General features: G+C 44.3%; 2 protein-coding genes across 2 annotated transcripts in view; both read right to left on the bottom strand.

Annotated features, from left to right (window-relative positions):
- The window catches only part of LOC116913934 (L-threonine 3-dehydrogenase, mitochondrial), an 8,076-nt gene extending 3,880 nt beyond the window's left edge, over positions 1–4,196 (bottom strand). The window contains exons 1-3 of the mRNA XM_032918197.1: positions 3,305–4,196; positions 1,270–1,312; positions 646–716 (exon numbers count right to left, since the gene is read on the bottom strand). Coding sequence (XP_032774088.1) covers positions 646–716; positions 1,270–1,312; positions 3,305–3,488 — 298 coding nt within the window. The 5' untranslated portion in view covers positions 3,489–4,196. The remainder of the gene's footprint in view (positions 1–645; positions 717–1,269; positions 1,313–3,304) is intronic.
- An 18,096-nt stretch (positions 4,197–22,292) lies between these two features.
- Mtmr9 (myotubularin related protein 9) lies at positions 22,293–47,722 on the bottom strand. Its single transcript, XM_032917481.1, has 10 exons — positions 47,161–47,722; positions 46,034–46,142; positions 43,515–43,640; positions 40,350–40,523; positions 37,724–37,941; positions 33,772–33,933; positions 30,921–31,062; positions 29,508–29,728; positions 28,353–28,504; positions 22,293–25,647 (listed from the first exon to the last, which is right to left on the bottom strand). Exons 1-10 carry the CDS (start codon positions 47,340–47,342, stop codon positions 25,484–25,486), a joined length of 1,650 nt encoding a protein of 549 aa, XP_032773372.1. The 5' UTR covers positions 47,343–47,722; the 3' UTR covers positions 22,293–25,483.
- Positions 47,723–72,089: the final 24,367 nt, after the last annotated feature.

The following is a 72,089-nucleotide window of genomic DNA, read 5'->3' as shown; positions in this document are numbered from 1 at the left end:
TGTTGTTGTTGTTGTTGTGGTGGTGGTGGTGGTGGTGGTGGTGGTGGTGGTGGTGGTGGTGGTGGTGGTGGTGGTGGTGGTGGTGGTGATGGTGATGGTGGTGGTGGTGTGTGAATCCAGGTGCCCTCAGGGGCCAGAAAAAGGTGCTGAAGCTATCGGTGGTGAGTGCTTGTAAGTGCCTGTGCCCATGGAGCCTTAGAGAGTCTTGAATCCTCTAGAGCTGGAGTTACAGGGGGTTTGGGGCCCATCTGATGTGGGTGCTGGGAACCCAACTTGAGTCCTCTGAAAGAACTCTTAACCACTGAGTCATCTCCCCTCTCCATATTCTTCAACCTCTTTTCCTCATCAAATAACATAATTTTTGTCTGTAGGCTCTTTAAGTCAGTCAGTCAAAAACTCAGGAGATAGGAATCCAAAGTTTTAGTTCAAAGACATTATTTTAAGTAATATTAAAATATATTACTCCAAACTTCCGGTTCCACAGAACACTTCTACTCTTTGACATTTGAACAGAGCAGCATTGGAAATACACTTTTAAGCCAGGACCATGCTGCAGTCCCTCCTTGAGTTGCATGTGGACTCCGTGAGCTTCCCCTCTGACTGTATTTTTGAATAGTAAAACATCAAGGACCATCTATATCTTACCACTGTGGAAGACATGAGCAGGGGGCTTCCTTATGTCTGATAGGATCACATTGTCCTTCCCAAATCGTTTCCTGTAGGGAAAGAAAGCCCGCCACCCCCAACATGTCAGCAATGTCAAGGATACAAGTCTAAAGGGAACTCATTGTTTCGAATAGACACTGCAACTTCTGGGCCTTCCTCAGTACCACTGTCACATGTCCCTCAGCCTCACCTCCCCGGGTTCACACCTTTTCTTCTCATATCCTGTTCTCTGCTTCTGTCCCCTCCCCTACTGTACTGTCACCAATGCTATCTCCATATCTTTGGCACCTCCTCTTCTGCTTTATTCTCTCACCCTGCTGTCTTCTGTCCCAGAGTCCCTTTCAGTTACTATAAGCCCCCTGCCCTCTGTTCCCAAACAACTAAAGGGTAAGTGATTCACTTAGGGTGGTGATTCTCCATGTACCCAAGTCAGAACCAAGGCAAATAGCTGGTATTGTGCCAAGGAGGTAAAATAAAATGTTTTACAAAGCTAGTTAGGTGTGATGTCTTAGAAGCAGAAAGAGGCCAGAAGCAAAAGAAAAAATAGCCAATGTTTACAGAGACAACTGTACACCCTTAAGAACTTGATTTTGAAACTCTTACCTCAAGAGGTTAGCAAGTCCTACTCCCAGCTGGCCAAGACCCCCTAGGTGAAAAAGAAAACAGGGTGAGACCAAACTGCAAATCTATCCTGAACATAACAGTGGAAAAGGTTCCTCCTGTTTAAGTGAGTTGAAGAGAGGGGGGAGGGTTGGTGATCTGATTGAGTTGCTGCAGACGACTCTTAGCAGCACTGCAGTACACTCAGAACACAGGATAGCCACTGCCCATCGTGGACTGGTATCAGCGAAGGTGAGAGCTTTGGAGGAAGAGGGAAGCAAGGGCACAAGAAAGTAACATTGATGCTGGGCACAGCTCCAAAGAGGACAGTTCAAGAAATCATTTGACAAAGGGACAAGGGACAAGCTGGTGTAGTAGTACACACCTTTTAGTCCCAGCACTTGGGAGGCAGAGGAAGGTGGATCTCTTGAGATCAAGGCTAGCCTGAAGCAGCCAGAACTACATACTAGACAGATCCTGCCTCAAAAATAAAATAAAATCAGTGAGGAGCCACCAAAATAAGAAAGGATACTAGCTTCCTAATTTGGAGGCTGAAGCCAGGGACTAGGAACACGGTTGGAGTAGAACAACTGTAAAATTCAGGCAAGACAGGTACATGGCAGGAATGTAGCACACTGAGACTCCCTACCCGTTAACACAGGACTGGAACCCAGAGGCCCTAGAGATGCCTCCCCAGTGGAGACAGAGAATGAAAAAAACTGACAAAGAGCAAGTTATGTCAGGAGAGGGAGAAATAGAATGTGTCAATCAAATGAGAGGTTGTCTTGGGCTGCTTGGAAGCACCCCGTTAGTGACAACATGGAGCTTATAGTGAAGAGGTGGGGTGGGCCAGGCATTTAAGGCAACCAGAAGCCCGGGCAGTATTTATATCCCATTTTATTTCCAGCACACAAGAAAGTGCAGTAACAGTATGTGATCGTTGTGATGGGTGGTTCTGAGCTTAGGCTGGGGACTCTGGCCAAGGAAAGATGTGCCTACGAGAAAGATGTGTTCTAAACTGGTACCCTTGATGTCCTTTCAGCGTTGCTGCCCTGACCATTACCTATAATACAGAAGGAAACCAGGTTCCAAGGCAGCTATCTGGCCCCTAGGTCCACTCAGAAAACACATTTTTTTTAGGGAAAGCAAACATAGGCAACAGTTATGAGTAAGGGGAGCTAAAGAGGGAAGATCCACACCGTCTTGTTTGCACCTCCACTTTAGTTGAACTGTTAATTCCCAAAGCTGGGAGACTAGGTGTTAGACAGGCTCCCTGGTATGCAGACAGATAGGGAGAGAGGCTATGACTAGGTAACAAAGTTGGTGAATTTTCAAGATGGCTGGCTTCTTCCTCACCTTCCTGAACCCAGACAAAAGTCAAGCAGCTTAAAATAAAGCCTTATGGGCTTTTCTTCCACCAGTAGGGCCCTTGAAGATGGACTGACTCAACAAGTTCAAGGCCAGATCAGGACATGGTTACACAACAATTGTGGGACAGTCTGTCTCTCTTTAAACTGGCCAACCCCAAATTAAGGAAGAAAACTCTTCAGAGCCTTTAGAATCCCCAGCCCTTGGGCTAAGAGACTAGATTTTTGGCTTCAAGTCCCCCTCCTGTTCTCTGCCTACTTTGCAGGGAGTCCTTTCTCTGAGTGCCCAACCTATATGCATCTATCTCCTCACCCCTTAACTTTCCTCAGAGCCCCTGCTATACTACTGTCTCCCTGTCTACAGTGTTAATAATCCTTCTGATAAATCTCTTACCCCCAAATAACAATCCCTTCTAATCTAAACCCAGGACTTTTCAAAACAGGGCTGTGTCTGATAGAAAAAAGGGTTGCCACCCCAACAAAAAGTACTTTATGATGACATGCCTCACTCAGAGACCCTTTCTGCAGTGCAACCATTAAATCCATTAAACACCACTAAATCTGGTGTTTATCATAGCCTGCTCTGATATAGCATAGCACACTCCCTGTCACCAAGAAACAGCTCAGAGAAAGCAAGGCTCATCCCACAAATGAGGAGGAGAGAAACCAACCTGTGATCAAAACCCTAGGAGGCTCTGCTTCCGAGAATGAGGTGGAGTGGAAGTTGACATTTGCTGGGACTCGATGCTGGGAGCTGCCTAGAAACTGCCAGGGCAAGACAAGCTTCCGGCAGCTAGAGGCTTTGCTCTGTGCTGTCCTGCTGACCACCTGTTTTAGCATCCCAAGGAACAGCATCTGATCCTCTGATACCCTGGGAGCAAGGAAGGATGGAGTTCATTACTAACTTTACATCCATTTGGCCCCTAGAAACAAGCTGCCTAGGCTGAAATCACACTTACCACCAGCTCAAGATTAACACCTTCTTTTCTGATTCAGGAATGCATCAGCCTTAACTGCTGACTTTCCTATAGGAAGCCAGTCATGTGCCTGCTTTGGGTCACGCTTAGTGACAAAAGAAAAGGATAAATGTTCCCACAAAGCCTAACCAGGGAGTATTACTGAAACCAAGTCAGATGCAAATCCACGGTGGGGGTCAATAATGCACAAACAACTTCAAAACCCAAGAACAAAAGAAACCAGTCACCAGCTCTGTGGAGGACTTGCAATCTTGACTACAGTTGCTAACAACCTGTGCACAACATAAGCCATCTGGAGGGGACAAGCGGGTCCCAGACTAAGTAGCCAAGCATTGACGATCTGTGCTAACTCTTCAGATGTTACATTTGGAATGAAGCAGACTAGGAAAGCAGATGGCTAAGAGAAAAAGGCCTGGCAATATTTAGTAAGCTGTGAACAGCCTTTGTTTGACTCCTACTTCCTTCGAAGCTCATTTTGAAAAGCCATTTTCCAAGTGCTTCCAAGACCACAAATGTGCAAATACTTCCCTCCTCCTCTTCCTCCTCCCTTCACTACCAGCTGACAGTGGAACCATTTCTTGTCTCAGGAAGTTAGGTTCATATGTGCAGGACTTGTGTCCACACTGTGAACAGAAAGTTTCCAGGAGAAAAAAGGAGGAGGTGGGGGCAGGACAGGCACACACTTATGTACTGACTACAAAGATGGATGACCACTTAGGACAGGTAATTGTGGAGAATTGAAAAGCTTATATTCACCTTGGGTTATCATTGGTCTCTGAAACTGCCACCTGTTGCCCACCACTGTGTTTAGCCTATTGTGACGTATCAGGTAAATCCTTTCAGAGTGTATTAACGTAGCAGGCTCCCATCAATCCTAAAGTTAACACTGTCATCGGGTCATATCCAAAACATAGCAAAGATGTTTCTCTGCTTTGCTCTAACCCACTTACCTGATGTTCCCATCAATGGGTTTAAAAAGTTCCTTGATTAAAGATATTTTGTTCCATAATGATGAAACCGTTTCCCTCCAAACAAGAGTGTCTTTGACCCAAGAACACAGGTTGAGGTACTCCTAAATAATATTTCATGGCTGTGGGCAATAAACAGTTACCATTTTGAGGAAATGTTTTAAAACCTTATGAGTCATGGGAGGGGCAAATTTTTTTTTAAGTATGAAAAGTTCAGGTGGCTAAAACTCCAGTAGCCCCTGTTGGGGCACGGGGATGCCAGTCATGGGCACATCACTGGCTTTCCGGCTCCAGGTTAGCATCAGATAAGAAGCAACCAGTGTTGGCCCCAATACACGGAATACAGGGGACATCCGAGACTCTCCTTAACCACTCTCAGAGGGATGCTGTTGGGAAACTCCTCCCCTCAGCCAAGACCAGGTGAGAACTCAGATCTTTTCAGTCACTTATCAGCAAGTTCAAAAGGAGGCAGAGGAAGCCTTTGAACCACAGGATTCCCCAGGACATTGAAAGTCAAGGACAAATTCCAATTCCAAAAAGCACAAGAATGACAACCCCCACCTCCCCCACACTGCTGACCTACCTCATTATCCCCTCTTCAAGGAAGACACAAGGAGGTGCCTGATGGCTTCTTAGCCAATGGCCAAATGCTTTACTCTGGCAACATGGACAACAGATACCTGTGCTGGCAATCCACTAACAGCCGTTATTGGTCCTTCCTGCTTGCCACAGGCTAGCAGAACTACCCTGATCTGCTGTTTTAAGCCTGCTGCCCTGATCTCCAGCTGGAGGATCCATTATGGGATAGCTTTAACGTGGAGACACAGAGTCAGAGCAACAGAAACTTCTACCCACAGTGCAGTTTTCCCAAGTAAAGACAATTGTCTTTCTACTGCCCAGCTCATCTCAACACAGCCACATGCTGCATAAAGCCATCTTGCTCCGTAGGAGGCCATGCAGTAATAATTCCATAATACGGCGAAGGGATGTAATAATCAACTAGGTGAGTGTTGGAATTTCCTACCGATGTGCTTCTAGTGTCTCCCCTGTTGTGTGAGCATGACCAGACTCACAGCAGCAGCCCTCAAACTTTCCAATTTCAAGATTCATTTGCACTTTTTTTTTGAAGACAGGACTCACTGTATAGCCTCAGCTGTCTTGGAACTCACAGAGATCTGCCAGCTTCCCAAGTGTGTACTCCGCACTCAGCCTCCTCTGTGCTCTGAATAGCTGTGGACTGAAAGCCCGGTGTGCGGCACACGAGCCTTTAATCCCAGCACTGCAGAGGTAGAAGCAAGCAGATCTCTCTGTCAGGGACAGCCTGGTCTACAAGTTTCAGGACAGCCATGGTTACACAGAGAAATCCTCCTTTCCCAGTCCGTGAGGCTGGGATGAGCATGTTGATTCAGGGGAATCGGGGCCCACTGGCGCTTTCATATCAGTCAAGTCCATGCAGCACACTGCCAGGGGTCATTGTATTCCTGGTGGCCGTGGGCTGCCAACTGAGGTTTGGAGAGATGACTCAGCATTTAAGACCATTCAGAGTGGAAGCTCTGTGATTCTGTCTGGTATCCTTTCCCCTCAGCAAGACATTACTCTGCTGCTTCTGGACAGTACGATTTGATAATCTGTCCTGTCTGATGCTTAGCCTGGGGACCGACCCATCCAGCTTGATGCTTCAACAGCAGTTTATTCTAGTTTCTAGTCTGAAAATCTAATCATTTGGGACTTTTAATGAGTTTGCACTATCTAGTTAAGACATTCAAGTCACACTTGTCAGAGGACTCACAGTGGCTTGTCTTGACGTTGCGACCCTGATACCACTGCATTATTTAGAATGGTGAGCTGACAGGAGAGCCTCAGGGCAGCAGGAAGCTAAGGGGCACTTTCCGTTATGCCCTTGTCTCTGGATAAACTCCCCTTCATGAGCCAGGAACTGGTTCAGAGTTGATGTTCACGGCAGCCTTCCTTACATTCATGGGCATGGAATCATTCATTCCTTTAGCATGTATGAACGGGGGCTGGAGAGATGGCTCAGCGGTCAAGGGCACTGACTGCTCTTCTGTTGGTTCTGAGTTCAATTCCTAGAAACCACATGGTGGCTCACAACCATCTGTAATGGGATCTGACGCCCTCTTCTGGTCTGCAGGTTGCGTGTAGATAGAGCACTCATATCCATAAAATAAATACATCTTAAAAATATATGAATGGATATTGTTATATTGCAGTATTAGATTTCCAGTCACAAATAAATGCATTTGCCTTTTGATGCCTTTCCATGTGGATGCAGGAAGACTCGAATCCAAAGCCACAGACATAAAAATAGGCTTGAAAATGTACAGCAGTCAAAGCACATTCATCTCTAGAAACACGAGATACTCAATCACACCGCTCATCATAGATCTTCTGAGAAGCCCTTAGTGCTCTGGGGGAGAAAAGGCAAATAGCAGCATTCTTCCTCCAGTGGTCTGACCTTGTGGACTCTTCAAAAGGTCTCTGGGATCTCCAAGGCTCCCCAGATCACACTCTGAGAACAGCTTTTGCAGGGCCAGAAGGTAAATTTGCAAAGAGCAAACATGAGTCCTTGGTCCCTCTTTGTTAAAGTCAAACAGTAAGTAGTCAGTGGACTCTCTCCCAAGCATCTTGCAGACTTTAACTACAAAGAATGAAACTGAGAGGACAATGCACTCTTCCCCTCAAGTAACAGGATGATTTCTTTTTTCCCATCCAGAACATGCAGGACCCTCAGGAACACCGAGAGGAGACCCACACTAGTGACTTGGGTAATGGAGATGGGCTCGGTGCTCAGCTAGATTTGCGTGTACTTGCACCTGGGTGCAAAGGTCTCTCATAAGCTGCTGTGAGCCCAGGCTTCCTTGAGAAATGCTCAGGTGAGAGTTCAGTCAGGGTTAGTTACACTAGCTTCAGGTGTCGCTGGCAGCGTATATGTCCCCGGAGGGCAGTTCCAGCCGCCCCGGCCAGCTCCAGAAGCACAGAGAGCAGAAGCCACCAGGACTTCATGTGTACTCTGACGATGTTCTCAGACTAAAACGACTCAGCTTTACCTCTGGGAAGTGGGATTTCATCACAACTGTCCTGGAATACACAGTTGTGCTTCAGTAGTGTTCCTTAGAAACAGCCTTTTCCACCAGGAGGAAAGGCTTCAGGGCTCCAACCACCATAAAACCACCCTAAACTTCTAACCCCAATCAGTCTTAGTCACAGAGACTAAATGGAGACCTTTGAAGCCTCAAGCACATCACAGTAAGTATAAAATAAAAAAGTATCCACCCTGCATGACTGGAGAAAGAAGGTGTGGTCTACACACACAGCAGAATTTCAGCCTTTAAAACAAAGAAAACAAAACCAACAAAAGTAAGAAATACTGTCACATGCTATATAGTATGGATAGGACTGGATGACATGGGGCTAAATGAAATAAGGGCACACACACACTTGCTTCCACCCCTGTAAACTGTAGTCAACATCCCCAGAAGCAAAGTAGGACACTGCCTTTGGGAGAGAGGAGCATCCCAGAGACCTACTGCACATAGGTCACACTACCGACTTTTAAATATTTATTTGTGTATTTTATGAATATGGGTGTTTTGTCTGCATGCACACCCCACACTACTGACCTTTTTTTAAAAAAGTGCTCAGTATGATAATTCTGTTGTTAGCTGTTCATAGCTATGGTCAAACAGAAAAGAGTTTAACTAGCTCCTAGACTCAGAGTAAGGTTTGCATAAATGTGTGCGTATGCTCTCTCTCTCTCTCTCTTTCCCTCTCTCTCTCTCTCTCTCTCTCTCTCTCTCTCTCTCTCTCTCTCTCTCTCACACTCACACACACACACACACACTATGGAGGAACCAGGACACCAGGCAAACCCCAATCCCCTCTGTACCTCTTCCCCAAGGGCACAGACTTGTGCTTCTCAAACCTGCCCTACGACCTTATCTTTCTTTGCTGTCTCTACAGAAAATTTTCTGCTGTGTTTAATCCCATTCTGCTCTGTGCCCAGAAACCTGTCTAGGAAAAGCCAGCACTGCCTGAGTGCAGCATCCTAATGCCAATGTCTTTTCATGTACTGCCAGCCACACCCACCTTCATTTGGACTGGGTTTACACACCTCAATCGTAGGCTTTCCGCAACAGTCAAGGCAGCCACCAACCACCACCACTCCCTCCCCCGCCCCCCAAATCGGGGATTAACAAAGTTCCGGGTGGGATTAATAAAGTTCCGGGTTCAAAGACACCACTTAGCTCCAGAGTTCTGAGCAGCAATTCCTTCACCCTCCACGGAGTCCTCCTGGGGACACCAGAGCCAGGTGGCACACCACCATGCTCTCACTGAGCCTGGGTAGTCTCTTGTCTCCTTATTCTCAGAAATCAAACAAAAGTTTCACCATATTGAGATACTTTAATATAAGCAGACAACCTAAAAAGGCATCTGGCAAAGGTCGCTGTCCATGTTAACGTCATTCCCGTCACTCAAAAAATTATATAGGGAAAGCCTGGAATTTACACACTGGTCACTGAAAGGAAGAAAACTGCAGGAGGGAGCTACATAGTGTCGGAAGGAAATTCTACCCCCGTGTTCGGCTTTCACCTGCTGAGGTTGGGAAAGAACGGGAGGAACCCAGGACAGCCAGCCTCAGCTTGCTCCCTGATGAAAGGGTGTTGGGGCCCTCCCAAGCCATCCTTCGGGAAGATCGCATCCCAGATTACTAGACAAACCAGTTTTCTGGGAGCCGTGTGCCCACTTCTATTCCTGAAATATAGAGCACTGCTAAGAGCAGGAGGGTGCGGACGGCGTCTCGCCACCCCCACCCCGGGCTACGTAGAAGCCCATTTCTCCCCTGGCGGCCCAAAAAGCAGTGGCGCCCTGAAGTCTCTCCGGACCCCAATCCAAACAACAAACTTCGCTGGTCGTCCCGCGCGCCCTGAAAGAGGTCCAATTCCCGGGCACAGGCGCGGCAGGAGACACGGACCATCTCCTACACTGACCTGTAGACGCGGAAGACTGGATGCTGAGAATGCCACAGCCGGAGCCGGAGGAGTAGCACGTGCAGAGTCTAGAGTTTGATTCTGCCTTTTATTCTTTCTCCGCTCCGGACCCGCCTCGCCTCGGGAGCCGCCCCAACCCCCATCCCCCACCTTCCCCATCCCCCACCCCACCTCACCTCCGCCCCAGGACGCTAGTGGTAAGCCCACACCTACATCTGGGACAAAGCTGACCTTGTAGCTGCACCAGGACGCGGCCACTCCCCTTTCATAATTGACAGGGGTTAGATTTGGGACTTGCATGCCACAGCTGGAAAGATCTGCTGCGGACCTGTGTCTGGTGAGAGTCTAGCACTTAGTCCTTTCTGGTTTCTGGGAACACTGATGTTAAATTAAGTGGCTTTCAAGGCAAGGACTAAGCAGGATAGGTCAGCATCTCAGAAGGGAGGGCTTAGAAATTCTGAGTGGCAGCCTCAAGCCAGACCCCAGCGTGCCCACCCGACCCAAAGGCTCCCATCTGGAGCTGAAAGAGGCCTGAGTTTATCTCCTTGTCAGTCCAATGTTGTAGCTGCCCTGCTCGAGCAAATATATTTTAAATTTAATTACAGAAGGTGGGGTAGGTGAGAGCCACAGCGTGCCTGTGGAGGTTGGTAGACAATTTGCCAGGGTCTCAGAGATTGAACCCAGATTGTCAAACATTTTATCCATCGAACTATCTCTCAAGCCTCTACCTGGAAGTTGGACTTGGGGGCATGAAGTGAGTTTCCCCAGGAAGCAGTGGAGGGAGACAGAGGCAGCAGCACCAATGTTAACATTTCCCAAGGCCCGCTGACTTATTAACCGAGAGTGGAAAGCCAGACTACTACAGCTTGGGAGCCACACTTATCTCGGGCTATCTTAGTCTCTGGATAGCCATTTATTGCCCATCCCCTCTGTGTGACCTAACGTCCTTGTGACTGTTAGGTAAATCCTTTGGGAATGTACAAACAAGACCCCTGGCTTCCAACAGCCCTGTGCTGGTTAATTTTTTGTCAACAAGACACAGCTAGACTTACCGGGGAAGAAGGAACCTCAACTGAGAAATTGCCTCCATCAGATTGGCCTGTAGGTAAGGCCGTGGGGCATTCGCTTTGACTAAGGACTGATGTGGCAGGGCCCAGCCCACTGTGCACATGCCACCCAGAGGCAGGTAGGCCTGAGTTGTGTGAGAAAGAAGGCCAAGAGAGCTAAGGGGAGCAAGCCAATAAGCAGCACATTCTACCACGGTCTCTGCCTCAGTTCCTCTCCTGGCTTCCCTCCATGATAGACTATAACAGAGATTCTCAACCTATAGACTCTTTTTTTTTAATTTATTTATTTTATGTATATGAGTACACTGTAGCTGTCTTCAGACACACCAGAAGAGGGCATCAGATCTCATTACAGATGGTTGTAAGCCACCATGTGGTTGCTGGGATTTGAACTCAGGACCTCTGGAAGAGCAGTCAGTGCTCTTAACCACTGAGCCATCTCTCCAGCCCCCCTATAGACTCTTTTTTGGGGGTCGCATATCAGATATCCTAGATATCAGATATTTACATTACAATTCATAACAGTAGCAAATTACAGTTATGGAATAGTAACAAAATAATTTTATGGTTGGGGTCATCATAGCAAGAGGAACTGTATTAAGGGAATGTAGCATTAGGAAGGTTGAGAACTACTGAACTATGAGCCGTAAAATGTACTAATCCTTCCCCCATCCCCAAGTTGCTTTTGGTCATGGAGTTCATCACAGCAATAGAGGCAACAAGAACAAATCCAAATAAGAGTGCTCAAGACAATGTCCAAGGGCTATAGCAGGTACTTCCTGTGTTGGCTGCTATGGCCGATCTCATGCTTCCATCCATGTATTATAAAATGTCTTGGGCTGGAGAGATGACTCAGTAGTTAAGAGCACTGACTGCTCTTCCACGGGATCTGTATTGATTCCCAGCACTGACATAGTAGCCAGCAGGAGGCAAAGACAAGCAGATCTCTGAGTACAAGGCCAGCCGAGAACACAGCAAGTTCTAGGTGAAGAAAAGCTTAAGTCCAGGCTTGGTGGACCACACCTTTAATCCCAGTGCTTAGGAGACAGCCTTGCAGATCTCAGAGCTCAAAGTCATTTCCTGTGGAGCGACTTCCAGGACAGCCAAGCTTATGCAGTGAAGGAATTGAAAGACAGAAAGCTGGTGATAATGTAATAGAACAAGGGGGTCATGTTCCACTCCAGCAAGCAGCAGAACTCAGCAGCTTTGGCCATGTGTCTCTGGCTTTAGAGTCCAGAATAGAAGGGACAAATGATGCTGGTCAGCTGGAGATAGGAAATTAGTGGTGATTAAGAAGAGACCAGCATCACTGAGGTGAAATCTTCTGGGAAGTGTTTTCTGAGAGCACAAAGAAGCTACGTTCCAGAGATAACCAGCATATTGGAGAGGCCAGTACCATGGAATGATCACCAAGAACAGCAGCAGCAGTGGAGTGGATCGACCTGAGCGTAGAGTGCTACAGAGGGCAGAGCTGGAGAAGTGACACCAGCCCTTTGGAGGAGCCCAGAAGATCATGTGAGGATCCCAGACATTGAAACACGAAGCTGTAATATTGAAGTTGCCTTGGAGACCCAAGATGTTTGAGATGCCAGAGCTGTGGGCTACCTGCTGAGGAAAGCTGCTAACAAGGAGTGGAACCAGCCCAGGAGAAAGACGTTTGTTGCAGTCAACAAAGATGAAAAAGGAGTGGAGATCTGAAGACCGCTTTGAATCCAGACATGGAGATGTTTGGAGTTTGCCCAGCTGGTTTCCTGTCTTGCCTTGGAGATTACAATTAAGTAATTGGATGAATCTCAGAAGAGACTTTAAACTTTGGAATTTTAACATTGTTGAGACTGCTATAGACTGGGGACTTTGGAAGTTGGACTAAATGTAATTCTTATGTCATGGCTAGGTAGGCCCCCATCGATTCATATGTTTGAACAAGCTTATGGGTGTCAAGGAATGTGATGGTTTGTATATGCTTAGCCCAGGAAGTGGCACTGTTAGGTAGTGTAGCCTTGTCAGAGTAGGTGTGTCACTGTGGGTGTGGGTTTTAAAACCCTCATCTTAGCTGCCTGGAAGCCACTATTCTGCTAGCAGCCTTCAGATGAAGATGTAGAACTCGCAGCTCCTCCTGTACCGTGCCTGCCTGGGTGCTACCATGCTCCCACCTTGATGATACTGGACTGAACCTCTGGACCTGTAAGCCAGCCCAAGACTTGCCTTGGTCATAGTGTCTATTCTTAGCAGTAAAACCATAAGGTAGTGGAGGTAGGATCTGTCTCACTTTCAGTGTCAGCACAAACCCAAACAATTAAAATGTGGATAAGCAGCATCCTCTAGTCCATACTGATCCAAGGAAGTATGGACTGGGGGTGTGGCTCAGCCCGCACAGTGCTTACCTGGCATGCACAAAACTCTGTGAGTGCCCTTAATTCCAGCACTAGGGAGGTGGAGAGAGGAGGATCAGGAGTTTAAGGTCATTTCAAGTTACATTGTAAGTTCACAGTCACCCTAAGCTGAGACTCTGTCTAGGTCACTGTGTTATTGTTGTGAATAGACTCCGTGACTGAGGCAACACTTATGAAATAATTGAACTGGGGACTTGCTTAACGCTACAGAGTTAGTCCATTTTCATCATGGTGGGGAGCATGGCAGCACACAGGCAGGCCTGGTGCTGGAAAAGTTTAAGAGGTTTATATCCTGTTCCACAAACAAACAGAGTGGTGGTGGGGGAGAGGCATGGCCTCTTAAAAACCTCAAAGCCCACCCCAGAGTCACACCTTCTAATATTTCCGATCCCTTCAAATAGTGTCACACCCTGATGTCTACAAATTAAAGTATGTAAGCCTATAGGGCCTTTCTTTTCTTTTCCTTTCTCTCTCTCTCTCTCTCTCTCTCTCTCTCTCTCTCTCTCTCTCTCTCTTCCTTTCTCCCCTTCCCTTTCCTACCCCTCTCCCTCCCTCCCTTCCTTCCTCCTACCTTCCTTTCTTCCTTCCTCCTTCCTTCCTTCCTTCCTTCCTTCCTTCCTTCCTTCCTTCCTTCTCCTTTTTGTTTCTATTCACTTTACATTCTGGTCACAGCCCTCCCTCCTTTCTTCTCAGTCCCATCCTTATAAATCCCTCCCTCCATTGCCCTTGGGTACCACCTCACTCTGGAGCATCTAGTTCTAGCAGGTCTAGGAACTTTCTCTCCCACTGAGGCTTAACCAGGCAGTCCAAGCTGCGGGAAGGGGGATCCAATGACAGTGATAGAGACTGGACAGCCCTACGAGGGTCATTCTTATTCAAACCACCACACCCTGTCTTAAAACAAATGAACAAAGAAAAACAACAACATCTTTAATTCCAGCCCTAAGGAGGCAGAAGTTGGCATAGTGAGTTCTAGGTCAGTCAGTAATACACAGTGCAGCCTTGTTTCAAAACCATGAACAAATTCTCTCCAGTCTCCAGCTGGCTTACTGAAGAGTGTTTCTCTTTCCTGAGAGTTTATCCTTATACCTAACAATGTGCTAAGAGATCTAGTTTTGATTTCTTTCAGGTCCACAGATGCAGTTAAGGTACAATGAGCAACACGTGCACAATTCCTTTTGTAAACAAAAAGGGATGGGGATGTAGCAGGGTTGGGGCTTCCAAGGAATGGGATATGAACACCGCGTTATAGGAGATAAAGGAGAAACGAGAATGGGAAGGATTTTTTGACCTGAAATTCACTGGCTCTGCCTGGCAGACATTGAGCTGAGAAACAGATCTTCTCCTGCCTTTGGATTCAAACTATTAGTCCATTTTCTGTGGCTATAACAAAATACTGGAGAATGAGTATTTTATGTTTAAGGAAGAGAGAGTCCACTTTGAAGATTCAAGTGCATCAACTCCAGATGGCCTGGGTGGCTGAAACACAACCCAGAGGAGAAGCAGCCTAGGGATCACTTTATGCAAGAGATCAAACGTGCTGGGTAGCCTTGCTTCCTAGAACCCACTCTTGGAAAACTCACCTGCTCTTCAGGACCAGCACTAACCCCTTCCAAGTGCCTAACGCCCCACCTGCTAAAATACTAGAGCAGGGATAAAAGTCCCACCACACTGAGGACCAAGCACACGAACTCAGGGGACAAACCACAATGGGGACTCAGACTGGAACTTAAACCACCTGCTGTCCTGGTCCTCAGGCCCAGACACACTCCACCTAGAACTAAACCCCTCGCTCTTGCACATTTCCAACTTGCAGGTTTGGGAAGTTCAGCTCCATAGTTGTGGTAGGCAATGTCATAATCTTTCTCGTTCTCCAGAGTACCCTGAGTATCCATCGGAATGCACGGGGGATTTTTGAAGCCACTCCTAGGGCTGGCTTGTCTGCTCAATCCTTTATATGAAATGGCATGTTTGCATACCACTAACTTACATCCTCCTTTGAACGTTAGATTTTTCTCTATATGTATAGTGCTTAATAAAATATAAACAATAAAATATAAATGTGACTAGGGGATGTCATATTCAGTACAGACACAATTTCTGTCAAATAATTTCAATTCATGGTGAGCTCAGTCACCAAATGTGAAACCCTCAGACACAGAATCTACACAGGGAACAAGTTCCCCTTACATTCCAAGGGACGGGTATAGTTAAGATGAGGGCATTACTGTGGAACTTAACGGAGTAAGAACGAGAAAGGTGGATACTTGGACACAGAAATATACAGAGGGTTTCTCCTTGGCTCTAGTTAAAACAAAGATCAGCCAATGTGTCTATAACGACAACCACTGGCTGCCAGAAAGCTACATGTAAATTGCTAATCAGGGAAGAGGTCTACGTGCAATGCGTTTTCCGAGTATTTTCTGATTTTTTTTCTATCATTTCCTCTCCTACTGCTGTCTTCCATGTAGAGATGCTAGGTGCTTTGTTTCATTATCATAAGATATGCTTTTATGTCCTCATTTTATATTGTTTTCTGTATTTTTTGACTACAATGAGAATTAATAGGCTACTGTCTTAGTTAGGATTTTTATTGCTGCAACAAACACCATGCCCAAAAAACAAGTTGGGGAGAAAAGGGTTTGGCTTACACTTCCACGTCACTGTTCATCATCAAGGGAAGTCAGGACAGGAACTCAAACAGGACAGGAACCTGGAGGCAGGAGCTGATGCAGAGACCATGGACGGTGCTGCTTACTGGCTTGCTCCCCATGGTTTGCTCAGTCTGCTTTCTTATAGAACTCTGGCCAGCCCAGAGATGGCACTATCCACAATGGGCCGGGCCCTCCCCCATCAATCACTAAGAAAATACCCTACAGTGAAACTTTAAGGAAGCGTTTCCTCAATTGAGATTCCTTCCTTTCAGGTAACTCTAGCTTGTGTCAAGTTGACAGAAGACTAGCCAGCACGGTAACTGTGATGATCAAGGATCAACTGAAATCAGCTAGGGGGCAAACCTCTGGTCACCCCTACGAGGGGTCACCTCGATGAGCCAGCCTCTAAGACTGTCTGTGGAGACTGTTTTGGTTATGTTAATGGATATGAGAAGACCCACCTGAATTGTGAGCAGGGTTATTCCAAGAGCATGTGTGCAGGGGTGTCAGTGTGCATCCTGACTGCACAGAGGGAGAAGACAGTCCAGGCGAAGGTGGCAGGGCCTCTGTGTTTCCCAGATGTGGATGCAATGTGACCAGTGTTCAAGCTCCTACTGCCCTGGCCTCCTCACCATGATGGACTGTGGACTGCTCCTTGAACTGTGATTGTAAACTCTTTCCCCTTAAGTTTGTTTTGTCAGGGTATTTTATCCCAGCACTAGGAAACAAATGGACACAGTAACCTGGAGCTATAAAAATACATATAACTTGAATTAATGTTCTGACAGTTTAGAAATGGTGTGAAAGCTCCATCCCTGGGTCGCTCTGTTCTCTGTCCTTCCTCATTCGTGCCCCAGTGCTTTCTACGTGATGCAGATTAAACGTGCACGTCTTTATTCTTGCAAGCCTGTGAAGTCACAATCCAAGCTGCAAACCTTCTGACCTCTCTTTACTCACTTCCCTATCGAAGACAAACGCTTGCTCACCCACGGTCAGCAATTTTCTAGCACCCTCTTATTTCTCCCTGAAGGTCTCCTGTGGGTATTCTCCAAAGGCCACATCCTATGATAATCAACTCCTTAACTTAGATTAACCTTGTCTTTTATTCACATATTAAAAATACATTTACAAATTAAAATCACAATGGCAATGATTCTTGTATTTGCCCTTGTAATCACATGCACTGGAGACATGTTTTTCCCCCTCGGTTTTCCCTTATCTAGGAATATCTGAATTTCTCCCTCATTTGTGACAGATATATAATTCTCAATATCATACCACTGACCTGTGAACTCGGTAGCTTTTGATGAGAAACCAGTTGATGATTTCTTGCTGAAGGCCAGTAATGAGTAGTAAGTCTTTCTCTTACTGCTTTCTGAATGGTGTATGTGTGTGTGTGTGTGTGTGTGTGTGTGTGTGTGTGTGTGTGTGTTCATGGCTTCAGTATAATAGGTCTTGGCTTATACTTCGGAGGCTGCTTGGCTTGATTTCGTCTACTTATGCTTTCCATTGAATATGCAGAGTACTCAGGCCTCTGTCCGAGTCTTCTGCTTCTTGCTGTCTATCTGCTGTCTATTTGATGATGTCCCACTGGTCCACTTATGCTCTTTCTGTTCACACACTGGATGATTTGTTCTTTGGCTCTGCTGACCCTTTCTTCTTCTAAATCAAACATTTATAAACATTTTCTACTAAGTCTTTCATTTCAGATGTATTTTTCAGATCCAAGGTTTCAATTTCTTTCTAATTTCCATATTTTACTTTTTCATTTTGCTGAAAGATTATTTAGTACCTTGTCAATGTTTTCCTTTGGCCCTTTGAACACATTTAAGATGTTTGCTTCATAAGTCCAATGTCTGGATCTCCTCCTGTATAGTATAGTTATTTTCTATTTATTTTGTTCCTTTGAATAAACTTTACTTAGTTTATTTCTTTGCATGTATTATATTTTTGTTGAAATGGGATTTTTGATTATAATGGAAACCAGATGCACACCCAGTCTTCTCTGGTATTTATAGTTGTATTTCTCTGGTATTTAGTTGTACTAAAGGCTGTGAAAGGTTGTTAACTTTAAAATACTAACCATGCTTAATACTACCGAAGGCTGTGGTAGTCTATAACTTTATTTTTTTCCAAAACGCCTATTTTCAATGATGGTTCTTAACACTTTAACCTTCCTTTTAACCCACTACCCACCAGAGGTAGTGGAAAAGAAAGGATACAGGGGAAGTGGACCTGTTTAGAAAAGTTCTTTGGAGTAGCTCCCACCTGTGCTGTTAGGACATCAGCCGTTCAGTTTACCGGTTGGCAACTGCAGCTCAATCCACTCGGAAACACTTCGTGAACACAGGAGCAGTCCAGTTCTGCAGAGTCGGGATAGCAAACAGGAATCAGGAGCAGTGGCACCACCTAGCAGAGACAGCCAAGCCTCAACCATGGGACAAGTCAACAGGAGGGACCAGGGCCAACAGGAACACCAGGAACAGTTCTCGGCTTTGCCTCTCAGCAAATCAAAGATTAGCAAAGAGGCAAGACCAACCAACTGCATAAGCAAGCCTAGCTCAGCCTTCATCACTGGCTACAAGTTATACTCTCTCCAAACATCACGTGTCCTCCACGGTCCTATCTCAGCACGCATGTGTGTCTGTCTCAGCTGGCATCATTCTGCTAATCAGTCTGAGTCTGAGGAGGCAGCAAGAAACTGCAGCACACCATCAGACAATTTTTGGTGCATTTCTCTCTATGGAGTCCCGACAAATACAGCTCAACTACGAAATGTAAGATGGACCAAAACATGCGTGTCCTTAGCAAAGACTCCTTCATCACGTGTCCTTCACACGCTCGCTTTAGCAGAACATCTCTCCGGTGTCTGCTTCAGTGAAACGTTCCTTCACAAGTCTGCCTTAGTCTTTCACCGGTGTCTACTTCAGGAAAACACTCCTTCATGTGTTTGCCCCAGAAAAACACCCTCCAACACAACTGACTCTCCAAAGAACGCTGAAGTTTCCACTTCAGAAGTCTGTGCCACTCCTCCATCCAAACTATCTTTTCAAAGACTGTGCTCCTTATGTGCAGTCACTGAACTCTGATCCTTCAAGTTTTCTGTAAATTATATTTTGAAAGAGATGTCCTTGAATACCAGGAGTCTTAAACCAAACTTTAAACATCATACAAAGGCACCTCTTCCCCTGTCAGTACGTCAGCTCCATACTGGCATTCTCCCACACTTAGCCAGGTATGCACCAAACTTAAAGAGACGGCCTCATGCGACAGCTCCAGAAGTCTTCGGACTTTCTGAGCACACTTTTCCCTTTGGTCTGTGCACAGCCCTCTGGACTCCCTCAAACACAGATTGCTCTGAATGTCCTACTTTATCTAAGAATTTTCCCCAGCTTTCTACCTTAGCTTTCTCCCAAGGTCTTAGGAGGTCTATTGTCCATTTGATTACATGTCCCAAATATCTACAGGAAGATTTGTTTTGTCCTTGGTGTTTAGGACAGCTCTGTTTTTAGCCTCTGCTGGGTCAGTAGAGTCAGAGATGAGAACTTGGGATCAGTTTTTCAGATAGTCTTTAGGTTATAGTGAGACAATGGCAAAAAGTTGTGGGTTGAAAAGTCTGCCAGTTTTAGGGGAATGGATGAGTTGACTAACTGGGTGGCATGCAGTCCTGAGGGCCTAAGTTCAGATCCCCAGCACCCACTTAATGAGGCAGGCACAGCAGCACATACCTGTACTCTAAGCACTGCTGTGGCAGAGATGGAGGGTCCCTGGGGGTTGAGGTTTCATCTGTTGCTATGTGCTAAATTCTGCACCCAAATGTCTAGGCCTACAAGTGAATTCTCATGTTTACTAGACCTTGTTCTTTAATTTAAAACTATTGGTTAAAGAAAAAGGCTACAGCCAATTACTGGAGGGATTGGAGGTAGGTAGGTTTTTGAGTTACCTGGTTGAGAGAAATGGGAGAACAGGAGAGAGAAGGTACCTGTCTTACTTAGGGTTTTACTGCTATGAACAGATTCCATGACCAATGCAACTCTTATAAGAACAGTATTTAATTGGGGCTGGCTTACAGGTTCAGAGGTTCAGGCCAGTATCACCAAGGTAGGAATATGGCGGCATCCAGGCAGGCATGATAAAGGAGGAGCTGCGAGTTCTACATCTTCATCTGAAGGCTGCTAGCAGAATACTGGCTTCCAGTCAGCTAGGATGAGGGTCTTAAAGCCCACATCTATAGTGACACACCCACTCCAACAAGGCCACACCCACTCCAATAGTGCCACTCCCTGGGCTGAGCATATACAAACCATAAGAGCACCATGAGAGGAGATGGACCATGAGTGCATGGCCAAGAGAAACAGCAAGTATTTGGGGACAACTGAGGACGTAGACAGGGCATCAGTTAGAAAAGTAGATTAGAGGTTACCCTCAGTAATTGTCATAGCCAAATAAATTAACCATAGTCTAAGTCTCATATATTTGTAAGCTAGTTGTGGATAAGCTTAAATTGATTTAACTACACCTGGGGCTTGATAGTCAGATGGTATAGCCAAATGGGTGATCCAGGTTCTGTGAGAGACTGTCTCCAAAAGTGAGGTGCAGAATGACTCACGAAGACACACAGGTCAGACTCAGGCCATATACACATACACACACCCTGTAGTATCCTGTACTGATTCTTTTTAGTCTACCATGATGCTAGTTAAATCAGTTATGGTCATGATCTTTTCATCTCATCAAGTCTCCTACACTTAATAGCTGGTATTTTACCTTCCTACACTGACTTATCCTTAATTATGTATTAATAGAATACTCAGTCATTAGTATCTACAATACATAATCTTAAATAGAAAATGACTGTTTGTAGCTAAGTCATAGCTAAGGCTTACTTGCACTTTCTTTAGCAAAATAACAATAGTAATAACACGCACACACACACGCACACACACGACCCGTGATGGCAAATGTAAGAATGTTCTCATTCGGGCTGGAGAGATGGCTCAGTGGTTAAGAGCTCTGACCGCTCTTCCAGAGGTCCTGAGTTCAAATCCCAGCAACCACATGGTGGCTCACAACCATCTGTAATGAGATCGAATGCCATCTGATCTTTGGGTGTGGATGAAGTCAGCTACAGTGTACTTACATATAAATAAATAAATCTTAAAAAAAAAAAAGAGGGGTTGGGGATTTATCTCAGTGGTAGAACACTTGCTAGGCAAGGCCCTGGGTTCGGTCCCCAGCTCCAAAAAAAAAGAAAAAAGAAAAAAAAGAATGTTCTCATTCATACTGAAGAACAGCACAGAAGACAGCACTGTACTGTTTCAACCATCTTAAATTTTAAAAAGTATATGGAGTAATGGCTCAGCATTAACCAAGCACTGGCTACTCTTCCAGATACCTGGGTTCAAGTCCCAGCACCCACATGGCAGCTCATAACTATTTGTACCTCAAGTCCCAGGGGTTCTCATGCGCTCTCTGGCCTCCTTGGAAACTGTATGCATAGAGTATACAGAAGCACATGCAGGCAAAACAGCCATACAAAGTAGTAGTGGTGGTAGTAGTAGTAGTAGTAGTAGCAGTAGTAGTAGTAGTAGCAGTAGTAGTAGTAGTAGCAGTAGTAGTAGCAGTAGTAGTAGTAGTAGTAATAGAAACACAGCAGTTTCAACCGAAACAGAACCAAAGCCCTCACAAAATTTTCAGAGATAGTAAAATCAGATTCCATACAGCAGCATTTGAATATATTTTAATTTTATTACTACTGTCAAGAAATTTAATACCAGCATCTATGTAACAATCCTCTGAGGCAGAAGGAGAGCATGACACAAAAATACTATGCAGCAAACAGTACCACACTCAAGAGGCTGTTTTCTCAATGTCATATACCAGGTGACAAACCAGTTCAAAGGGACTGGCTCCAGTTACACGACATAAATCAACTCATTAGTAACTGAACGTTACAGTAAAATGTTGTGCAGACTTTCAAAAACTTAGATTTCCCTAAGAGTATATGTATGCACACAGATGTGCAGAGACATAAATAAAAAACTGTTCTGTACAGCATTCTCAAGTTTCAGCAAAGCATACATTTCAAGCACGTTTGCCACACAGTACAACTTTATTATTTACGACAGGAATGATACTCCCATCCAAGGAGTCACATTCAAATACAGGGTGCGATCCTTATGCTTGGCTATTGAAGAAATACACATTCTTTTTCTAAATTAAGTTGTGCAAGTACAATTATCTTTAATGTAACTGTAGCAAATCTCTAAGGACTAAGCAAGAGGTTCTGGGTACACTTGTGGGAATATCTCACCCCACTCCCAAGTTGTGCAATTTAAAAGTCTCAACACAACAGCCATGGGCTGTTCTGCCCTTATTACAAGTCGCAGTCAGGAGGCTAAAGAGAAAGGCTCTCAGAGTCAGCTTCATGAGGACAATGCAGTACCTACAGAGCTCCTATGTGCACAGTCTGCACTTCTGCAGGGATGTTCACCTTGAGAGCCAGACGAGTTCAGAAGTTGACATTCTAGTCCTACAATCTCAGGTTTCCTCTGGAATGGCTGAGCAAAGAAAACAGGTGCAGTGGACAGTGGATTATGAGGCAGAGTGAAAACAGAACCAAATTTATTAGAAATTTGAAAATTACAGTAGAAAGGACGTCTTGCACACTGTGCTGTCTGCCAATAAATATAAATGGAGAAACCAGTCTCTTCATACTCTTTGTTGAGATGATGGATGTCCCAGCTTTGGAGCAAATGCTGTCTTCGGGCCAACACTGCAAGGAAGCCACCTTGAGACACAATGAGAACTGCTATAATCTGTACCAGATGTGCCCAATGACATCTGTTGGTGAAGGCCCAGGCTTCCACATCAGGTCGGGGTGGGCACTAGAGTGGTTCCTGCCCTCACACAGCTATCACTAGCATCTGCATGGAAAGGCCTTAAGGCCTCAGCTTCAGATGAAGTCCCATAAGCAAGCCTAACAGTGACAATGGCTCTACCCAAACCAGACCCTTCCCAGTGGCCACTCTAAGAATTGGCATGTGGACAAACGCTCTGTCTCAGTTTTCACACTGGGAGATTAAATTCTGGTCAAAACTCTGTGATACTGACTTCATTAACACAAACCAAATCCTGACCAAATCAAAGGGCAAAATCCCACTAAACCTCATTTATCAAAAATGAAATGCAGCAGTAAGACCCAACTGTGTCAGGCCTCAAATTCCAAGAGTTTTAGAGCCTGGATATAGAATTTTCAGATGAATATCTGCTGCCACCTTCTCATATTTGGTGAGAAGATTACACTGTTTTTGTCTTTTGACATTCGATTTTTTCCTTAAAATAAATGTGTTAAGACTATTGAATTTTATTATTTCTGCTTTTCTCTTCATTGCACACAATAAAAAATTACCGATGTCACTGTAAAGTCTTGCCCACAAAGAAGTTTCAGGTTTCTGAGATGATCTCGTCACTCTGGTTTTCTGATTTCCAAAAGTTACCCACTTAACCTAAGCATCCCTGCAGTGCTGATAAAGGAGGGCCATGGCCTCTGAGACATCCCACAGTCTATGGCCTGCACTGTGGAATCCTCCGTGGATGTAAGCCGAGACCATGGGCATGAGGGGACCTGAGGGGTCATGTGATTACTGGCTCCTATACAGCATCACTTGCACAACTGTCCTCTATCTCCTTCACCAGAGGGTTTAGAGCCCAGGTCATTCAAGCAACTCAGCATCACACTGACCCAGTTTCCTAAGTGTAGCTGCTGCATTTATTCACTGGAAGGATACAGACAGTGTTGCTCCTAAAACCCCAACTCAGTGACAGCACACCTGTGTTTAATCGAGTTCTCGAGCTTAGGAAACTGTAGTGTTTGCTATAATAAATGACCCCTGAAAGTGGAACGATACCAAGGTTTGCTTTTAAAGCTGACATTTATATAATCTCTATTTATAAATCAATACTAAATGCAAGCTTGTCAAAAACAGTAGTGACTGCTGTTTTCATAGGAACAGGGATATTGGTCCCTGACCAAACATAATAAATTCCCCATGTGTCTGTGCACAGAAGCCTCAAGGCTGGTTCACAGTAGTGGGAATCACTTTTTAAGAACCACAAAGGAAAAACCTCTAGATGGCTTTTCTTACGGATCAGCTGAGAAGTTGAGGACTCCTTCACACATGGCTGAGACAAAAGATAGGAGAAAACCTGTGCAGCTGGTGGCTGAGCAGCCCCAAGAAATCCAGGCAATTTCTCCTTCAAACTAAAGACCGACAATTCACATAAAACAGGCCTACAGAGAGACAGCCTTGCGCATGCTCTACTCCTCAATGAGCCCAAGAGTAGGTCACACGTAGAGCTGAGCTTAGAGGTGGCTGTGGGGAAATCCAGGAGCAGATTTGATTGCTGATTGGTGCCTGGCCTCTGCCCCAGGTCAAAGGCAGGAGAAGGAAGAGGAGACAGGGCAACTGGGGATGGAAAGCAGTGGTCACTTTCTACACACCCTGCTGTCTTAGACAGCCTCACCCTGTAGAGAGGCTAGCTAGGAACGTACTACGTAGGATGGCCTCAAACTTAAATTCTCCTGCCTTAGCCTGCCTTCCAAGTGCTGGAATTAGAGAGGTGCCACCCCTAGTGGTCCTATTTTCATCTTGATACACAACTTAAAGAGGGCTCATGGAAATGATTATGCATAGATGGAGTGGACGTGACTTTAAAAGTTACTCTGCAGGTACTCTCTTCTAGAAACGACAGCATTTGCAACAGCAAGCAGTTGGCAACCACCATGAGACAGATGGCCGGAGAGCACCAATCCCCAGGCAGCAAAGATGAAGCACTTAGAGCTGACTGCAGTCACCGAACCCCTGCTTCAGCACAGCGAGGTCTCAAACAGCTGTGTCACTTTCCTAGCCTCCCACTCCAGGGCATCCTGCTTGCCTAACACAGGACCAATTTACAAATGGCTCACACGGACATGAAAGTCTAGTGGGGCACAATATTTAAAAGTAAAGTAAGTCACATGGAGGCAAATACCAACCAGTGAAGTAAGAACTCACCTCTGGCTCATAGATGCTCTCCGTGCTGTATAGGTCTAAAAAGTGAATTCTACTCAAGCCTTGGCTTCACTCACGCCCACCGCTCAAAGCACATTTCGTATGTGTGGTCAGAAACCTGAAAAGCCAACGCAATGGGGGCAGATGGCTGCAGTGAGGAATTCCTACTTCAGTTCTCTAGGGCACGCACTTTTAGTGTCTACTTGTAAATTTATCCCTTAATGAAGTTATCAGAGGGCCACACCTGTTGTCTGAGTACGGATTTATCACAAATAACTCTTCTGGTTTTCTTTCTTGACAAAACAGGCATTGTTAGTCCAAAACTGTTTTTTTTTTTAAAAGAATGGTAATTTTATACCTGGGGTGGAGAGGAGGGGCAGAATGTTAAATAAATAATTCTCAATCATTTCCATTAAAAACACCTCTATACTTGAATGCAAATAAGCCTGGCCCGCGTTGTAGGTGGATTCTTAAGTGGTGATGGGGAACAGCACAGGGCACAGGTATCATATGATTAGTGAGGTGACAGTACCTTCTGTTCCCAAAGCAAAGGGCCTAACAGGCGTATCTGTGTGTTAGTGACCTCCACCTCGAAGTGCTGAGAAGGCCATTACGATACTGGGATCCCACACCTACAGCCAAGGTCAAGGCTACCATGTACATGAACTGAAGGGCAAACAGAGGGAGACGGACTGAGGCCTGGACAGGTCCTCAGGACAGGCGGCAGATCTTTCAGGGACTCTCTCGTAGCCCATCTTCTGTTTCCAATTCAGCCAACTGCCTTCTCAGGACATTGACCTTGGCTTGTAACTCCTTGTTATATTCAATGATGTTAACCATTTCCTCATAGGCTTCATCCAGATACTTAGAGGATCTGCTCCAGCGCAGGAAGATTCCTGTAGAGTCCGGGAAGGAAAACAGGAGTAGGACATTCAGAAGTATTGTACCACTGGTAGCTCCGTGCACTACTGTCCATTTTCCCACAACTCCTGTTGTATTTGTTTATTAGATTTTTGGAGACTGAACCCAGGACAGACAAATGCTCTACTACAGAATTATGGCCCTTCCTGATTTTGAGAAACAGGTCTCACTAAATGGCCCAAGCTAGCTTGAAACTTGTAATTCTCCTGACTCAGCCTCCAAGCAGCTAGGATTCCAGGCATGCAACACCACACCTGGCTCACCCTGTGCCGTGATACTCTAACCTACACTGAAAGAGTCTGCACAGCAGCAAAGGCCTGCAGCTGTCATGGAGGTGGGCGTTCACTGGTTATAACCAGAGACACTGTTATACGCTCGTGAAAATAAGCTGGTGACTGACAGTGTCATGAAGTCTTCACTTTCATAACCTAAGTCACCCATTTTACAACTTCAGGCTTCTATTTGGTCTGTGAGACTTCCGACATGAGTGAAACCATTCTCACCTCACCATCCATAACTCACATCACCCTACACCATTAGTCATCGTCCAGCTCTACAGTGAACTGCTCCCCTCCTCAGACAACCACTGGCTCACTGTGGCCTGAAGGTGCCTGTCATTGCAGGTAACTGGTTCCAGAATCACTCCTGGGTATTACGATCTTGGATGCTGAATCCTTTATATCAAATGACAGAGTGTTTGCTTCTAACCTATGAACACAAGCATCTCGGGATGTGTGTCCTATTCAGTGTGGACACTGTAAACTCTCATGGTGCTGTGCTGCTCAGAGAATGTGGACAAGAAGCTAACCTGCCACAGGACAAACTTTCTGAAATTTCCAATCCATGGCTGGTTCTGTCTGTGCACGTGAACTTCAGACACAGAGGCCAAATGCTTAGAGAAAGCGGCTCGTCCTGCTGTTTCTATCCCACAGCTACACTGCCTACCACTCTGCCATTAGAAGTTACGATTAGGGGTTGGGGATTTAGCTCAGCGGTAGAGTGCTTGCCTAGCGAGCACAAGGCCCTGGGTTCGGTCCCCAGCTCCAGAAAAAAAAAGAAGTCACGATTAATGCCTCCTACGATGTAAGCACACAGCAGTTGTGTCTCCTCCACCACTTCATCTCCAAAGTCCACTCTGGACTGGGCATTTGTCTCCAGCAGCTGGCCTCTCATTTCAGTGATTAAGTATGACAGTGGCTTTTAAGTAAACTGCTTCAGACACAGTGAAAAGTGTTATTACATTTTATTCAGATGATGTGCACATGTATGTGTGTGTGTGTATATGTGTGTGTATGTGTGTGTGTGTTGCGTGTGTGTGTGAGTGTGTGTGTGAAGGTGTGTTGTGTGTGTGTGTGTGCTGTGTGTGTTGTATGCGAGTGTGTGTGTAAGTGTGTGTGTGAGTGTGTGTGTTGTATGTGAGTGTGTGTGTGTGAGTGAGTGTGTGTGTGTTTGTGTGTGTACATGTTTGTATGTGTGCGTGTGCGTATGTTGTGTGTATGTGAGTGTGTGTATGTGTGTGTGTGAAGGTGTGTTGTATGTGTGTATGTGTGCTGTGTGTGCGTGTGTGTGTGTTGTATGTGAGTGTGTGTGGGTGTGGGTGTGTGTGTGTGTCAGTCAGAGAACAAGCTGCCAGAGCAGAGCCAGGAGGTTCTCCTCTTCCACCCCATTATTCCTGAACTCAGATGTCACTGAGCTACTTCACCAGCCCCAAGGTCTTTACAAAGGACGCAAAGTGTCGATCTCTCATTTAAGAAATTACTTATTCTATGACCTACTGCCGTTTACAACAATCCAGAGAATAAGCAGTGAGGTTCTGCCCTGTCACAGATTTAAATTACGGGGCCTGCTCAGGGAACCTAGACACTGATAGAGCCATTTAGCTTCCCTGCACTCTGGGGAGGGAGGCACCTAGCCTGAGGAGGGATGCACTCAGCAGACATGCCAAGAGGAACAGGCAGTCCAGACAGAGAAAGCACCACATGATGGGCAAATCACTTTCTATATACGAGCACTACAAATTAGAGACATGCATGGTAACCTAGGTGAACTTCCCAAACAACAGCCTTTCTGTGTCTACGGTGCTCAGTGCAAACGGGCATGAAGACAAACTCACTGTCTTCAGGTGATTACTAAGTCGGATGGAAATCTACTGTGCCAGTGGAAAGGATACCTAAGATACCTATGTGACACATGGTCTCTTTTAAAAAACAAAACAAAAGAACAAGCTTTGCTATTTAAGGAGATTAGGTTCATGGGAAAAACTACACATGTAAGAACCTGCTTTAGAACACACTTAGAAATGTATCAGGACTTATGACTCCACACGAACAGGGGCACCTGTGGTGCCCACTGGTGTTTTCTGCTGGCTTACAGACACTACTGGAGTGACTGTGTGACATCATTTAGCTGTAACTATGCTTATGTAATAAAACAGATACAAACCCTCCCTGAAGAACTTAATTCATTCATGTCCCAGCTATCTACCAACTCCTTTCAGAGGATCCCTGTTAGTCAGGGTATGTCAGTCAGTCGCCATGTCCACTGAGAACACAGTCACACCACACCCAGGTCTGTGGGCTACCAGTTGTCCATCTTCACATACCAACTACTGTGATGTGTGACCCCAGGACAGCTCAGGGTATGGCTTGGAGTATGTGACTGCACATAGTGGGGGAGTTACCTTCCCACAGCTGGAGACTCTGTGGAGCTACAGAAGGCCAGATGACCAGGTTGTTGGCTTCAAAAAGAGGATTGGTGAATTTACTCAGCTCACTGGGCCGATTAACCCATGACCACAAAGACATTGTTTTCTGCTGTAGCTTCAGCTTACACCTGTTCAAAAAGGAGCGTCACCATTAGAGTCATTAGTAGCTGACAAGACCCTTAAGTGCTCATCCTGACAGGACTTGACATAAAATAAGACTCAGTATAGAAACAGAATGCTTCAGGATGAAAATATCTGTCAGAAGCAACTCTAGGAAGCTCCTCAACCTTCTGTAAGCAGCTGTGGCTGGGCTGTGAAGCAGAACTGTCACTCAGGGCCTGGGGACAGTTTAATGTCACTCAGAACCTGGAGACAATTCCCAGGTAAACTGGGATCCAGAAGACCTGTACTGAGGTTATATTTGTAAAGATTCATTTCCCAAGTTTTACTTTGAGTAGACATCTGTTGTCACACGGATGAGACTGTCCTCAGAGGGCACTGTGAGCTACCCAGTGAGAGTGCTAGGAACATGTTTGGGTCCTCTGCAGGAGCCCCAGCCACACTTCTGATGGCTTATCAGTGTGTCTCTGGACAATCACCTAGTTTCTCTGGATCTTATTCTCATAAACTACAGAAGAGGATGGAGGGCACGCCTGGTTCTAGCATAACATGCCTCCCAAATACATGAAACTGATCGTACATCAAGACACTAACATGAGAATGGCTGTGTAATGTGCTCCAAGCAGTGCATTAGCTAATTTAATGCAGCAGCAGAAAGGCTAGGGTCCCTTCTCATTGAGCACATGCTTGGTTCATAAGGTGTAATTGTGTAATTTAATTCATACTTAACTGCAGAATCCACCTTCTATTTTTTTAAAGATTTATTTATTTATTATATATAAGTACACTGTAGCCGTCTTCAGACACACCAGAAGAGGGCACCAGATCCCATTACAGATGGCTGTGAGCCACCATGTGGTTGCTGGGAATTGAACTCAGGACTTTGGAAGAGCAGCCAGTGCTCTTAACCGCTGAGCCACCTCTCCAGCCCCCATTCTACCTTTTCATAAACAGCACTCACACCTCCAAACTCCCTCTCTTTTAGGAAGTGACCGGGTGCGGCTCACTCACCTCTCGTTTTCACTGTTGCCCAGGAACGTCCCGAACTGTGAGGCATAAGCATGCTCAAAGAGCATGATGAGAAAATGCTCATTAAACTCAAAGGAGCAGGGGAACTGCCGCAGGATCTGCCACACGCAGTCCAGGAAGAGAAGAAACACGGGGGCCTCCCACTTCTGCTTGCTGCTACAATAGGCTGACTGTGCACAGCGCTGCTGGAACGGGTGACCAGCCTAGTGGGAAAGACAGAGATGACCACATTATGGCACAGCCAAGAACACCAGTTCACACAGTCACGGGGCCCTTCTACTTTCTGGAATATCATAAGCCAAGGTAGCTCCTGCCTGAATGAATTTTTGGGTTAAAATGACTAACTTCTGCAACTAAAGAAAATGATAATTTCCAAACCCTTGGCAAAGCTGTGCAGTGAAGAGATGAACACGGGGACTGAGATGCCCTTCAGACATCAGATGCAGGGGAAGTTTAAGTATGACAGACTCATAAAGTCCTCAGACTTAATTCCAGCTACTACCCAAAGTGTGTCTGCATTACACCAACATTATCAGGCAGTGGTGAGTCCTAGGGAGAAATATAAGAAGGATAAGAGTCTGTACTCACAACGACAGGACATAGGAATGAATCAACTTCGTGCATGAAAGGAGGTTGTTCTCAAACACATCATGAAAGTGATGATCTCTAACTGGAGCTTAAAGGGAGTGTAGGCTGGAGTAGGATGGACAAGAGGCAGACGGTGTGGAAGTCCAGTCTCGTGGCCACAGTCCCACCCTCCCTATGCTTGGTTATCTGTATCAAGACTCAGCTTGCTCATGGAAAACCTTCTAAGTTTAACATTCTTTCTATTTCCTACATTGGTAACAAACACAAATTGAAGATCCTTTGTCTAATTGGGACCAGAAGTACTTTGGGCTCCATAGTTTTTCATAGTTTGTGTGTTTCAACTTGAGATATTTGGAGGATGGAAGCTAAGCCTCGCAGCACACGCCTTATCCACACAGCCTGAGGGCGATTCTGCGAAGTCTCATTCCACACCTGCGTTCCCAGTGAAGTAATCACAGGACAGCAGGAGTCAGCATTTTGGAGCATTTGAGATTTTCACATTAGGGATGCTCAACCTGCACAAGTGTTAGCCATATGAAGGAAGAGAGGTGCTGGATGGGACTGCCACTCCCTGGTGGACTGCCTGCTTACGTGAACACAGGCCCAGTTCAACAAGCATAGGAGATTGAGAAACTGAAAGCTAATGATAAGTCTCAATTCTTATTTGGGTGAATTAGATTATCCGACTCACAGAAAATCAAACATACAACTTAAAATTTTTAAATAATCAAAATTTCACGCATAATGTTAGCACTACAACTGAGACTTCTATCTCAATGACTGGCAGTCCCTCCCATTCCTTCTCACCTGCAGCCACTCTCGCTCTATCAGGGCTTCAAAGCCTCGGATGGTTCTGCTTCTCGGTTCCAGGATGATCTGGGCCAGAGAAGTCACCTGCAGTGTGGAATCAGTTCCTTCTGTCCCATGGATCAACACTGATGCACCTTCCCTGAGAGGAAAACCCAAAGCACAGATGGGAAACTCCGCAATAATGAACATTTCCTGAGTCAAGTGCTTCATTCTGGCCTGCAGTATCAGTAGGATATGGAGTCTAAATGAGTCACTGGACAGATGAAAAATTCTCTTGGGCAAAACAGGGCACTCCAGTGAATCCCAAACTTCATACAGCAAGAACCTTTTTGCACCAACTAAGCTCACTGCATCCCTCAGCTGACCTTCTAACCCTTTACAAAACCACAAACAGCCCCGTCACAGCGGGTACTTGCCTTCACTGTTTTAGTGGCTGAGCAAACTCTGTCCCCATCAAACTTATAACCAGATATTAAAATTACCTTTCCAACCTTAAACTCAGCCTCTCCTGGATCAGGCTTCACCAACTGAAATGGAACCAAGAATCAAATTCTAAACTACACTCTGTAATACAAACAAGTGGTAAAAGCAAAGACATGCGTCATCTCTCAAGCCTGGTGCTGACACCACTGCCCATGTTACCAGGTGCTTGGTACCCCCGTATCCTAAAGAGACACCTAAATGGACCACACCCTGCCTTCTTCCACCCTTTGTATTGAAATCACAGTAAAGAAATTTTTGGAAAAAGGACATTTCATGTCGAGGATCTACTACCAATTATTTTTCCACGTATATCATATAGTAATGATCAAAGACAATTTCCTATTTTCACTTTTATTGTAAACATCAACTATGTTTTATGCCATGCTTAGCACTGCTATAGTAATGGATATATAATATTCCATTAAGTGACTAAATTATAATGTACTTAGTCCTATACATTTTATGATACTATGGTTGATGTACTTGTCTCTGGAATTATATTGGAGCTCTTAATATGCAAATAATAAACTCCACCAATGGTAGGCTACGGTGGTTTGAATAGGATTGACCCCCATAGACTCTTGTATTTGAATGCTTGGTCATAGGGAGTGGCACTATTAGAAGGTGTGGCCTTGTTGGAGTAGCTCTGTCCTTGTTGGATAAAATGGGTCACTGGGAGTGGGCTTTGAAGTCTAAGAAGCTCAGTTCTGGACAGTGTGTCCAGTGTGTCTCAGTTTCTCCTTGCTGCCTGCAGAGCTAAGTATAGAATTCCAAGCTCCTTCTCCTGCACCACGTCTGCCTACACGCTGTCATGCTTTCTGTCATGATGATAATGGACCAAACATCTGAACTGTAAGCCAGCCCCAATTAAATGTTTGCCTTCATAAGAGCTGCAATCATCATGGTGTCTCTCCACAGCCATAGCACACACAGGTTAGACAAACCCACTGTTAATAAAATCTAGTAATTATGCTAAAGAGTTGGACAGATACTTTGTGGCTTCCACACATATTGACTGTATCTCTTAACTGTGAGTGCCGTTTATTCTGAACTTAAAGGTTGATTGCTACATTTTGAGCGATTAATTATAAAGCCAATTTCTAATGGAGGTATAAATCCCAATATATCTAAAAAGGGACCCCAAACAGTAAAAGGCCGGCCCCTTGGGGAGTTAAAAGCAGCCACTCTTGGGCTTCTCTCCTCCCTGTGCTGTCAGTACTGCTGGAAAGGCTGACAGGGAGGGGAAACCAGGCTGGGGACATGGCTCAGCAGGGTGTATTTACCTAGCTCACAAAGGCTCTGGGTTCTACCCTCAGTAGCCCCCAAACAGTATGGTGAGGACTCTTACAGTCCCAAAATGGAAGCAAGGAGGATCAGAATTTAAGGTCGTCCTCAGCTACAAAGCACTTTCTAGGCTAGGCTGGGATACATGAGACATTGGCAGGGGTGGGGTGGGGGTGGGGGGCTCTGTGCTCATAAGGAGTAATTTGGTAGACTTTGGCTAAATGAGACAAACATGTCCATGTCCGCAGTGTGTCTTCTGAGCTGATGGCTTTTTGTCCCAGAACCTTGGTCTTAATTGCCCATTTACTGGCTAAATCCCAATTTAATCCCCAAATAAAACAGCAGTATCTGTGATCTCCATCCCGTTTACTAACTTTTATCACAAGATCTTAAGCAACCCACTTGTCTCTCTAGCCTTGAAAAAAACAAAGAATGCATTTCCCTAATTTGGAAGCAACAAACAAGTTACCATTTCAAAGTGCCATCAGGGAGGTGGTGACAACAAATACCTACCTATGACTTCAGTGGGAATCCCCTTCTTTAAAAAGCTCTATGCTTCTGCAACAATTTATACAGTCTTCCTGTCTCTGTTCATTTTTCTGCCTTGAGTCTCAAGGGTTAGGAGCCTTTACCAGAGTGAATACTGAGATTACTCAGCAAACTGCACAACCGCCATCAGGACTTCCCGGCTGAGACTGGAGTAACTACCCAGACCAAGTGCTTTAGAAGAAGAAATCCAGCACAGGAGAGAGGACAGCAGCATTGTGTGACCGTATTATTCCACTAATAGTGTGAAGAAAACTTCCTTTCATTCTTTCTTATGGTAAATTCATAATTTAAGGATTTCACACAAAAAGCAGATCTGTGGTACTTAAAAGTTGTATCATCAGAGGCATCTACATGGACATTAATCATATTCACTCCACAGATCCACACATCATCACAGCAACTGTAAGCAGACCCCACCACACAGCATCTGATAGAGCCATCTGGACCCTAAGGGGTGGGAACGGACTTGAATGCATTCTGTGTGCATGTCTGGTTATCACCAAGTCCCATCCAGGGAAGCCACACACAATACCTGTCAATGCACTGGGCGGCCAGGCAGGCGGTGGTCAGGATCTCCTTGATGTGTGTCAGCCAGTTGGAGGCCTCCAGCTTGCCGAGCCATCGGTCCATGCTGTGTGTTTGTTCATTGCATGCTTCCACGAGTTTGATTAGGCTCTCCTGAAGAACATGGTATCTTTTAAAACAAGACAGAGAACGTTACAGAAAGAAAGACAGATAAAACAGAATGATAAAGAAAACAAACCCAAGTCCATCTGCAGTGCATTCCGTGGCAAAGCAATTCAGAACACTTACCGTGATGTGCAGCACACTGTGGGTTAAGGGTTGGAAATGACTTAGCACTGCTGCAAAGATGCTTCAGTGTCTTGTGGCAAACTCTTCCCACCGAATGAACAGGGGGCGCCCAGTCCACGAAGCTGGGCTACCTGGGAGGGCAGAGGTCTGGGCCTTACCCTGTGACCATATGATCCAAAGACTTGGGGCAACTTACACCTCTGACCCTGCTGAATGATCTAGATTACCCATCTAGGTCTCAGCACTGATGTCCAGAGTCTGCACAAATCCTATCATGTCAGCTCCGAGAGCGCTCCCCTCCTCCACTGACCATGCTTCCCCTGAAGACCCTGTAAATCTCTCCTTTAAGGAGAAGCAAGCAGGTGGAGGAAGCACAAGGAGGAAACAGGAGAGACTGAGCCTCTAAACCTTCCATGTAGGGAGATGTAATTATATGTAGCAAATCTGTCCTGCCAGTCTGCCAACAGCTGACACACGGTAAGAGCTCAGGGCTGAATTTAAGATTGCTATCTAGTAAGGCGCATCTGTGCTTATTCAACAGAGACTTTTTTGCTTATCTTACACTATTCAATGAAGGCTTGGGTAGAGCTCATTTGCTTAATAAAGCCAAGATAGCCAAGCCTTGTGTTCAGTTGCTACACACACACACACACACACACACACACACACACACACACACACCCCAAAAAGTGAGTTGGCTAAAATGGAAAACTCTTTAGCTAAATTAATTTAAAAAGAGACCAAATTCAAGTGATCTAATGAGCAAGGCAGGAGGAGACCCCGAACATGACAGCACGCAGTAGAAGGCGCAGAGGGGTTTGCATGGTGGCAGGGTCTTTATGTTATCCAGGCAGCTGGCCTGAATAATGGAGGCAGGCAGATGTCTGTGAGTCCAGACTAGTCTGGTCTACATAGTGAGTTCCAAGCCAGCCAGGGTTACATGGTGACAGACACCCTTCTTCAAAAGGAAAAAGAAAAAAGGATTGTAGACTTCTATGAGCAAATATGTACCACACACTGAATACCCTAAAAAATGAGAAAACAGAACTGTCAAGACCAAACCACGAGGAAACAAAAATATGAACAACACAACGAGTTAACAACGACAACAAATCAGTAACGAAAACCAAGAATCTGCCATCAAAGAAAGCCAAGGTCCTGAAGGCTTCGCAGGCCACTGAACAGGTAAAGAACTAAATGTCAGTCCTGCCAGTCTTCAGAAAGCCTGGAGGGAATTCACATACCCATCAGCCCGGAGTTCACCTACCAGCCCAACTTTAATATCAAAGCCAGGCAAGGACAAATAACACAAGATCACTGGCCAATATCCATGGTGAACACGGATGTAAAAACCACCAAAACACTACCAAATGGAACTCAACAGCACGCTTAAAGCAACATCACCCAGGGCCACAACTTTTATTCACAAGGATACAACTCAAGGTGCCAATACATGTGACAACATACAGGATAAAAAACACAAGAATCTTAACAGACACAGGGAAAAGCATTAGACAAAAGTCAGCATCCTTTCCTTATACTCAACTAGTTACCTATGGAAAAATGCACTTGAACACAGAAAGACCACACGAGACAAACCTACAGATGTCATCATACTCCACAGTGTCTCCTTGGAGATCAGCAACAATACGACAACGCTTGTTTTCATCATGGTACTAGCCAGAGAAATGGGCAACAGAAAGAAATAAACCAAATGCATCAAAAGGGAGAAGTGAAATTGTCTCTCTGCAAACAAAAGTACCTTATAAACAGAAAAATTCTAAAGACTCCAGCAAAAAATCAGAAAATTTCAGATTACTTGCAAAGCCAACATATATGAGTCAGGAGGCGTGTGTGTGTGTGTGTGTGTGTGTGTGTGTGTGTGTGTGTGTGTGTGAGAGAGAGAGAGAGAGAGAGAGAGAGAGAGAGAGAGAGAGAGAGAGAGAGAGAGAGAATATGCAGAGGCATGTGTTTACAAGAATATGGAGAGAGGCCAGAGGTTGACGTCAGATGTCTGATTTTATTGTTCTCCACCACAGTTTTTGAGACTAACCCTGGAGCTTGCTGACTCAGCTACACTGGCTGGCCAATGAGCTTCTGGGATCCTCCTGCCTCTATCACCCCAGCAGTGGGACTACAGGTGAACACCACCACATCCAGCCTTCTCTGTGAGTAATGGAGAGTTGAGCTTAGGTCTTCATGCTGTAAGCCCTTTAACTGATAGAGCTGTCTTCCTAGTCCCAGTCAGGCATATTTCTACATCCTAGCAGTGAACTATGTAAAAAGAAATAGAAAATCTCACTCAGGGAACAACAAAAAGACAAAAGTACTTGGGAGTGAATTACTCAGGACTATAAAAGGTCTGTACACTAAAAGTTATAAAATGCTCAAGAAACTAACATAGACACAAATCACTGGAAAGAGATCTCATGTTCATGGCCTGGGAAAATGGGTAGAATACTCTTCTATCCAAATCACCTACAGACTGTGTATAACCCTTTACCAAACTGTAATGGCAGTCTGCCAGAAAGAGAAAAAAGGATAATCCTAAAACTCACCGAGGCCTGGACAACACACTCCATCCTCCATGCCAAGAATGGAGGCCATCCAGACACACTCCCACATGAAAGGGCTTATCAAGCCCACAACTAAATCTATGGAGCTCTGGCATTGTCTCATGACTTTCCAAAAGTCCCAATACCGCCACAGCCATGATAGACTGAATTGGGAACCTTTGTTTCTTTCTCTTCGGGCTTAAAAACCACTTTAATTACTGACAATTGGCCTTCTGCTTCATTCTTCTAGGATGCTGTAAACCATGGACTTGAGAGGCTGGTTCTACAGAACACAGTCACAGCAGTTACAGGACCACTTGAAAACTGCTGACAGAGCAGACACAAACATTCTTGCCAAAGACAAGCAGGTGAGATGATGGATATGTTGCTTTATCATTTCCCAATCTACAGATCAATCAAAATAGCACATCACACACAACAGTGTGAACTCAAATTTGCAGAAAATAGCCACACCTATGTTAAGACACAAGCCTGACTGATTTGAACATTGTGATTGTAGAGTTGGAATGTTGCAGATTCCCAGTGAAATTATGTTTGGTTATCTCTTGTCCTTTAGTAGCCATCCACTCTGCCCATCTTGTGTTTGACCTAACCTTTCCACCTCTGGTAAAAACTCTGGAATCCATTCACTTGGCAAACCACTAGCATAAAAGCTAAGAATGCTGTCAGATAGCACCCGAGACCTGCTAGCAGACATTTCCTGCATTTAGTTAACACACCTACCTGATGTTCTCACCAATGTATCAGAAAAAGCCTTACTTTATGTCTTTCATCCTATGACTGTGAAAACTTCATGAAGGCACTTCCACATTGGAACATGTTATTTGGAGGAATTCAGACCTGTGTTTCTGGGCCAGGGTCACTGTATTTGGCTCAAGAATAAACTCACTCTTATTCCCTATGAGGTGAGAGCTGTATGCACTGACATTTTGTCCACTAAACCTTAGTAAAGCAGATGGGGTGGAGAACCCCACAATAAGTTCTCCAGCCTATTGCAGACCGTCAATTATGCAGAGTGGCTGTGACTTCTGCACAGCCACAGGATCACCCTCTCCAATCAGCCTACAAGGAGTTCCCATCACCCTGACTCATTACCTCTCAATGGACTTGTGAATCCGCCTCCACTGGGGATAATGAGCCTCCTGTTCAAAGCCACCTCCTTTGGCTCTAGCTTGCTGGGCCACATTTAGGGATCTGGTGTCAATAAGGTAGCCACGCTTTCCTGCCCTAAGGGTGGCGTTTATCAGCTTCTCATCTTCCTTGCACCTCCGCCCATTTGTGCCAGTCAGGGGCTGACCACTTCGCATAATTACCTGGAAGCACACATGGTAACAATTCAATAGCAGTTAGCTGAAGTTTCTGGGAAGGAGCTAGATCACTGTTCTCTCAAAAACAATCTGTGGCACTCCACCATGGATTCTGATGAGTGTGTTATACACAAACCTTTACATGTATTAACAACAGTCAACACTGTAAAACAAAGATAAGCCTTGCATTAATACAGTTATATTCCTGGACCAGGGAGGCTTCGTCTGTGTAACAAACCAACTCGGCTGACTGCATAGATATTCCTCAACACTGCCTTCACTGCCCCAGCCCAGAAGTCCATATCTTCCTCTTTGACAATTCTACCTTCTGGTTCTTAGTCTCATGCCCCAACACAGACACAGGATAAAATCCGTAAGTTCTTTCTTTATTTCTCACTTACCTTTTCTGACAGACTAACATAATCTTGGAGGAAAGGGTAAACTTTATTTCCATATATAGAGGGATGGCAGGCAAGAATTATGAAGAGAAACACAAAATAAAAACTTTTATATGCATCTTTGTCTGAGGAATCATCTTCCATGCTCTGAAGCTGCCTGTCTGTTATTTACCCTGTACTGGCCTCTGCCATCCTCTTTCTATTCTGAGACTACCTGTCTCTGAAGACTACCATCTATGTATTTTGAAAGGTTTGCTTTCAAAGCCTCTGTTAAACCAATCTCTTCTGGGGAATGGACTGGGGCTGTCTCAGGAAACCTTCATCACACGCTCTCATCACTCGGAAACAGCTCAACCAGGCCTGCGGCCAGTCTCTGCTTAAGTTTTGGGAGGTGGAGGAAATGTTAGGAGGCGGAGCCTGGCTGGAGTAAACAGGTATCTAGGGATGTGTTTAGGGGATAGCCCTGGCCCTGGCCCCTTCTTCCTGTCTCTCTCTGCTGAGGTCAGTAGCTTCTTTCTCCCCACACTCCCACCACCACAGTGTTCTACCTCACTGCAAGCCCAAAGCAGTGGAGGCAGCAAGATGGGAACTGAAACACCGAATCTGTGAGCCAGTACACATCCTTCCTCCATTAACTTGTTTCTTCATAGCAGTTGCCCATCTCTGGATCTGCCCCAGTAGCCTGGTGACTATGAGGAAAACCTCGTGGGATGCACCATTAGGCTTAACCAATCTCTGATCTCTGTATGCTCTAAATTTAAAGCTATGACATCTGAAATCCACATGAGCTTTCTAGCTTTGTTGCACCTGCCCACCTGAGGTGCTCACCAATGTAGCCACTACACGCATTACCTGTGCCTTTCTTCTACTTGGGACTGCAGGAACTTATGAAACATGTCACCCAGGGCACACACTATTGTTTGGCTCAGAATAAACAGCAATTACTTTATACTGATGTACTAGAGTGTCAGCTGTTAAACACCGTCATAAAACTGAGGCGCACTGCCACTGCCGGCAGGACAGGTGGCTGCTGACTGAAGAGCATGTAGCACTCTGTTACACTGATCCCTCTTTCACATGCCAGAGGAGGACAAAGGAAGGTAGCTGTAACTGTCTAATTTAATATGGGTTGCAGGATAAGAAGCAAATTTCACTGAAAATCAAGAGAGGAGAAAGGGCCAGACATGGTGGTACATGCCTTCCTTTAATCCCAGCTCTAGAGAAGCAGAGGCAGGTAGATCTCTATGAGCGTGGTCTACAGACAGGCCTGCTAATACTAAACATAGAAACTCTATCTCAAAAACACCAAGGGGGTGGAGGAAGGGAGGGAAAAAAAGAAGAGGAGGGGAGGGAGAGAGCAGAAAGTACTTTGGAAAGCTCACAGTGGGCAAGCTCTCTATTGCTGCATCCCCTGTGAGGAACCTAGGAAGCCCTGAGTGAAGCTTCTTGTTGATGTGAGTAGTCCATGTGTCAAAGATCAATGGCACAGACCCATGGGAAACAGACAAAGTCTTGCCCAAGGTCAGATCAAAGAAATAGCACGAACTTCCTCTAAGTGTAAATGCTGACACTGTATGTGAAACTAGAAAGTGCAGAGCCTGTTAGCTTACGGAGACCTAGATTAACTGAACCCTCCCGTCCTGTGCATACATCCTGCCCATAATAAACATGCTGAGGTCCCACAGTGTGGTGCTGGTGCCACTCCATTCAACTCCAACAGCCTACCCGATCCCAGATTTTCTATTGTAGCAAGCATTAAATAAGCCTGGTTTCCTCCACACTGTGCTCTGAAGATAAATCCAATCTTTCTAAAGCTGAGCAGTACTGAAAGAATTTAGTGCGTCCTCCTCAGAAAAGCACCCCACTCCTGGTGCCCTGCAGTTTACAAGAAGGATGCACTAGTATGAACAATCTTCAATGACTTCAGCTGAAAGCCACATAGAGATCATTCATAAGCCAAGGGTCCCGCCCACCCCAGACCACTCCTGCCAGCAGAGCGGCAGCCCTCATACTTACCATGCCGTTCTTTTTATGGTAATAGCTCAGGACTGGGAAGCGTCCCCCATGTCGGAAGGCTGCTACTTTCCGAAGTGCTTCATCATCGATGGACTTGGGCACAATGACAGTTGGTGGGTAGGTAGGGCAGATGGAAAAGTCCTTATTGACATAGCTCAGTCTCCATTCACTGGTCTAAAAAACATACAGCACTTTGAAGCTTAGCAATCATCTCAGTGTCATAGAGTATCTAAGATTTAAAGGCTTTGGAAATGATTTTCAGGGAAGCCATTCAGCAGGGAATTTGGACATCTAGTCCACACTCGTCCTGTAGAGGAGAAAAACCTCCACTCTTCAGACCAGCTTCAATAGCTCTGGAATGACTAGTGATCAGTGTTCCTAGAACTTCCTGCCTGTGCCAAATACACCTATTGTATTTGAAGCTTCTCTATCAGTTTAACTATGATGCGGACAGCACAGCCTAAGCTCTCCACTTCACAAGACAGCCCAGCAAAGGCTTAAGACAGTTCTTGCCCCTCAGTTAAATATACCAAGTATATTTGCAGCCTTGGTGGCCAGCATCAGTCCATGCGCCCTTTCTGAGCACTGCCTGGATTACAATGACCTTCACACAGTACCAACACACTATCATTGCAAAATGCTCTACTGGAGTAGACATAAGCTAGAGCAAACCCTTTGGTCCTTCTGCTATTTAGAAAAGAATGCAGAGAGACAGGCTCATCTTTCTCATAACAACAAGGAAACACTCCTGGAAAGCTCGCATGTGTCATGAGATCATTTCTAAGTCAGCTCCTAAGTTCTGGGAGCACATGATAGGAAACCATCAAGCAGCAGAAATGAAAACTGCATATAAAATATAAAACTGCCCTTTACAGCTAAAAGCCCAAATGACATGTGCAAACTTTAATACATGCCTATAAATCCAAGTTGGTCCTACATATCAGCCCTGGATTACCTTAATAGGAAATTAGGTAATAAGAAATATTAATATTACCTTAATAGGAAATAGGTTAAGATGTGAAACAAACATTTTATTTACAAGATCAAATTCATATACATTTTAATTACTTTTTTCTATTTTCAAACATTTTGCAAAAGCTCTTCCTTATTCTGTTTACTTGGTGTATGTGTGCTCGAGAGTGCATGTGTATGCACATGTGCCTGTGTGTAGCATGTGTGCCTGTGCCTGTGGAGGCTGGGCGAGGCCATGAGACTTCCTAGAGCGGGAGTGACTGGTACTTGCAAGCTGCCCCATGAGGATGCTAGAGCCCAACTCCGGACCTCAGGAAAGCAGCAAGTTCTCTTGACCACTGAGCCATCTCTCCAGCCCCTTCCTGATTACTGTATTGTAATTGTACTGTAGTGGTCACTTTCTCTTACTTCCTTAAGCAGTTTTAACTACTGCTTTAGCATCCCTCAAACATCTGGGTCATCTCAGGCTGAGTTCCTCTTAACGCTTTCCTCAGGAGAATGGGTGACATTTCTGACTCAGTTTTGGTTGCATGATAGCCCCTGTGAAGGCAGACACATTTGGTAGAGAGGTCACTTGTTTTTAGCACACATTTAGACCTTGGCCAGCTTTGTGAACTCCAAGGCCTGTGCTGCATGGCGGCTCAGCTCCATGTTCACTCTGTTCCCAGCCAGAGATTTGGGTGGTACACAATGTCAACGTCCCCTTCTCAGGTCTGTGCCTCCCCAGGGTTCCCCACTGCTCTCCTGTATCACTCATCACCTCAGGCTCCTTCCTCTAGCTTTTCCCCCAAGAGGAACATGGGCTTCTGTCACCGTGTGAGCTGCTCTGAACCATCAATGTCACACTATACTGATCTCTAGACAGAGTCACCAAATGAGACGAGGGCTCTTTACAGCTATTTTAAATATTGTTCTTTTAGAATCGCACTGCATGGAGTTGGGGGATATAACTGAGAGCACAAGTGGCTAATACTGTGATTACAGAGCTTTGTGGTTTTCAAACAAAAGAAGCTCAAAACAAACAAACAAACCAAAAACCAAAACACCCCAGCTTTCCAAAGTGTACAGATCAAGACAACATGTCCTTCTCTAAGGTTTTCTAATGATAGACACAAGATCCTTTGTCCCATTGTATAAATACAATAAATTCTTACATTCTTTTATTCGCCTAACAAATCCTTACCACTTGCTGGTCATGGACCAGGAAAACTGAATAGGACTAAACACGCCCTGATTCCTGATTCTGTGAAGCATACACTCGCGCTGCTTACTTCCTACCCAGGAGGAGCAGTAACTTATGAGCACAGCCTCCAGACTGCTGCTTCCCAACACTTGAAGGATGCTGCTTATAAACCGTTCTCCCACTTCCCAGCAGACTCAAACCCTGGCTGCCTTCTTATTTTAGACACACCCTCCAGGAGCCTATGGCTCCCCTCACCCCCTGCTTTTCATAACATGCAGTTTGATTCCTGCCAACTTTTCATCTTTTATACAGATCTCTTGAACAAGCTCTAGGATAAACTATTATTTTCATCATATTCAATAGCATTTACCATGTAAGACCATAAAACTCCCTTCCTCCTTCCCCCTGCCACCATTGGCATCTTCACTCTTCAAATGCCATGGTCCCATAATCTCTAGTTCTTGATTTCCAAGTGACTTGATTATAAAAGTAAGATAGAATTAAGAAGTCTAATAGCCAAGAAAGAAGACCTGGTTCTTGCAGCCTTAGAGACCAGGCCAGGTGTTAACCATGGCAGGCAGCACACGAGCAAGGGAGGGTTCTCCCTGCCATCTTAGGCACACTGTGGAGAGTGGGTCAGAATCTATTACATACTAAGCTGTTACTCAGGAGACACCTATTAACAAACGCACAGTCTGCCGGGGCTAGCTTTAAGCAAAACAATGCTTTATTTTTATTTTTAAAACAATATTTATAAATGCAATTTTAAGAAATTTAAGAACACCTAGACTATGTTAACTACTAGAAGGAAAAGCATTGCCAGCCGCAGCAGACATACTAACACATGGGCAGAACTAAAGAGGCTGAGCCAACAGCCAGTATGCACTTCACTGTACACACGAACAACCCAACCTCACCTCACTACGCTTCAGAGGGAAGGGAGAATTTTGACAAGCAAAATAAAAGGTTGTGTTTGTTCTTATCACCCACAATGTCAAATGTTGACTCACAGCAGAAGAGTAGAACTCAAATTCTTGCTCAGGAAGGAAGGAATGCCAGCCATCTTCAATCACCTCAAACATGGGTCGGTAGAAGAAAGGGTACATCAGGGTGACCGAGTCCAGAGTGGACAATGCCTAGAGGACAGGAAGAAAATGATTCTACAGATCTAACAAAGTAGCAGTCAGCACCCAGGACCTGGTGATGATGGAGCCCTATTAATACAGGTAGGTCTCTACATGCAGCTAGTCTGACTGCACATCCACACTTCATCCTCTAACAAGGATGACACACACCTACACTCAACAAGTGCTGCCTGAATTTAATAAGCACCAGGACAGCCTGTGCCTAGCGAAATAATGTTTCCTGGCACAATTTAACAAAGCTCAATGAAATGTCCAAGAATTTCTGGGAACAGGGGAACAAGAAGGTCTGGATTAGTTAGTAAAGTCTCAGCTAAAAATCTAGTAATTAACTACACTGTAAACTATTCAAAAGCTATGCCTGGGGTTGGGGATTTAGCTCAGTGGTAGGGCGCTTGCCTAGCAAGTGCAAGGCCCTGGGTTCGGTCCCCAGCTCCGAAAAAAAGAAAAGAAAAGAAGAAGAAAAAAAAAAAAAAGCTATGCCTGCTTGTCTCTATATAAAGGAATGTTCAACTCTGGCCAGCTGCCAAGTATCAAAAGCCTCAAGTTCCAGATCCCAGCTACATAGTAGTTAAGTCATATAGCTTCCCCTAAGTTTTGTTCAATGGAAGAAACTTTTCAGGCTTATTAGGAGTCCCCATGGAGATAAGGCCAACAACATTACGTGGTACATAATAAAACTGAGTTCTTACAAGACACACGCATGTGGAAGCTGTACCCACACTCACTTCCTCCTTCCTAAAGGGATCTGCCAATTGGCGAGGCATTGTACTATCTCTATGCTACACTAGTTACACCCAACAAAAGTGAGTCCTAGGCATTCCTTTGTCCAAATAGTGGAACATTATCTCAGTTTGCTTTCTCATTCTTGTTGGGGAGTACAGCCAAGCCAAGATCACACTTCCAAGTGACAACTGTGTATGGCAGACTTTTCAACGTACACGTTCATTTCTACAAGCAGAACCTGGCAAAAGCAGAGAGGTTTGTATGTCACTTCCTCAATAACACATCACCCAATCCTCTACTTCTTGTTTAAAGCCAAACCAAATTCTAATTATAGATTTAAGGCTTTCTCTCTTCTTTTAAGAGCTAAACCCACTTTTTTTTTAAAGATTTATTTATTTTATTTATATGTTAGTACACTGTAGTTCTCTTCAGACACTTCAGAAGAGAGCATCCCATTACAGATGGTTGTGAGCCACCATGTGGTTGCTGGGAATTGAACTCAGGACCTCTGGAAGAGCAGTCAGTGCTCTTAACCGCTGAGCCATCTCCCCAGCCCCCCACTTTTTTTAAAAAAAAGAAAAATAAATAAAGCCCAATAAGTCAGTTACACAGAAAGAAAACAAAATTATTTAGAAATCACTTTAAACAGAATCAGTTGATATAGCTGATATAATTTGGTGTTAGCAATTTAAAATGAGGCAATTTAAAAGTTGGGGTGTGTACCGAAATAGTTAGAAGAAGGAAAGGGAGTGTGAGGCCTTCATCAGAGTCCTTAAACTATCCAAGCAACGTTCCTATGTGTGGCCAGTTGGACCAATGTTTCTATGTTTGACCAATGTTCAAAGCTCTTACACATGCATAAACAGACATGCCTCAGGTGGACTAGTGAAAACAAATGCACACTTGCAGATGTGCTAAAGTCACGGATGACAGCTGTTGGTGACAATCACTCGCTTTAGTCTATTACACAACACTGTGAATACACTTTTGACACAATGGTAAGCTGAGAAACGGTTATGACAGTGAACTTTATGTGACATGGCTACTTCTATCACAAAGTCTCAGAGTAAAAATGTTGCCATAGAAGGGCCCTCCAATGCAGCAACCACTTGCCAAGTATTCTACATAGCATATAATAATATTAATAATAATTAATTATTAATAATAGTAATAATAATAATAATAATTACTAAGCATTCTACATATGCCCACGAATGTAATTGTACAACACCCTAAAGGCCCGTAATGTTATTCTCCTTTTATGAGACACTGTGGGCTAACTGTGAGAGGTAAGGCACTTCATTCATGGGCCCATGCTAACAGGACCCCACTACTACAACAATCACAGTATTAAGAGTACTGCTCAGAGTTCAAGGGTTCCAAAGATACACTAAACTCAGGAAGATCACACCAGCTCACTGTAAAGCCCACGGACTGTAACAAGTCCACCATCTAGCTACATTGTATTTGTTTTACTGGCTTAGAATTCCACATGGTATGTTCTTTCAAGAAAGCCACTGAAACACAAAAACAGTTCACAAACTGCCTTCATCAAGTATCAAGATTTGCACAGTAAACATGATTTTTCTCATGTGTCAAGGGCTGTACAGAATCAGAATATTGCCATTTTCCTATCAGAATTTTGCCTGCAAAATACTTACCTCGATGGAACTGGCTATATTTAAACACTCCTCCATTCCAGGAATATCCAACTGAATTATTCGGAAATCTTTACATTTTATGATGATAGTACCCAGAGAGCCCACAAATCTGTAAGAAATTACAAATCATGAGAATGGTAAGAAAACCAGTGAGGACAGTAGGTGAGAACCAGAACATGGAGAGCCAGGGATTCAGCCTTTATCATGCAGACATGAGAGACCAGTGAATACGCTTATGCCACAGAGTAGTAGCCTGCTGCTGGGATGGATGGATGGATGGATGGCCTGCAACCTCTTCATCCAACACTATGACTTCAGATCGTCCTAAGGCATAATCTCTGTCGAAATCGTAACATCCAAAATATTTAGTCAAGCAGTAGACAGTATGTTGTTACACACACTTCATAATGAACTATATAAGCAATTTGCCTTCTGCCTAGAGTACACAGGGTTCATAGGGACACCGACCAGGCAGAGAAACTAAGCGCAAATCAAAGTATATGTAACTGTTTTGACTCTGAGGCACTCTTTTGCACAGGTAAAGAGTACAGAGTGGGAGGCTGACACCTTAATGATCTTTAAACCTTTAAAGGAGAGAATAAAATGCGCATATGGAAAAGTAATGTAGTGTACTCAGTTAAGAACTATAGCCAGGCATAGTGGCCCATACACACACAACTGTAATTCCAGCACTTACTTGGGAGGCTGAGGCTGGAGAGTAGGGAGTTCAAGACTGGCCTGGGCTGAAAAGGGGTGAGCATGCCTATTTAAAAACGGCGGCGCGTGGGGGGCGGGGGGCAGGGGAGAATTAAATTGTATTTAATTACAACTTGGTAAAGTCAGATTGGCAACCAGCAATTCGAAAACTGGCAAGGAACATTCAAGAAATGTGATGAGAGAATTTTTTTTTTTTTTTTTTTTTTTTTTTACGGAGAACACTGAAAATACGACCGCTGCGACTCTGAGACCTTAGCCTGGAGATGCCAGGTAGCCAGTGCAGTTGGCTTTCAGATGTAGGCCACAGGAGGCTCATTTGGCTGGCTGAGCGAGGATGCCAAAAATAAAACACCTGAAAGCGTTTGTTCTGTTCCTGGCTCCTCACGGACCTGGGTGTGGTAGGCGCTCACCGTTTGTCAATGGCGTCGATATTTGAATGGAGGAGCCAGAGCTCCTCAGTGTTGTCCTGCCGGGAAGACAGGATCAGGTGGTGGCCCGTCAGACATAGGGTCCCTTCCACAGCAGGGTAGAAAGGCCGGTGCAGCACCACATTGTCCACCCGCGGGGTCTTAATCAGCTCCGCAAACTCCATGTCCCTAGCGGAGGGAGGCCTACTCCCGCAGACGCAGGGCGGTTAATCCGCAGACCTAGCGCCTCGGCTGGGCAGGTCCGGGAGGTCGAGCCCCGCCCCTATTGGGCGGGTGCGTTAAGGCCTGCGGGCACCGCCCTGGTCACTTCCCGGAGTCTCTTCGGCACCACTGGCCTGCACTCGGCGCAGAGAAGGCTTCACGCCAGGCCTTGCACTTTCTGCTGCCACCGGCCCCTGACCGGCGGGCTGCGGAGGAGACGGACCTGGTGTCGGGGTAGCATCCGAGCTCGAGCAGCTAGGGACTTCTGGCGGAAGTAGCTACTGGACGCTGCACCCGGCAGTAACTCCGTGCAGAATTAGAGGCACTCAAGACTCGGAAGACTTAGAAGCCGGACCGGAAGTTGGTCCTTTGTTAGATCCGGTGGAACACAGCCAGAAACAATGACTTTATGTTCCTACAACGGAGGGGGGGGACTCTCATCATCTACGGCGCAATCCTTGCCCTTCAAATACTCCTTATCGGAGAAGGCATGACAAAAAGATGTCACTGACCTGCGGGGATCCGCTTGAGTGGTGTCCCTCAAGAGCTCTTCTGGGCGTTTGCTATAATTGGTGGTTACTATCAGGGATTGGTTACGAAGAGATGTCAAATGTAGGATCGAAGCAGTGGTTGTGATCGAGAAATAGCCTTCTAGTGTCTGGAAGGGACACGGGGCTCTATTCCTTAGACCCTTTGAGAACGCCATGATTTTAACCAAGAACAGCGTATTCTAAAAGGATGCAAAGAGAAACTTTTTAATCCTCGCCCTGTGAAGGACTCTAGTAACTGCAGAGACAGCTCAGTTAATCTGTAGCAAAGCCCGAAATCAAAGACCTTGCTAGGTATATTGGTCACGACTTCATAGCATCCCGGCTAAGTACAGTCTAGCTGAACTACTCAAGGACAGTGCAATGACAGACTTTTGCTGTTGTAATTTCCCCCTTCTCGCTTTCTGTCTTTCTGCTTTATCCCAGAATAAGAATTATGTTTGAGTCCTGGCCTGCTCTTACTTTGTTAGCCGTGAAAATTCTCACCATGCAGTATCTAAGAACAGCGAGGTAGCTGACTTTCGAGTGTGCAAAGTGAAGCTGGCCAGACTGCACAGTTCTGGTCTCTCCTAAAAATTTTCCCTTCTTAAATCACTCCTGCGATTCCAATTTATGTGTAAAAGAAAAACAACTAGCAATGGATGCTAAGGGAATGAGGCAAAGTAATGTGAAGGTATTTTCCAGACTGGATTTGTTCATTTTCTTCCTCATATGACACATTATTTTAATTACAAATTGTGGAATCTAGAATTTACTTCTAATCTGAAAAATAATGGAAAATTTTTACAGAGAAAACATGAAAGTAAAGCCTTGAAGGTTAAGGTTCCCTGAATGGAAGATGTCCAAGGAAGAACTTAATGTCCAATTTAGTATATGTTAGAAGACAGAAATTCCCCAGAGATTCTATGGTCCTTCTGGTTTTCTTAAAAATAAATTATGAAACGTTATTATCATTCAGTTTTAAAAATATTTCAAATTCTATCATAAATTTGGGGTTTCTTTTTGCCAAGAGAAAAAAAGATTCTGAGATGCATCTTCTGAGATGCTATAATGAAATGCCAGAAACTATTAGAAAATTATATCGACTGTGATTTGAAGTTCAAAGCATAGAAAGTTCACCATCGCTGAGAAAACCAAACTTCAGTAGTTAGGAATAAAGCACCAGTGAACAGCAAGGAGCAGTTCCCCACGTAAGCAGTAGATGGCAGTAGAATTCAATGGCATATGCTTCTATTAAAGGGATATGCTATTAAAACAGTCCAATGATGTAGTCAAATATTAACTGTCCAAACAGTCAAGAAATAAGGGTTTCAGGGGTTCTGATAAGCCAAGAAGATAATGTAATTTATAATGTATACAAAGATTTACTCAAGGACTATAAAGATAGCTCAATGGGTGCCTTTGCATTCTATTGTGAAGAGACACCATGGCCACAGCAACTCTCATAAAGGGAAGCATTTAATTGGGGGTCGCTTGCAGTTTCAGTGGTTTAGTCCATTTTCAGTATGGCAGAACATAACAGCAAGCAAGCAGACATAGTGTTGGAAAAGGAGCTGAGAGTTCTACATCTAGATCTGCAGGCAGCAAGAAGAAGTCCACTGGCTTGAGCATTTGAAAGCCCAAGGCCCATCCCCAAGGCCACACCTCCTAATCCTTTCAAATAGTGCTACTCCTTAAGCATTCAAATATTTGAACCTATGAGGCCATTCTTATTCCTACCACCACAGTGGGTAAGGAGCAAGTATAGAGACCTAAGGTTGAATCCTCAGAACACATACTGAAAAGAAACCTGGGTCTAAAGCCCCAGTGCTGGAGTCGGGGGACAGAGACAAGAGAGTTCACAGGCCAACCACTGTTGCAGAAACAGCAACCTCTGGACCAACCAATGAGAGAAAATGACTCAAAAATAAAGTTGAGGGGACTCAAGAAATGCACCTGGCGTTGACCTCCAAACTCCACAGCTCCCCACACTCCCCCACACACACATAGAGCACACACCATAAAGTTGAATTAAAATATTAAGGAGCACTGGGAGATGCCTCAGAGACCGAAAGTAGCCACTGCTTTTCCTGAGGACTCAGGTTCACACTTTCCAGCACCCACATGGAAACTCAAAACCATCTTTGAGTCCAGATGCAGGGAATCCAGTGCCCTCTTCTGGCCTCTAGAGGCATCAGGCAAGCACAAAGTATACTACACACACTTGGGCAAAACACTCACATAAAGTGAATACTTTTTTTTAAATAAAATAATTTAAAGGATTTCTTCATTGCCTTGCAGGTACTATTATTATCTTTATTCTTGAGATTAAAATGGTATGTGTGTGTAAACAGTAAAATTTTATCCTAGGAACTACAAACAAGAAAACATGATATTTGTCTCCCTGTGTCTGATTTATTTCTCTTAACGTGATCAGAGAAGTCCATCCACTTTCCTGAGAACACTAATTTCTTCTATGCATATGAATAAAACTGCATTGTGAGTGTCACTTTTTTTTATCCATTCATCTGTTGACAGATGTGGTTGATCCATAACTCAGCTATTGTGAACAGTCTACAATAAACATCGATGTACAAGTCTCTCTGTGGTTTGTTAATTTAAAGTCCTTTGGGCATTTGGCCAAGACTGGTTTAGCTGGGTCATGTGGTAATTCTATTGTTGAGGTTTTTCAGTTATTTTTTTTGTTTTGTTTTTAGATTGATGCGTTGTATGCCATGGCACAGGCATACAATGAGACGAGAACTCATACAATGAGGGTTCTGGTGACTGAACTTAAGTAATCAGGCTTTGTCCCCAAGCATCCTTACCTACTGAACCATCTTGATGATCTTATTGTTAGTTTTTGGAGGAGCCCCCATCCTGTTTTCTGTTGTGCTTGGACTATTTTGCATCACCACCAGCAGTATAAGAGGGCTCTTCTTCTCCATCCTCAAATGCATTTGGGGTGTGTGTGTGTGTGTGTGTGTGTGTGTGTGTGTGTGTGTCTGTGTGTCTGTGTGTCTGTGTGTGTGTGTGTGTTCATGAAGGCGACTGCTTGGCACTTTCTTGTGGAGGTCTGGCCAACACTGAATGGTTATTAGCCTGTTTATTGATCGGACAACTTGGGTGTTTGAAAGCTTCTCTCTCTATTTCTGTATTCTAGCTATTAGTCCTCCATCAGATATAGCAAAGATCTTGTTCCTATTCAGCAAGCTGTCCCTTCTCTGTGCTGCTAATGCTTCCTTCACTGTGACAAAACTTTTTAGATTCACACAATTCCATTCACCAATCATTCAGATTACTTCCTTTGTTATTAATGTCCATTCCAATAAGATCTGCTACACCTATATCTTTAAATTTCCCCCACGTTTTCCTCTAGCATTTAAAAAGTTTTAGATCTCGCATCCAGGTCTTTGTTCTGTTTTAAAATTACTTCTGTGCAGAGTGAGGAACAGAAATATGAATTAATTTTTCCTCAGGTGGATACACACACACGTGGGAGATTCTTCCATATTCTAGGGTCCTCTTTGGATTCTCCAATGCTTCCAAACTTTTAAGAGACTTTCATTTCTTTGGTTATATTTATTTTTCTGAAGCTGTTGTGCATGAGATTGCTCTCCTGGTGCATTGCTTGGCATGTTCACTACAGACATATAGGAAGGCAACTGATATTTGTACTTTGACATTGGTGCTGCTCTTTTGCTGAAATCATATATCAGTTCTAAGCGCTTTCTGGTGAGATCTCTAGAGTTTCTTACATATAGGATCACATAATCTGTAAATAAAGATAATTTCACTAGCTCCTTTCCTACTGATATCCCACTGGTTTCCACTGGTTTCTCTTGTCTCATTTCTCTATCTAAGACTTCAATCACTATACTGAGTAAGAATGAAGAAGATAGACACCTTAGGTTCATTTTTTTCTTTAAGGGGAAATGCTTTGAGTTACAGTATATTCACTATATAGCTTTTAATTTGTTGAAATATGTTTCTTCTATTCCTAATTTCCCTAGTTACTATCATGAAGAGAGGCAGGCCTCTCAGAGGTCTTTTCTATAGCTGTTACTATCATTATTGGTTTCTGTCCTTGGATCCATTTATGTGATTTGTTTCATATATTAATTTGCACCACCCTTAATACCTGGAATGAAACCAACTTGATCATGATGATTTCTTCTATATGAGGTTGAATTAAGCTAGCTAGTCTTTTATTGAGAATTTTTGCATCCATGTTCATCTGAGAGATTAGTCAGTAATTTTCTTTATGTGTATGTCTTTGGTTTTGATAGCAAGGCAATACTGGATTTGTAAAATGAGTCTGATACTGTTCCTTACTTTTCTATTCCATGGGACAGTTTGAGAAGCATTAATGTTGTCTCTTTAAGCTCTGGTAGAATTCAGCAGAGGATCCATTTTGGTCCTGCAGAGCTTCATTATTAATCTTTCCCTGTATTTAACCCAAGTCCTTTCTTGACAGCTCCTTAGGCATCCATCAGCATATCGTAGCTCCTCTCTCCTGCTCAGTCCCTTTCAAGAAGTCCTTATTCTCGCCAGGTGGTGGCAGCACACACTCTATCGAACGAGTTCTAGGACAACCAGGGCTACACAGAAAAACCATCTGGGGTGGGATGTGGGGTGTGTGGGGGAGAAGACCTCATTTCTACTGACCTTTGTTTTTTCATACCTATCAGCTTAAGTTTCTCCCAACATTTTGTCTTCTTTAAAAAAAACCTATTTATTCAGTTTCTATGTGTATGTGTGTTTTACCTGCATACATGTATGTGTGCCATGTGTGTGCAGTGACTGTGGAATTCAGAAGAAGGCACTGATTCTCCTGGAAGTGGAATAACAGTGTAGGGTTCTCTGAAAGAACAGAAAATGCTTTTAAACACTGAAATTCTTCATTAACCTCTATCTTGTCCTCTTGACCTCTTAGTGCCTGACATCCTTCAGAGTCTACATCAGACATCACTGTCTCCCAATTTTCCCTGTGACTAAGGGTGCCATATGGTGTGAACTCTACAGCAGCATGTGACAATAGCACTCTGCATTATTGAACATGCTGAATGTTTTACATGTATTGCTACCTCACAAGGCTGGTGTTAAGGGCTGAATTTTATATTCCCCAATTCATATACTGCTGCCCTAATTTCTATACATCTAAATATGACTGCATATGGAGATAAAGATCTTTAAAAGGTAAGCAATTAAAAGATACTCTTGTCCTATGTTGAGATCAGGTTATCCCCTGTTCCCCACATTGGAGTTTTTCACACTGTGCCTTGCCCTAGGGGTCTTCACTTTACAAGCCACTTTTGACTCCATTTTGAGGGCAAAGGATGACTGCAGCTCCCGGGGAGGACCAGTAACTGCTCCTCTGCCAGAAGGGTTCCACTCATCAGCACAGATTGACAAGTGGCTTGTTCCTGGAAATCAAAAGGGAGACATGCTATAAGTTGATTGGGAATGAGTTGGGACTGTATGGACACATGAGAGTATTAAATTATACCACAGGACCAAGAATTCTCAGATACACCAAACCAAGGAGAGAACACAACTCCTTCATCTGGACCCCATAAAGTGATATAATGGCCCTGCACCACCCTGTCATCAGATACCTGGTGTGGGTCAAAGACCAGCAAGCAGTGGACTCCATGACTGTCTCTGGAGCTTTGGCTCTACTAGATCCTCTGCTGTTGGCGTGGTCTACTCCACTGCCTGCATTTCCACATGGTTACCCATCTGGACCTGACCTGACCTGACCTGACATGCTGTTTGTGGCTCTTCACCCACTTTGGCTTTTTAGGTTTTAACTGAACCCTACAGCTTCAATGTCAAACTTTGGCTGCGGCAGCAAAAACGGACACTGCTCCTATTCATTGTCTTATAAAGACTCTCTCAGCCCTCTTCCGAAATTCTTGGACATTGCTGCAGTCTCTTCAACTTGTATTCATTCTTTAAACCATATATTCATGTAGATATATAAATAGATAAATAGATTTGCCTTGTGCTAGTTGATACAAGAGCTAACATTAGTAACTAAGACTGGAATAAAAACTGCATTTACCTTGCCCAGGTTACCAAAGTAAGTGGGATTATATGTCTAATTGCTGTCATCTGAATGACATGTTGAACGAATATGTTGTCATTTAATAAATTCTGACACTGTGGAATGACACAAATGTGTTTGTCTATGTTTCTGGCACACTGCACTCATGACACTTGTCATAGTTAGGGTTACCATTGCTGGGATAAAACACCATGATCAAAAGAAACTTGGGGGTGAAAGGGTTTATTTCATTCAGTTGCATATAAAAGTTCATCATTGTCTTAGTCAGGGTTTCTGTTCCTGCACAAACACCATGACCAAGAAGCAAGTTGGGGAGGAAAGGGTTTATTCAGCTTACACTGCCACATGGCTGTGCATCACCGAAGGAAGTCAGGACGGGAACTCAAGCAGGTCAGGAAGCAGGAGCTGATGCAGAGGCCATAGAGGGATGTTTCTCACTGGCTTGCTTCCCCTGGCTTACTCAGCTTGCTTTCTTATAGAACCCAAGACCACCAGCCCAGGGATGGCATCACCCACAATGGGCCCTCCCATCTTTGATCACTAATTGAGAAAATGCCTTACAGCTAGATCTCATGGAGGCATTTCCTCAAGGGAGGCTCCTTTCTCTGTGATAACTCCAGCTTGTGTTAAGTTTACACACAATCATCAAAAGCAGTGAGGGCAGAAACTCAAACAGGGCAGGAACTTGGGAGGCAGGAATGATGCAGAGGCCATGGGGGGATGCTGCTTACTGATTTGCTCCCCATGGTTTGCTCAGCCTGATTTCTTATAGAACCCAGGAATATTAGCCCAGGGGTGGACCCACCTACATGAGCTGTAATTAATCAACCCCTAATTAAGAAAATGCCCTACAGGCTGACCTGATCTTATGGAAGTATTTTCTCAGTTGATGCTTGTGATGGTTTGAATAGGAATGCCCCATAGGGTATGTGTTTGAATGCTCCAGAAAAAAGTGGAAAAAGAAAAAAAAAATGCCCTTGTTAGAGGTGTGACCTGGAGGTCTTTTGAGGAATGCCCAGTTTACATCAGTCTCCCTGCTGTTGTGATGGTCTTGAATCACCATGTCTTCCTGTATACCATGATTTCTGTGTTTGAATGAAACTTGCCAGTCACATAGACTCCAACTTTTCAAAAACTACATTTAATAAAGGTTCTTTTTTTTTCTGGATATGTTATTCTGTTTCCATTTTCAAAAGTGATCTTGGTCTTTCCTTCTTGCCTTTGTACAGAGCCAAAAGAGGTGGCTTTTAACCACCTTAAATGCCCAGGAATATGCATGGGCACAAATCCAGCAACCAGAACTTGCATTTTCTCAATGAGTTCCTTCTTCATTCATGAACACCGTGATCTTCTTGCCGTTTAATGAGTATACTCCGGATGGCAGAATTTGGCTGTTTGGCTTCAACCCCTCTTTTTCCAGCATAATGAGAGGACCCCAAACGGATTGGCCTTCAAACTGTGCCCAAGTGGGCCTTTGTACTGTTTATCATGCCATACTGTGGAGGCTCCAACCCATCTTCAAACCTGAGAGAAAGAGATATTTAATAAAGGTTCTTAAATGTTCCACCTCCCTTCTAGCCCATGATCAATCGGACATAATGGGAAAAAATGGTTATTAGGATATGGGGGAAATGGACCTGTTTAAAAATAGTTCTTTGGAGCAAATCCAATCAGCATTGTCAGGATACCCAGAGTTCAGTTCAGCAGTTCAATTCACTCACAAACACCATTCATAAATCAGCAATTGCAGGTTGAAGAAGCCACAAGGCTCTGCTGTATGCTGTTTAGTTCCTTGGGGCAATTTCGGCTCTAATTGTCAGGATACCAACAGTGCATTTCAGTAGTGCCAGGAGAGTAAATGCAAGTCAGCATTGGTGGCATGACTGAGCAGAAACAGCCAAGCCTCCACCAAATTGGCACAAGCCAGCAGGAGTGACCAGGACCATCAGAGATGCTGGGAAAAGCTCTCTGCTGTGTCTCTCTCAACGAAGTGTTGTAAAGCTAGTTATGTAAGCCCACCCTCACTGTCCACTGAGTCCTATTTATACTCCTTCCAAACATCGCATGTCCTCCCACAGGTCTTACCTCAGCAAAACACCATGGAAGGCTGTCTTAGCAAAACCCCGCATGAGTCTGTGTCAGCTGACATTTCAAGAAACTTCCACTTTACTCTGCCAATCGGACCTAGTCCAAGGAAGTGGCAAGAAACCACCAGGACACCACCAGAAGTTTTTTTTGTGCATTTTTTTTAATATGAAGCCATGACAAGTAAGGAATGGCAAGGTATACCAATACCATCCAGCATCAGCCACCATCTGTTGGGTTATATTTATATTCCCACTTAACATCATGTGTCCTTTCACGTGTTTGCTTTAGCAAAATATCCTTTCACCTGTGTCTGCTTCAGTGAAACCTTCCTTCACATGTCTGTTTTAGCAAAACATCCTTTCATCTGTGTGCACCAGCAAAACATCGTTTGACATAACTGACTTTCCAAAGAAACCAGAAGTTTCCACTTCAAACCCCAATTAAATGTTTTCCTTTATAAAAGTTGTTGTGGTCATGGTGTCTCTTCACAGCAACAAAACCTAAACTAAGACAGGCTCCCTCCTCTCTAATGACTGTGGCTTGTGTCAAGTTGACAGAGCATGAGTCAGCACAGCAGCTAATAAGAAAAGGGACAGGAACACTGTGTGAAGACAAGAAGCAAGTGACCATCTGCACGCTAAAGGGAGATCTCAAAGATCATGTGGGTTCCCAACCTTGGACTTCTAGCCTCTAAAATTGTGAGAAAATTAATTTCTGTTGTTTAGATCACCAGCTCTGGTACATTTCTTTGTGACAGCGCTAGTAGCCACAGGACTAAACCTCACTGTTTCAACAGGAAACTGTTATTTAGTAGCTAATCACTTTCCCAACAGCTTGTCCAAATCCAGAAACAAATTATCAAGTGAAGATTCAATGATTTGCATGCTCCACTGCCACTTTACAGGGTCTGGGCTCCCTCTAACTACTCTCTGACTTTGCCACCTTACCAAACCTCATGGGAAAAGAACTGTCATATGCACATAGCTTCCCACGGGGCAGTAAATTCTCAGAGGGCAAGAACAATTTCTGGATTACAGTATGCCCAGTACCTTGCTTAGTGTCTCTATCTAGCAATCAGTCAAGATGGAGTTGTTGAGTAGAATTCCTATAGTCACTTACCTTGGCCCACCCTGCCCTCTCCTCTCTGATTTTAGATATCCTTGCGGACATTTTTAGTAGTGCTTCAAGGATGGAGGAGAGCATAGTGTTGCTCTAGTCCCGTTCACTGGTGACAAAGCTGGAGAAAATGAGTGACAGTGACTCTGATAAGTTCCTTCAGTCACTTCCTGGCTTGCAGCTTGCACATGTATTCAAATGTACTCTCAACACATGACTCTCATTGGCCTGAAGAAAGTGGGCATTGTTTCCAGCTAATAAAGCTTAGAGGATATGCTGTCTTTCCAAAGGCCAATCACAGCAGTGTGGTACCCAGAGCATCTGAAACTAAGAGCAAGCCCTTAGTATCCCAGTGATGTTATTTAGATTTAGTTTTGCACAGCCTTTATCAGTTGAGACCTTGAAAATGTAAATGTCACTTTATTTTCTCAGATGAAGGGATGTGATGAGAGCTGTGTACCCAAGCTTTATAGATGCATGGCTTGACTGAGCCCAGAGTGTTACTAACTATTCCTAGGCCTAAGCCTGGAAGCTTCTAGCCTCTGTACAGTCTAATCTTCTTCAAGCTGGGACCATGAAGGCTTCTGCTTTCAGTCTCTATCTACTAACCTAGACCTAGAATGTTTCAGCCTCTAAGACTTACTACTGAATAAGATCATTCTTTCTAGTTCTTTCTGAACTCTGGTTGGCTGATTCAACTCAGTTTTTCTGGCTCAAACTCCTCTCCAAGCTGACTGATTTAAATTGGTTTCTCTCAGCTTCTGACTGAATTGCTCTTCTTGGAAAGACTGCCTCTGAACTCCACAATCTGAACTGCTCTAAACTCAACTGCTCTTGCTCTGCTCTGCTCTGCACTGAGCTCAACTGCACTCAACTGGACTGCACTGAACTAAACTCCTCTCCCTCTCACTGCTCTTAAGTAGCCTCTTTCCTGTCTGTTCTCAAGAGAGTAGGGTGTATCCTATCTCTGACTCATTCTGTCAAATCTTTCTCTTATTTGCCATTTGTCTGCCCCTCCCAGTTAGATGTCATTGTTTGGGATTAAAGACTTAAAGATGGGTCCGTATTCTTGACAGGGGAATTAAAGATGTGTGGCATGTCTGCATATCTTTGGATGTGATCCCTTGCCAGAGCAGCCATGTTGCTGGATTAAAATTCCACTACAAAACCAGGAATGTGCATATTGGAAGGAGAGAACCTGGCCTAACTAAGCCTAGGAAAGCAATGAAAGGTCAGATGGGTGTGTGTTTCATGTGTCACACTCTCACAGTCATATTCCTATATCTGGTTCCTATGTCTCAGCCACTAAACCACTTAGTTTGGGGGACCAAATACAACAGAATTCTGGCACCTGAGAATAAAGTGGCAACATGGGGTCACTGGTGATACTGGATGACAATCATTCTAAGGTGAGTGTGGTGGCAAATCTTTAATCTCAAGACTAAGGAGGCTGAGGTAGGTCAGTTTCGGAAGTCAAGGCCAGTGTGGACTCCAGAGCCATAGTCAATGTGGACATAGCACCACAGACATCATTGCTTAAACTGCATTATTCATCAGTTAGTGGATGAAGCTGATGGGGCTGACAGACTGACCTGGGACTTCCCTTCTTTTCTTATTTCTCATCCCCTTCTTCCATTCTCTTTTCTCTCCTTTCTTCTCGTCTTACTTCCCCTTTTCTCCCCTCCTCTCCTCTCCCCTTCTTTCCTGCTGCTCCTGCCTTCCCAGTGTTCTCCTTGAGAGCTGGTCCATATCCCCGTCAGTCTGCATTAAAAGTGAGCATTTCCTAGAGCAAACTGGACACCCACACCTTTCACGAAATAACTCAGATGCCACACAATTTCCCTCCCCTGCTTTATACAGTCACAAAAGCCCACCCAATTTCATGCTACCACATACGATATGTCCACAGGAGCAATGACTAGGAACATGCACCACAGGACCCTGTTACAAGTGGGAAGTGTAATGTGTGGATGAATGTCCCCTCCTCAGACACACTGGCATTTAAATAGAAGAGTGAGGGAGGCATGAGAAGCAAAGTGCTTTTTCTGCTCGTGACCATAATGCAATGAGCTAAGAATGTGTAATTACATGTAATTGGATATAATTAAAATAAGGAGATGCATCTAAAATAAAAGCCTAATTTAAAAGTAAGAAAATTGGCAAGGTGGGAATGTCAACAATGCTAATTTCCTGATTAGTGCTGGGGTCCCATACTTTTCACTGAACTCGAATCAGGGCCAATGTCCAATCCTTAGTGAAGCCACATTGGTCTGTTCTCTGGCACCTGCTTCCTTACTCCACCTACCTCCTCCCCACACACTGTTTAAGTGAGGCTCACCATATGCAACACCCCTTGCAGCCAACTCTCCTTTGCTTGCTTTTCCCCGATTCACCATCCTCTCCTTAACCTGTCCTCTTCTTTTTTTTCCTGATGGTTCTATAAATAACATCTCTCATGAGTGACTATGATACCATAAATGGAAAGAAAACTTCAAAGGGATATATCCGATGATTCTCTCCATGGCCATGCTGGGAGAATGCTGTCGTACATTGTGTACAGATTGTCCTTGTGTTAATCAAATGCGATTTGTGTGCTGGCAGAGAATTGACTGCAGACCTGACCTTGGTATTGCTATCCATATGGCTACATCATATTTTGTAAACACTCTGTCTCTCAACTTCCAATTGGTTTATTAAAAATCTGATGGTCTATAGCAAAGGCAGGAAGTAGAAGGCAGGACTTCCGGGAAGAGAAAGGAACTCTTGGTAAGTGTGGGGGGTTGGGGATTTAGTTCAGTGGTAGAGAGCTTGCCTACCAAGCGCAAGGCCCTGGGTTCAGTCCTCAGCTCCGAAAAAAAAAAGAGTAAGGTGTGGAAGGATTCTCCAGGGAGAGGGGTTGGGGAAGCAGGCCCAGACTGAATGAGAGGTATCCTACAAGCCGGTGGTGAAGCTTAAATTAGCATAAAAGGGTCAATTAAGGTATGCAAAGTAGTTGGGAAGAAGCTTAGCTCTAAGGCTTAGGCATTCATAAATGAATATAGGTCTCCATGTCTTTATTCAGAGCTGGGGCAGGTATAGAAACTCCGACACAATTATACAGCTAAGAGACAACAGGACAATACCCAGACCTTCTAGAGGCAAATACTTTTCACCTGGTAGTGATGAACTAGAATCTAAGCATGAAAACTCCACTGGGTACATCCGCAAAGTGAGGTATTCTCCAACAAATCAGCTTAGACTCTTCTGAAAAGTCAATATTGAGGGGAAAAAAGTAAAAGCAAAATGCATATACCTTTGCTATGGTTGACATCTATAGTACCAGAACTTGGGAAGCTGAGGCAGGAGGATTTCTTGAGGCTAAGTGTTCCAGGCTAATGGGAAACATACAAAGACAGCAACTAAAGGTAAATGAGTTAAATACATATAACTTGATTTGAAGTGCTACAAAAAGATCTGGATCCCTGAAGAGAGACCCTTACTCAAGTCTCGGGAAGTTGTGGACCCCAGACACAGGAGAGACCATCTGGATGTAATACACAAGAGCGAGGTTTGTTACAGAGATCTCTGGGCCAACACGTATCCCATGCAGGAGACAGAGGTGTCGACCCCGAGTGGCTGGGAGAAGGGCTTTTTAAAGGAAGAAGTCATAAGCCCCAGGAGATGAGGGGATGTCAAAAGGAAATACCAAAAATGTCACAAGGGGAAACTCTCAAAGTCACAGGATTGTTCTTAAGATTCTAGGGTTTAAATCAGGGGAATCAAGCTTTCTCCTGAGAACAGATCTTGATTCCTGTCCTTTAGGGTAAATGTTTGTCAGAGTTGATGAGGCATCTGCATCTGAAACACATCTGGTTAGGCTTCGGCCGGTTTCCTGGAATACTATCTGCAGGACACAATGGCTGGAACATTATCTGTAGGGCACAATGGGGGCTTGAACAAACATCGCAGGGGCAAAACAGAACCTGTTACTCATTTACTCACATCCAGTGACAAGTGGAGGGTCCGTGAGTCTGTACCAGTCCTCCTGCATTTTTAACAATCTGTCTTCCTGCGTCAGATCCTGTTGCTGAGTTTTGAGCTAATTTAAAACTCTATCTCTCCGTTTGTTTGGCTTTTTTTTTTTTTTTTAACAGCCACTGGAACACTAGCTAGAGTCATCTGAGAAGAGGGAACTTCAATTGAGAGTAATGCCCTCATAAGTCTGGCCTGTAGGCAAGCCTATAGGGCATTTTCATGATTGATGATTGATGTGGAAGGGAACAGCCCCCTGTAGGCAGTGCCTCTGCGTGGGCGGGCCTATGGTATATAAGAAAGCAAATTGAGCAAACCAGGAAGAGCAAGATGGGTAACAACACTCCTCCATGGCTTCTGCTTCAGTTCCTGCCTTGAGTCTCTGCATTGACTAACTTCAGTGATGGACTGTAACAAAAGTGTAAGCACAATAAACCCTTTCCTCCCTAAGCTGTTGCTGGTCATGGTGCTTTATCACATCAATAGAAACTCTAAGACACAGTACATGCCTGCAGTCCTAGTACCTGAAATGTAGAGGCAGGAGGAGCAGCTGAAAGCCAGTGTGGGCCACATAAGACCTGATAGGTAGACGGATGGATGGATGGATGGATGGATGGATGGATGGATGGGTAGATGGACAGACAGACAGACAGTCAGACAGATGTAGATACATTAGCTGATAGAAGATAGCTAGGGGAGACGTTTTGGAAAGTATGATTATAGATTGCATACCACATATTACTGAGCTAATCTTGATTTTTCTCAGATTGGATATAATGTTACAAATTACAGAAAATACTGTCCCTTTTCCCAGAGGTTTATGCTCAATCAGTTAAAGATGAACTATCTCAGGGTCTATGTTTTACTTATAGATGTTTCTTAAAATGTATTTGCAAGTATTTATACGTATGCATGTATGTATAGGCAATGTATGGTAAAGGAGTGGACAAACATAAATTATTGGCAATTGTTTAGTCCAATAAAGGGTTTTAAATGTTTATTGCACTGCTCTCAAAACTCTTATGTGTGGTATGAAAATTTTCTAAAATTTACAGTTTAAAAATCTGAAGGAAATAGACGTATCAAACTTAGCGTGCAGCCAGGAATAACAGCACACTCAGCACACCAGCGCTCAGGAGGCTGTGAGTTCAAGGTCAGCCTGTGTTACACAGTGAGAGCGAGGTGTTGATGTAAATGTGGGTATTTGTTGGTGAGTCATTCAGTAACGATCCTGAACAGCAGGGCTCTGCTTCACTTGTAGTCTGGAGTGTGCTGACAGTTCCATTTTGATGGGGCCTTGACCCAGGAAGGTACTACCGTCTAGCCTTTTGAGGGTGGTTGGATTTGGCAATAATCAGTGTGGGTGGTGCCACACCTGGGCAGGTTGGTCCTAGGCGCTATAAGAAAACATGAGCAAACCATGGGAAGCAAGTCAGTAAGCAGTGTTCTTCCATAGCTTCTGCTTCTCCAGTTCCTGCCTCCCGGTTCCTGCCTTGGCTTCCCTGGGTGATAAACTTGTAACCTGTAATGGGAAACAAGTCCTTTTCTTCTCAAGTTGCTTCTTGTCGTGATGCTTTATCACAGTAATAGAAACCTTAGCTAAGATATCAGCTAAGTCAGTTTAGTATAAATCTTCCACCTACCATGGGCATCTGACTGCTCTTGAGAGCTGATTGGGTTCCCACCCTCTACCATTCTGTGGCAGCACTGCCTTTATTAAGCAAGCATTGTATTGGTTGGTTCTGCTACAATCCTATTACAGGTAATGTTCTCTTTTCTTTCCTACCCTTTGACTCCTCCCCCTTTCTTTGGCTATAAATTTGCAATCAGACTGTATTTGAACCTGAGCCCCATCTCTCTCCCCTTACCACAAGTGGGCCAACTTCTTGTCGCCAGATCCCTATCAATGTTTTCCTGCCTGTTCTCCAAATGAGTCACTGAATATTTGTTTCCTGTAGCAGTTGTTGAAGAATAGGGGAAGAAACAACTCGTCTACAAATACCACCCAATCACCTTCCATGTGTACCCAAAGGACTCAGCCCTGCCCTCTCACTCTAACATCTCATTCCCCAGAAGGCAATTCCTCCTGTACACACAGACATCGGGGAGGAAACGGCCTTGCTCTGTGGGTTTCTGTGAATGTTCAGTCAGTCCCTCTATGGGAAACACTCATGGTTGTTAGGGGGGACTCTTTTACTTTTCTTTTTAAAATATCTTTAATATTTTAAAAATTATGTCTATGTGCATTTGCATGTTAGTGTGGTTGCCCGTGGAGCTGAAGTGATGAATCACCTAGAACTGGAGTTGCAGGTGTCTGTGAGCCACCCAACATGGGTCACAGGACCTGAACTCAGGTCCTCTTAGTAATCTCTCCAGCCACTCCTCTCTCTGTCTCTCTGTCTCTGTCTGTCTCTGTCTCTCTGTCTGTCTCTGTCTCTGTCTCTGTCTCTGTCTCTGTCTCTCTCTCTCTCTCTCTCTCTCTCTCTCTCTCTCCTTAACAGGGTCTTGTTCTATACCCTAAGCCCACCTAAAGCTAATTATCCTCCAGCTTAACCAACAGCTGATTCTTGGCCTCCTTACAGTGTTTTAAATTGGCTTGCAGTTGGTAAGCCGTCCTCTATCTCTGATATGTGTGCCTCAATTCAGAAGAGTCTTTCTCAAGGACTTGAAGGCCATTCCTATGAAACGTGACTATCAAGAAGAGTGTTATGGTTTGGGCATGAGGTATTCAAGCTCCTGTGTTGAGGGCTGATGCCAGCACTGAGGTAACTGGAAGACCCTGTTAACTTTCCCCATCGCCAATTTGTACCTTTTTTTTTTTTTTTTTTTTTCTTTTTTTTTCTTTTTTTTTTTTTTTTTTGGAGCATGGGGACCCAATCTAGGGCTCTTGTGCTTGAGGGCTGAAGCCACCTGACCACTGATCTTAAACCCTGTTAACCCCAATTGTACTTTTTTAGTGAAACCAAATTTTGTTCTCTGAAACATGAACAAAGCTGGGCATGGTGACACACGGTGTTAATCCTATCACTCAGGATGCAGAGGCAGGAGGATCTCTATGAGCTCTAGGCCACTCTGGTCTACATAGAGATTTTTGGGCCAGCCAGAGCTACAAAGTGAGATCCTGTCTCAAAAAAATATTAAATCCAACTAATAAATAAGAACATTGTTACTGACCTCAGAGAAGCAAAATGGACTGAAAAGGAATGCTCAGAATAGCTCTCTACTGGTAGATTAAGCAAGTTAGATGGAAAGAATTCCCAGAAAGACATAAATTACAGAAAATGACCCAAGACAGAATAGTCAGTCCAGAGAAACTTGCAACATGAGTTTAAATTAGTAATTTAAAATGTTTTAATTATTTTTATTTTATGTGCATTGGTGTTTGAGGGTGTCAGATTCCCTGGAACTGGAGATGCAGACAGTTGTGAGCCACCATGTGGTTGCTGGGAATTGAGCTCAGGACCCCTGGAAGAGCAGTCAGTGCTCTTAACTGCAGAGGCATCTCTTCAGCCCCCTAAGTAATTTTTCTCTTTAAGAGTTTAGGGCTAGGGGCTGGAGAGATGGCTCAGCGGCTGAGAGCACTGACTGCTCTTCCAGAGGTCCTGAGTTCAATTCCCAGCAACCACATGGTGGCTCACAACCATCTGTAATGGGATCTGATTCCCTCTTCTGGTGTGTCTGAAGACAGCTACAGTGTACTTATATACATACAATTTTTAAAAAAGTTTAGGGCCAGATAGATTTTGTTCAATTATAACAGTTTTAGAAAGAATTAATGCCAGTTCTTCACAAACTACTTAATAGAAGGGACAGGGTCATTTCTTAACCCTTCTATGCCAGTGTTACTGTAATGCCACCACACCCAGGTTCTGGAGGTCAAACCCAGGTCTTTGTAGATGCTCAGCAAACACTCCCCCAACTGAGCTGCATTCCAGCTCCTGTTCCGGCCCAATGGAAACAATTTCACCAAAGAAACTCATGACTTTTATACATCCGTGTTTCATTCTAATGATGTTTAAAACAGCTGGGTTTTAATAATGTGGGACTAGTGTGTAGGTCACACAAAGTTGCTGTGACCTCCCTGAGCACATTTGATATGATCAAAATGGTACATTTTTGAAGGCTCTTGAATCTGAAGATGCAAAAACGACTGTGTCCTGTGATCGCTTTAAGTCGGATGTGAAACTTTTGCTTTGACCCCACCCCCACTTCACCACTCCTACCCCGATCCCAAACTGTGGGGATGGAAACCCGCATCCCCCATCCAGCTAGCAATAGAGACAGAAAAAGTCTTGGACCCAACCATGCCCTTTCTCAAGTTGCTATTCCAAAGATGGCCTCTTGGCAACCTCATGTTCTCATCTGAAGCGCACCCTTAGTACAAGAACACTTCGTACAACCCATAAACCGCTGCTCATGAGCAGAGTTGAGAGCTATTTTTAAACTAATTAAGAACCCTTCAACTTAAAAAAAAAAGTTTGTGTTAATTTGTGAAACCTCCAACCACAAGCCAACCCGTGTAACAGCAGATGTGGAGGAAACTAATTACAGCCCTGGCAGAACTGAGGCAATGATCCAGAAAGGCAGCGAGAACAGACAGGCGATGTAGTCTCCCCAGGGAATTAGCAAACACAGCCGGAGAGCCTTTCAAATTCAGTCAGTACAGCTTCTGATTTGATGGTTTCTAGAAGTTACAAAGGACATTAATGAATAAGACAAAGAATCCCAAAGACACCACGAACACAGAAGGGATTTAAGAGATATACGCGAAAGCAGAGTGTGCTAAGTGGTCCGCACAGCCTTCTGAGAAACTCCCCAGCTGAGAGAAAGAAAACAGGAAATTTGTCTGAATGAGCCAAATTGTGAATTGTAATAGGATGGTGTCTGTCTGGGGAGTTTAATTTGTGTCGTGGTAGTGGTGGTGGGACAAACCCAGAGCCTGTGCATGTTAAGCATGACCCAGCTATACTCTCAGCCTCTGTATTGATATTTAAATACTTAAAGAACTAAGTCTTCTATACACTAAAATGTCTAAAATGTTCTCCTTGGACAAGGAGAATCTCAAATGAAAAGACTTGAAAATCTTAGTATGAGGATTATATATTTCTGTGCATCTTAACTCTCTCTCTCTCTCTGTGTGTGTGTGTGTGTGTGTGTGTGTGTGTGTGTGTGTGTGTGTGTGTGTGTGTGTGTGCGGTGTTGCTGTTTCTAGAGTTCTAACCCATGGTTTTATATGTGGAAGCAAACACTTCACTAGTTCTTGGTTTGTGAGACAAGGCCAGCCTTTGGGTACTATAGTAGCCTAGGCTGGCTTGTGTAGCCAAGAACATCCCTGAACCTGAGCTCCTGCCTCTGAGTCCCCTGTGCTGGGATTGCAGGCTTGTGCTGCCACCATGCCCTGCATGATATAGTGCTAGAGATTAAACCCAGGGCCTTGAGAAAGCTAAGCAAGCACTTTACCAACTGAACTACATGCTCAGTCCTTGTTTGCTTTGGTTTGTCTTCAGTGTTGTTATATGTGGTGACCCATTCCATAAGTTCCAGAACTCCAGAAGCAGAGACAGGGGGATCTCTGTGAGTTCAAGGCCAGCCTGGGTACAAATCTAATTCCTGGCCAGACAGTTAAACAGTGAGATGCTGTCTCAAACAAAACAATGCAAAAATAAAAGGAAACAGGGTGTCTTGGGGTTCCATTGCTCTGAAGAGACACCGTGACCACAGCAACTGTCCTAAAGGAAAGCATTTAACTGAGGCCAGCCTACAGTTTCAGAGGTTCAATCCATTACCATTCACGACAGGAAGCATGGGAGAGGGCCAGCAGATGTGGTGCTGGAGAAGCTGAGAGTTCTAAATCTTCGTCTGCAGGCAGCAGAAGGAGACTGGGTTCCAAAGGCAGCCTGGAGAAGGAACTGACTTACTCAGGGTGAAACTGAAGCAGGGGAGACCTCCTAAACAGTTACACACTTCCACCAACAAAGCCACGCCTACTCAATAAGGCTACACCTCCCAATAGTGCAATTCCCTATGGCCAAGCATTGAAACATATGAAACCATGGCAGCCAAACTGTTTCAAAACACCTCACAGGGTTTCACTATGTGACCCAGACTGTTCCAAACTTGTAATCCTCTGCCTCGGGCTCTGAGGTGCTAAGATTACAAATGTTTGCCGCCTGACCTTGTATGATGAATATCATCAGGTAGCAGTTAGGTATGTGTCCTGGGTATTTACCCGTCGTAAGACATACAATTTGGATATATTTTCTCCCTGTGGGTTGCTACTGTGCTCTGTTGGTTTCTTCTGTGGCGTACATCGGCTTTGCGTTTTTATGCCATCTAACTTTGTATCTGTCTGCTCATTTGTTGACTGGCTTTTGTGTGATAATTAAGGAATCTTGTCTATGCCATGTGCATGTCATTTTCTCATAAGATTTTTATAGTCGTAGATAATATATTTAGGTCCTTGATCCATCCTGAAGTAAATTTTGTGTATGGAAGAGTCCAGCTTCATTTTCCACACATGGATACTCAATTCCCCCACCACCACTGGCTGAAGAGGTGTCTCCCCCCCGAGAGGTGTCTCCTCCCGACCCTGAGTGTCTTGGGACATTTGGGAAATCACTGACCCATACACAGATGTTCTTTTCTGGCTCCCTGGCCTCTTTTGTATCCAAGCCAACACCGTGTTGCTTTGTTAACTGGCTTTACAGCAACTGTTGATTGCAGGAAAAGAGAGCTCCTTAACTTAGTTACAAGATGGTTTTGCTTACTTGGGTTCCTGAGATTCTCTATGGCTTTGTGGCAGGTCTTTCTATTTCTGAAACACACATACACACATTACTAGAGTTTTCGTAGAGATCGAATTTGATCTTTATAATGCTATGAGTAGTCTTGACATCTTAACAATAGACTTCAGCCCCATGAAAACAGCCATTGCTCTACCCGTTTGCAACTTTTTTACTACCTTACCCCCAACAATACTTCATGGTTTTTCAGGGAACAAGTTTGTGTCTCCTTGGTTAACTTTTCTCTTTAGTTTTTTGCTATTGTCATGAATTATGCTTGTTTTATTTCCTCTGTATGTCATTCAGTGCAGTAATCTCAAGTTTGGGGTGTTGTTCTTGTAACTTCAGTGACTTATTGGTTCTAACGCCCTGTCTGTTATTGCCGTTCTTGGACCGTTAGACCTTTTTAAACATATGATCCCAACATCTGTGAATGGAGATAAGCAGCAACTTTTCTTCGCCACTGAGCCATCTCTTCAAAGCTTTGTTTTTCAACTTTTCTTTCAGTATGTTATGACAACTTACTTCTAACCTACTATTTAAACACAGAGTTGGTTTGCTGAGGGAGCAAACCCCAAGTGTAAAGTATTCCTAAACATGGACTAGAGAGAAAACGTGTACCTCTGAGTTCATGGGGTAGGACCTTCTGAGCAACTGGTGATTCTGGCAGCAGATTTTCAGAGAGACCACAACTATTAACACACGAGGAAATGTGCTAAATTAAAGCTTATGTATCTGCTAAATGCAATTCTAAAATGCGAAAATCAGTTAGAACTTTCAAGAACAGAAGGCTTTTCACGGAGGCTACTGGCATTGTTTAGAAGATCTCACTGTGGCAATTGTCAAGGGAAGTGACCTCCATCTCTGAGTACCATTGTTCATGTATTGACTGCCTGCTGGGCACAAATGTTTGCTGACTACACACCTGTAGGGGTTATTTTAATATTTTAAGATGTATTTTTTGCACATATGTGTGTATCTCTTCATGTGCACATGGCCATGAAGGACAGACGTGGGCATAGGGTACCCTAGAGCTGGAGTTACAGGTGGTTGTGAGCTTCTGGGAACAGAATGCTCTGAAACACCAAGCTGTCTCTCCCACCCCAGAGTTACTTTAATTTAAATGAACAGCCTTGAAGTTGAATTTTGTTTGCTTGTTGTGGTGCAGGAAAAGGATGAAGCAGCTCGAAATGGAAGGCAGCAAAGTCTTCCACTCACTTTACCATTTTAGGTTTTTAAGCTTGTGTTTTGCAAACTGTGGTTTAGGAAACCTTTTTATGTCCCAGGCTAGTGTTTGGCACCCTCTGGTGGGAAGTCTGAATATATACAGCTCAGATACTATCTAAATTAGTAATCATTTATTACACTATTTACTAAGTACCAGACACTGAACTAAGGAAGCCCTTTGTGTGACATTTCCTCTTCTTTATAACTGCCAGATAACCAGATATTGGATTTCAAAGTTACTGATCACAGAACTAGCACAGAGAACAAATAGACCATAGTTACACAGTTGGCAAGTGTCAGAAAATTAAAAGATGTTCTCATCCTCCTGGTGCCCTCCCAAATCTGATGACCAGGTCAGAGCCTGGGCACTGATACTTTACTATCGCTAGGAATTCCCAACCCTGGGAAGGGCTGAAGACATAGTCAAATAGATTGTTTGTTATAATATACTTTCACGTATTTCCCATTTAAATCACAGGTAAGGTGTTAGAGTAGTCTGGTGTTGTTATTTTGAAACAGAATCCTATTCCAGTCCAAAATTCAGCATACTGTACCATTACAATCTGAAAATAGTTTCAATTGTTTGCTTGTTAATTATAATTTACTCTCAAAAGTAAGTGTTTTATTTTTCTGTTGCTGTGATAAAACTTCAGGACCAAGGCCACTTATAGAAGAGTTTATTTAGGCTTACAGTTCCAAAGGGATATGAATCCAGCATAGGGAAGGGGGTACTGAAGAGACGGCTCAGTGATTAAGTGCACTTGCTGCTCTTTCGAAAGACCCAGGTTTGAGTCCCAACCCCCACATGGCAGTTCACAATCCTCAATAACTCTAGTCCTAGAGGATCCAACAACCTCTTCTGGCCTCCATGAGCACTAGGCATGCACCCAGAGCATAGACATGCATGCAGGCCAAACACCCATAAAAATAAATACATCGAAAATTTAAAAAGAATCCATCATGGTTGGAAATTACAACAATAAGCATCGGCAGCAGAGAAACTGTTGGCTGGAACAGGAAACAGAGAGCTCGCATCCTAAATTTCAAGCGGCAAACAGAGGGGACAAATTATTAATGGTGTGAGACTTTTAATCTCAAAGCCCACCCCAGGGTTGGACTTTTGTAAGGCTGTACTCACTCAACCTCCCAAACAGCATCACCAAATAGGAACTAAGTATTTAAATACCCCAAACTATGGGGGATACTTTTCACCCAAACCACTACCTCCAGCCAATCTCAGTCGGCATCTCTCCTTACACTTTGGCTTCTTCTGTGTCTCAACATGTCCCTGTAGACATGGCAATGGTCCTCAGGGACAGCCATAGCAGTCCCCTTGAAGAACACTGGTAAGATAGCTCATCAGCGCATCTCAGCTATTCAGAATCAGATTATCAAGGTTAGTGTTTTATTTGCATGGACATTTTGACACTCTGCAGAGGAAGTGTTGGTCAAAGCGAGGGCTGGAGGACAAGCACAACAGGGCATGCACACGCAGTGACTGACCCAGGTTCTGAAGGCTTTCTCACATTCTGTAAGACATTGTCTAAGGCAAGCTGTGATGGGACTCTGGCATCAGTGAGGCTGCTGCTGTGACATCCGTGTCACAACCAGGAACTGTTTTGACACTATACTGATTCAAGGTCTAGCTGATTTGCAAGAATACCCTGCCTGCTAATTTCCTCTACAATCTATATTTCATGTTGGCATCTTGCCTCTTGAGGATTTTTCTCTTTTTCCTATCTTATGTAAATCACTGGGCTCTGTTACTGAACACTAAGTTTTATCCCTCTATTTCTCTGCTTCTTCAGTCCTGGTCTCTAGAGGAACAGAATTTATAGAACTTATTATATATACATATTGTCTATGGAAATATAGATATATGATTTAAAATGGTTTATAGGCTGAGGTGCAGCTAGTCCAACAATGGCTGCCTCTGAACAAAAGGTAGTTGTTCAGTTCTCACAAGGCTGTGTCTCAGCTGGTCTTCAGTTTATGCAGGTCTCCTGAAGAAGTAGGCTCTAGTGCCAGTGAAGGATGCTGGGCTAGCAAGGTGAGAGCAAGCGGGCAAAGAGCAAAGCTTCCTCCTTCCATGTCCTTTATATAGGCCACCAGCAGAAGCTGTAGCTCAGGATACAGGTGGGTCTTCCCACCTAAAACGATCTAGATTAAAGGCATATCGTCCCACCTCAAAGGTCGGGATTAAGAAGTGGATCGTCCCACTTCAGATGATTTAGTTAAACAAAAATTCCTCACAAGTGTGCCCAGCCAGTTTTAGAATTTAGTTAGTTCCAGACAGTCAAGTTGACAACCTAGGGTAGTGATGGCAGTCTCCCTGGAAAATGGCTCCTGGTCACCTGCATTCTCTTAAGTCCTATGTTATTGACTATAAATGGGCTCAACAACCATCTTTTATGCCCTATGATTTAATTCTGGCCTTTTTAAAGACATATCTTAGAGCCCAAGGGTATATGTGCCTGCTTTAACACCCCAAAAATCCAGAAACAGAGCCAGGCAGGTCTCTGTGAATTCAAGACTATTATGGTCTACATAGTGAGCTCCAGGCCAGCCAAGGCTATATAGTGAGACCCTGTCTAAAAACAAATGACAAAAACAAAAAAACAAAAACAACCCCCCCCAAAACTAACAAATACCCATTTCTGAGAGCTGAGAAGAGTGCTCAGTGGGTAAAGTGCTTGCACACAAGCACGAGAACCTGAGTTCAATTCCCAGAACCCACATAAAAGCTGGGGATACAGGGAGTAGGTACAGAGGTGGCACACCTCTAATCCCAGTACTGGCAAGGCAGAGATTGGAGGATCCCTCAGTTTTGCTGGCCAATCAGCAAGAGATCCTGTTTCAAAGATATAAGATGGCAGGCAATTGAGTGGA

Source organism: Rattus rattus, chromosome 12, assembly GCF_011064425.1.
Source record: "Rattus rattus isolate New Zealand chromosome 12, Rrattus_CSIRO_v1, whole genome shotgun sequence".
Classification (NCBI taxonomy): Eukaryota; Metazoa; Chordata; class Mammalia; order Rodentia; family Muridae; genus Rattus; species Rattus rattus.
The sequence above is the reverse complement of the archived record's forward strand: the minus strand, read 5'-3'. Positions and strand labels throughout refer to the sequence as shown.

What these genes read in the sequence shown, in the direction of transcription:
- Mtmr9 (XM_032917481.1), bottom strand. Translation starts at nt 47,342, where the DNA reads ATGGAGTTTGCGGAGCTGATTAAGACCCCGCGGGTGGACAATGTGGTG. An exon ending in ATATAGCCAGTTCCATCGAG is followed by an intron (nt 43,641 to 46,033) that starts GTAAGTATTTTG and finishes CCTGTCCTCTAG; the next exon opens with GCATTGTCCACTCTGGACTC. An exon ending in ACCATAAAAAGAACGGCATG is followed by an intron (nt 37,942 to 40,349) that starts GTAAGTATGAGG and finishes GTGTGCTTCCAG; the next exon opens with GTAATTATGCGAAGTGGTCA.